General features: G+C 43.4%; 1 protein-coding gene across 1 annotated transcript; it reads left to right on the forward strand.

The window, feature by feature from the left end:
* Positions 1-3,152: 3,152 nt before the first annotated feature.
* Positions 3,153-30,504, forward strand: CDH17 (cadherin 17; the record flags this gene model as incomplete). Its single annotated transcript, XM_081996884.1, has 17 exons — positions 3,153-3,197; positions 5,914-6,012; positions 6,669-6,806; positions 9,823-9,961; positions 11,157-11,315; positions 11,987-12,186; positions 13,918-14,049; positions 14,918-15,068; positions 15,799-16,014; positions 17,246-17,322; positions 18,762-18,953; positions 20,125-20,369; positions 22,209-22,339; positions 23,640-23,876; positions 25,788-25,904; positions 26,011-26,127; positions 30,395-30,504. 17 exons carry the CDS (start codon positions 3,153-3,155, stop codon positions 30,502-30,504), a joined length of 2,505 nt encoding a protein of 834 aa, XP_081853010.1.
* Between the last annotated feature and the right edge of the window lie 41,585 nt (positions 30,505-72,089).

Consider the following 72,089-nt stretch of genomic DNA (forward strand, 5'->3'; position numbering starts at 1 on the left):
GGACCCTTCCCATGCACAGATCTGCTGTGAAAACAAGTCACCTTTACGTCCATATTCTTGTCTTCTGAACGGGAATTATCTCTCTGACTAGGCAAGTAACAAGCGCTATCTCCACCCGAGGCCCATGCCTTCTCCTTTCTACCTCCTCTCCTACAGAAAGGACAACCTTCCCCCTCTGGCTCCAACCCATCCCGTGCGTGTTCATTCCTCACAGCCCCACTGCAAAAACTGAATTCAGAAAGAAAATCCCAAAGGACATAAAAATATAGAAGGCTGTAAATTATCTCAGAGCTACATTGCTTCCTTACATGGCTGCCGTTTCATACCACACCTAGTCATTAAGAATCAATAATTCTCCATGCTGTTAATGTTTGAGCCGCTGAATCTCTAGGGTGAGTCTGAGGAACTATAAACTGTGTGGAGAAGCACAGACGGACACTACCGACCTGTGCAAAGGTGATTCCTGCAGCTGAAAGAAAGAAGCATTTTTAGAGCAAAATAAGCTTTTCATGTTACAGGTAAGGGATGATCTAACTGTCATTTCACAGAAAGATTTTAAAAGCTGAAGCGAGGGTTTTGCTGAAGGCTTTTCTGGCAGCGTTAGGAACTCAGCTGTCCTTGTAAAATGGATGACTGCTGTGCTAAAGCTTAGTCTGGCTGGTATTTGATTTGGATCAATTTCCTCTGTTTTCTCTTTACTGAATTTGAACATCTGAAATTAATCATAAATCAACTTTTTTTTTTTCATGGAACCAAATACTTGTGACTGTTACTGATCTTTAACCTCTGGGAATATTCTTTGTTCTCTGAATGTTTATTATTGAAAGTCACTGGGATATTTGTATGTTGGTTATCCTAGAGATTTCTGTTCAGGCAGGGGAACCGTAAGGGATTATTAGGGATATAGCACTGAGATGAAATGAAGAAATGAAGGGGAAAACATGGCTCCAGTCCTCAGCCAGATCTCAGGATGCTTTTGGTTAAGCTGATCCTATTCTAATCCTGAAACTGTCTATTATTAAAAACTTTTGTACGAGTTTATATATACTGAAACTCTATTCTGAGTGACAGAGGAGTATGTATTTTGAGACTTTGGTCCTTGGCAGTAGCGTGCTTCAAGGAGACTTGGTAGCAGCTTCCAAGCAAAAGTGAATGTTTGAGGGCTGACCAAGCCACTCATCCTGGCCTTGCAACAGGCACCGCAAATGGCACGACATTAGGGAATGATACTTATTTTCAAGGAGAAGGGAACAGCAACGGCATTTATCATGCAAACCCGTAACCTACAAAATGGCTGTATTTCCACTGCTGTGTTTCGTAGCTGGATCTGGACACAGACACCGGGCCGAGACACAGTGCAGTTGGACAGCCACATGAAGGACTGCATTTTCCAGCATTTTCTGTCCCCTACACTAAAGCTGGACCTGTCCCTTCCTTAAATTTTCTCCTCACCATAGTAGGTCTTGCTCCCTCTCTTTTCCCTTAATCCAGACCATGGTACCCCCAGACCACTCCACACCCTTCTTCCTCACCTTTTCCGGCCTCCCCCTAGGACTTTTACCTCCCTGGTGTCCCTCCACCGCCGGCTGGCTGAGGGGCACGTGCAGCCGTGCCTTCCCCGGCGGGGCAGATGAAACCTCCGGGGAGGGCTCGCCTTTGGGTCCTCTGTCCCTCCTGCCACCCCAAATTAATAAGAAATTAGGTTTTTTAAGTTCCCACCCTGCTATTAAGCGCAGCTGAAACTGGCCAATGTATTCAGAAGAGACTGGGAGGAGGGGAGCGGAGAGGCGGTCGGAGGAACTAAACGAATTTCTATCGACTATCTAACTGAAATATCAGCAATGGTCTTGGTTCAAAGTGTCTTCTCAGGAGGTTCAAAGTGTCTTCTCTACCCCTCTCTCTTGCCTGTGCGAAGCCCCAGCTCCTCTGGCCACAGAGGTTCACCTTCAGCCCTTGTTTCCTGACAAATTTAATTATTTTCTTGATCACTTCTGGTTTCAAAGGAGTGTAATTTTATTTCTCTTCCAGTACCCAAGCAGCTAGCTCCCACCCAAGCAAAGAGCCCAGTAATTTCAAAGGGCATAATTGCACACACGGTAGGACTCTGCTCAGAATGGGATTTGCAAGATAAAGTCCCATGGCACGTCCTAAAAGGAGTGCCGGGGACAGTAGCAGTGCGGGTGGCAGTTTCTGTATTTACAGGTCCCCTTTTCGGTCAGCCATTGAGGAAAGAAAAGGAGGGGGGGAAAAAGGCATAATGAGAAGCCCAGGCAGGAAGGCAGCTGGAGGGAGCTGGGCCTCCACACTGTCTTCTCCTTGGGAGCCTCCATGGGACAGAGCTGTGGTGGCTGAAGGATACCTGTAGGTGTGAGGCGAGTAACATGGAGCACCACTGAAGATGGCAGCACTGTACGCCAGCTTCACCTCTTTCCAGAACCGGCCTTGACCTTCTTGTTAAAAATCTAGAAGTGGTGAGAAAGCAAGGTTTCATTTTTGAGGAACTCATCTAGTTTCCAGGAGGATGTAACACAAGTCACTGCAGTGTGTGCTCAGCATTTTTTTTTTAAATTCGAGGCAGGCAGTGGTCCTTCAACTTGGAAATTTTGTTTCCAGTAGCCATGTTGTCTTAAGGGGTGCAGACACCTCCGGCTTCCTCTGCAAGCTGCACTGAACAGTCGTTTTTTGTAAGTGGAAGACAAAGGCCTCAGGATGGTCCCTGCAAGACTTTTGTCTTCCTGTGGTCATAGTGTTCCCTGCAAACGTGTTGTTGCCTTCAGTTAGAGCAGAAACGAAAACGGGGCCTGCACGACATAGGACCATTGCAACAGCGATGCTGCATGGCGCGCAGTTTTGTGCCACTTTCCACTGCTGGCAGCTGTTTGAGGCTCTCACAGCAGCGGCACCTCCTGCGCCATTGGGGACAGGCCTGACGGGCACGACCTTCCCAGCGGGCGCGGCGACGCTGGCAGTCTCGCCTCCCGTGGGCAGAGCCGCGCCTGGTCCTTCAGAGCTCTCCCCTCAGCTGCTCTCTCCCTGCGGCTTCTGGAAAGCTCCAGGGCAGCCTTCGTTCACAGGCATGTTGGGCCAGCTCGGTGGGGTTAAACTGACTATCCCCTCTTCTTCGCAGCAGCTGAAGCAAAGCGTATTCCAGTATGTTTAAGCTGCGTGGACTTCAGTTTCTGCTCGTCGTTCACTTGGTGAGTTACGGCTTTTCCTCTGTTTATCTGGGAGCAAACGGCAAAGGTTTCCTGCGAGGCTCTGAGCTCTAACCCGCAGGGCATCCCCGCCTGCAGGGCCGGCCGGCAGCGTGTGCTGTACCCCTGGCTGTGGGAGCGCCGCCCCGACACGGGTGTGACCCCGTGGCCAAAAGTTAAGAAGACGTATCAATCATCAGGGAAAAAAAACCTTTTAAAAACCTGGAAGAAACCAATTTATGTATTTCGCCTCTTGTCGTTCCTCCTTAGATATTACTTCTTCCAGTAAGTGGATATCATGCTCGGAAAGATTTAAAAATACTGCAACAAATCACCAAATAGTGAAGACGTTTGTATCACGTGTTCATGTGTATTATAATCCATACATGTGCTGACATATTAAATGTATTCTAAGACAGATAATGGCAAACAGTTTAAACCATACATATTAGTTATTTAATCTCATGATTCCAGCTATGTGAATCCCTTTTCTGGAACTGAAGTGTATTAATTTTGCTATTTATGGTCCTCATCTATTAAATGCGATAGACTTACTGATGCCTGTAAAGGCTACGGTGGTGGCTTTTACTTTAAATTGAAATTAACAGAAAAGATAAAAAATGAATCAAATTCAAGTTTACCAAAAAAATTCCTTGGAATATGGAGACCCTGGGGGTGGGGTTGACGTGCAGTAGCAAGTACCTCCTTCTTCATTGCCATTTCAAGAGTTGCTGCCCGTGGCAGTGCCGACCCCCATGAAGCCACTCGCAGCCGTTATGGCCACCTTCAAAAGGGATGCCAGCCAGATGCGGGCCAAGGAGAAAGCCCAAGGGGAAATACCCCTTCAGGCCCCTGAGTAGTGATTCATGCTGTAGGCATATGCTTGGAGTATTTATGGTCCACATAAAGTAATTTTAATCAACAGGAAGAGATATCTCTTACTTGCTTCACAGCCTGCACTTTGAACCTGTTGGGCTTTATAGCGTCAGCCTTTGTTCCTCCATGGCGAGGAGCATGACCAAGCCAAACCCCTCCACAAAAAGGCCCTGGCAGAAACCTCCAGGAGCCAGGTTGTGCCCACCAGTGTGACATGGGAACAGCTGCAGCAGGTCAGATCCAGGGTCCTGCTGTCTTGTCCCTGGCAGAGGTCAGCAGTCAGCATTTAGCAAAAATTTTCAAGGGCAACTGTAAAGTACTCTTTCCTGCTATGCGTACCTATTACATGGCTTTTGGGGATATTTTTCTACTGTCACTAGTGTTCACTAGCATCCCTCTCCTTCTTTCCACAGTTCTCACAATATTCTAATTTTCCTGTTTGCAAAAAGAGTCACAAACCCTTGTAGGCAAGGAGGGCAGAATCTCTGGCTGTTATTAAGCAGAATCTGGCGTTATTCAAATACCACTTGCGACACACACACAGAGCAGCGCTTTAGGGTAAATTGCGCTGAACTTAGCTATGTTTTTGTCATAGCCAGAATTAAGTTTTCCCTTGGTAATATGTAAGCTGTGCTTTTCTGTGAGAGGCCAAATAGCTGTCCCAGCAGCAACAGGACCAAATCCAGGGGAAACGTCATGCAGCAGAGAACATGTGCTCCCAGAGCCCGACTCCATGGGCTGATGGACAGGGTGGCAATGGCAGAATAAAATAATTTTTACACAGAAGAAAAGGAGTTTTACCTGTCCAGACAAAGGATGGAGCCCTAATTCTGGCAGGCAGCACCTCAGCATTGGCAAAACCTTGGCGACAGAGGAGTAGGCATTCAGGGGAGTTTGGTCTTGCCTTTGGAGAAACAGGTAGATTATATGACATGTAGGCTGAATTGCCTTGTGTGCAAGGGCTGCTCTAGGAGGCTGATTTTTGCTTTGCTTTTTTGTTTGAAAACAAGAACAGCCCTGAAACCTTAGGGCAGTAGTTTGTCCAGCCATCTTTGGGCACTAGGGAGGAGGTGGTTATAAAACTCATATAAAACTCATAAAACATTTGCCAGAAAAAACACCATGTGAAGGCATTGCCAGCCATTAGGAAGAAAACAGAGGCCGAGACAGATTTGCATGACATTTTTGCTGTGAGGTAGGAGTCAAAGATCAGCAGGATGCGTTTCTTCTGTCTGTGGTTTGCACTCACATGCAACTGATGTGAAGGCACAGGGCTTGCCCAGATCGCCAAGGCGCTGAGGGTGGTGGGGTAGGGGACCTGGGGAGGTCCACCTTTTTCCCTTACAAAAAAGGTTTGCATTTACCGAGGAAATTACAAGGGGTGCAGCCCCAATTCTGCTACATCCCCAGGTGTGGCATTGGGTCTCTCAACACACTTGTGGCCACAGGACTGTGTGACTCCTGGATGGGATGAAACTGGTCCTGCTGGGGGCACAGGGATGATCCAGAAATGCTTTTATGAATTTCTTCTTGCTCTCAGTCTACCCTCAGCTGTTAGGTGCTTCTGTTTGCTCTTGAAGATACATCAAATCTCATTTAATTATGTAGTTGTTTGAAAAGGGCAGGGCCCAAATGTTTGTTTTCAAATTAATTAATAAATAACACTGATTTTAAAAATGAATGTGCACTAAAGAACCCGGAGATGTTCGGTGGAAAGCAGTCTCCATTATACTACAGCAAAATAACTTGCAAGAGGCTCATTGATGGAGAGCTGCTGTTCGTGTGTGGTGACAGCAGACATCCCTCAGCTGCTTTCCTCCATCCCTTTCTTTCTCTCTCACAGGCTATGTGCCAGAATTTGGGGGACCTGCATGTAACTGGGCCTCTGAGGGACATGAATTTCTCTATTCCAGAAGGAGGGGGAGTGCGCTTCATTTACCAGGTAATCAAGTGTCTCTTGGCATTGACTCCGGACAAAACCCCCATAGTTTGCACATACTGACCTCACGGGCAACGTTGTTATCTGTGCTGCTGGGAAGAACAGTCCCCCGAGAGGATCTGAAATTAACTTTGACTTCCTCTATCTGGGAATTCAAGAGTCTACACGCAGAGAGCAGGAGACAACCCCTTCTCTCAAACACGTTTTAAGAGTATATCCTAAGACAGGGATTAATAAAATCAGCATTCCTAGAGAATGGGTTTCCATGTAACTTGTGTCATCATTTTCCTTCAGCTCTGAGGTTTTCTTCCCAAAGCCATAACCACAGAAGGACAGATCCAGCTCCCAGGCAAATGGAGGATGTGTGTAATTTTTTTCCATTCCCGTGCTCAGACAAAGCCCTGTCCTAAGCAGACGTTTGCTTTGGAAAGAAACCACAGTTGGGATTTCCTGCAACATTCAGGAAATAATGTGAAAAATCCTCTGTTGAGGATCAGAAAACAGCAGATTTTTTTAAGCAGACTCTTGGAATATCATTCCCCCAGCTAAGCACACTGTTGGCAATAGATTTTAAAAGACATAAAAGCATGAAAATATTTAGATTATTGTGAAAATGCTGAAAAAAGGATGATTTTCCCTCTGATTTTTGCCCATTCTAGTTCACATCCGAGCCACCTGCTGTGAGTTTCAGAGTGACTGGTGAAAAAGATGGAATAATTGACATTGTGCCGAAGACAGGCATCCTGTATCTCAATGGGTCTCTGGACTGGGAGACCAAAGCAGTGCACAGGCTTCAGGTAATAACTCAATGAAAAATAGGAATGGAGGGTTATTCATATTAATCTTTTTTGATAAACCTGAAATTAATGGAAAACTGTTGAAATGTCAAATTCCTTCTTTTGTCTATGTTTACAGAGAGCTTTTTCATTTTTAACTGAGCTTTGCTGAAAGATGAGTGGTTTTATAGTTCTGAAAGACTTTGCACAGGAAAATGCTCCTTAGTACAGGAAGGAAAAATTACCCTGATGCCAACACCAATCCTTTAATTGTCCTAATATGAGGAGGACACTTGACTGGAAGTGAAATCTGGCCCCATGGTTGAGATTCACTTGTTAACCTCAAAGAGTGATAGGGTGAATTCCACAGCTGGAATGGGAAAATGAACTATTGTATCTACTTAGGAAAATTATAATTTATTTAGTGAAAAATGGTGTGAGTAAATGACATTTAGACACTAAGGCACTGATCGAACCTCTGTTAGGTAACAGCAGAAAGCTGTTTGGCAGATGTCAGAGACTATTAGAGGAAAGAGCATTGTGTGTTTGTCCTGCTATAATACTCTTTTCATAAAGCTTGCACTGTTCATAAGGATCTTATCATAAGATTCACAAAGTGGTAATAATGGAAGAGGAGAAGGCTGAGGGATACAACAATTTCTTTGCCTCAGTCTTCACTGGCAGTCTCTTCCCACACCTCTCAAGTGCATGGACTTGAGATGGTGACTGGAGGAGCAAAGTCCCTCCCACTGTAAGAGAAGATCAGGTTCGTGACCACCTGAGGAACCTGAACATGCACAAGTCTATGGGGCCTGATGAGATGTATTCCAGAGACCAGAGGGAACTGGCTGATGTAGTTGCCAAGCCACTCTCCATGACATTTGAAAAGTCCTGGCAGTCAGGTGAAGTCCCCAGAGACTGGAAAAAGGGAAACATTGCACCCATTTTTAAAAAAGGTAGCAAGGGGGACCCTGGGAACAACCAACTTGTCAGCCTCACCTCTGTGCCTGGGAAGAACATGGAACAGATCCTCCTAGAAGCTCTGCTAAGGCACATGGAGGACAGCGAGGTGATTCAAGATAGCCAACATGGCTTCACCAAGGGCAACCTAGGGGCCTTCTGTGATGGAGTGACTGAATCAGTGGACAAAGGAAGAGCTATGGATGTCATCTACCTGGACTTCTCTAAGGCATTTGACATGGTCCCCCACAACATCTTTCTCTCTAAATTGGAGAGAGATGGATTTGATGGGTGGACTGTTGGGTGGATGAGGAATTGGTTGGGTGGTCACATCCAGAGGGTAGAGGTCAACAGCTCAATGTCCAGATGGAGATGAATGACAAGTGGTGTCCCTCAAGGACCAGATGCCATCCAGAGCAACCTGGACAAGGTTGAAAAGTGGGCTTGGGTGATCCTTATGAGGTTCCACAAGGCCAAGTGCAGGGTCCTGCACCTGGGTCGGGGCAACCTCCAGTATCAATAAAGGCTGGGGGATGAAGGGATTGAGAGCAGCCCTGCCGAGAAGGACTTGGGGGTACTGGGGGATGAGCTGACAATGTGTGCTCACAGCCCAGGAGGCCAACCGTCTCCTGGGCTGCATCCAAAGCAGTGTGTCCAGCAGGTCGAGGGAGGTGATTCTGCCCCTCTACTGCGCTCTGCTGAGACCCCACCTGGAGTCCTGTGTCCAGCTCTGGAGCCCTCAGCACAGGAAAGGCATGGACCTGTTGGAGCGGGTCCAGAGGAGGGCCACCAACATGATCAGAGGGATGGAACACCTCTCCTCTGAGGACAGGCTGAGACAGCTGGGATTGTTGAGCCTGGAGAAGAGAAGGCTTCGGGGAGACCTTATTGCAGCCTTCCAGTACTTAAAGGGGGCCTATAGGAAAGATGGGGACAGACTTTTTAGCAGGGCCTCTTGTGATAGGACAAGGGGTAATGGTTGTAAACTAAAAGAGGGTAGATTTAGAGCAGATGTAAGGAAGAAATTTTTCCCAGCGAGGGTGGTGAAACGCTGGCACAGGTTGCCCAGAGAGGTGGTAGATGCCCCATCCCTGGCAACGTTCCAGGTCAGGTTGAACAGGTCTCTGAGTAACCTGATCTGGTTGAAGATGTTCCTGCTGATTGCATGGGGGTTGAACTAGATGACCTTTGGAGGTCCCTTCCAACCCAAACTATTCTAGGATTCTATGATTATATGTAAACACTGTTATGAGAGGATCAATATCTGAACAGACAATGTACATGACAATGTTTTAGCTAACCTTACCTATGTTTCTAAAGTCTAGCACTTCAGGTTTAATGGTTTCATGTTCTCAGCTCTAAAGCACCCTTGGATTAGAATTAGAGAGGACAATTTTCTAGCCCCAGAAGTTACTAACCCTAAAGATGGGAATCCTTTATAGACAAGAAGTGATGACAGTACTGAAAAATTACACTTGATTAGGCATAAATAATGATGATTTGATCTATTATGTGCAAACGAAATAAATTCTGACAAACATAATATATACTTGGTGCTTTAAAGTCAAAGAAGGCTGAAAAATGAGGAGTCAAATTGTTTGAAACAAAAATCTAATCAGAACTAAGAATTAAGTTTTCTTTACAAATCCCTAGTTCAGCCTATTTTTCTGGTTGATTCTTAAAATAGCACACTTGAGTCTTCTATATCATGTTGGGTTTTCTCCTTGTTCTTTAGAAAGTATTTATTTCTATTTAAAGAAAAGGATGGGGTCTAAGCTGTGCAAGAATACAAGTAGTCTGCTGAGACTGCAAGTGAGAAAGTACCCTCTGAAAAGTGTCATCAGAGGCAGGAATAGGTTATTTTGTTTTGTTGGCATTAAATACTGCAGTGAATTATTGTCAGTGAGCTACTGTGGTAAATTTGTCCTTGTAGATGGAGCCACCCAGTGATGTCTCTCACCCGGTTTGCGTCACAGTAAGAATGACTTGGCATTTGACATCTTGATGTTCATTTATGTCTTGTTAATTTATCTACATGAAAATATTTCTTTGCTGTTCCTTCTTTTTCCAAATCAAGGTGGAAAGTCTGGATGAAAAGGGAAACACAGTGAAAGGTCCATACGCTGTTACAATACATGTGGAGGATATCAATGACAACCCACCAGAATTTGATCAGGCAAAGTACACTGGAGTAGTGAGGCAGAACTCCCGTCCAGGTAATCGTCATAATAATTAAATGTTATAGTTAATAAAAAGCTAGGTAGATTATTTAAACAGGGAGATAAAGTAGGGGCTATACTTCAACAAGCTGAAAAAAGATAAGTTTTCCTTCCCACAGGATTGTACAAAATAAGGATACAAACATATATAATATAATGAAAAGGCAAAGAGGTGACCACTGTGTGTTGTAAAGGGATGAGTGTAATCAGAAATATTTCATAGTACTTTTTGCTTTGCAAGTATCACTTAACAGGCAAATATTGCTGCCCTCTCCATTGCACTGAACCCGCCCACCCCCGTGCCAGAAGGAGTTTAAAGTTTAAAGGTTGCCGAAGACTATAGAGAAAGAGAATTCTAAGAATATGTAAATCTTTGCACATCAGTGGAATAGAATGCCACTGTAGATATGGGGTATGTGTTTACTGTGACTGATGCTTCTCAGAACGTGGGCTGAACCTTAGTATTTAGGAGAGAGTTTTAGATTATGGATTGTAGTGATCCAGTCCAGAAATCAGGAAAGTATCAAAGAGTAGTTCGAGAACCACATCTTGGAAATGAAGCAAAGGACTTATCCAGCTGTTATCACTGAGACTATGACTCAAGAAGAAACTTTCACTAAAGAATACATATATAAAGCTCCATGGGTCAGAAAACCATTCTGCAATATTTTCCTGTATTCTTCAACTGCATCCAAGTCAAAAATATTTTGAATGTTGCATTGGTGATCAAGAGGCAAAAAATCACTTATGTTACTATGCATTTCTTTTTTTTTCCACTGTATGATTGTTCCTTTAATTATAACTGTGTCACAGCTGTAGGACATTTTTCTCAAGCTGTTTTGGGTTGAACCGATTTGTTTAAGGACTGCAAAGTGGCCTTAAAGAGAGATACAAGCGAGCTACATTCCGGATGCAGGCACTCTTGATAGTTCTCTGCATTAGGTCTGTCACCTTCTTCATCAACTGGTCTTCACACCTATTGTGATCCTACTAAGCAGAGCTGGTGGAGGGGGGACCTGTGGGATGGTACACGGGCAATGTAACCTTCACACACAAGCAAGGCTTACCATGCATTATGAAACAATGTCGGCTTCCCATAAACTGCCTTCCTGGCTAGAGAGCTCTGCTTGAATGGACTGTATGATGAGGTTTCAGTCTCCTCTTACCACTGTTGCTTCTCTAATCTGAACAGGCAAGCCGTTCATGTACATCCACGCCACTGACCGTGATGATCCTACAACTCCCCATGCGCAGCTGACATACAGCATTCTCCATCATTTTCCCAACCCTTATACAGAAATGCTTTTCCAGATTGATAATGTAACTGGAGCAATCTCACCGAGTAAAATGGGTATGTAGAAAGATTCTTGTTTGTCAAAAAGCAAGCATTAGTTCTTGGGTGTACCTAGGAATAAAACAATCCAGCTCTGATGTAAAATTCTGAACAAACGTAGCCAGTGGGACATACATACTCCACTGAGGCCCTGGTTTGGGGGAACTTCCTTTGTATCCCACTAAATTCAAGGGAAGTTAGCAGAAATGGAGATTGGGATCTAAAAGTACATTGAGAAGAGAGGTAGATCCTTTGGACCTCAGGACTACACTGAGTCAGATCTTGGGATTAATTCTCTTCCTTGAATCTAGAAAACCAAAAGCAGTAACATGAAAAATGAAGGGAAAACTCAGCTGGCCACATGATCCCAACTAAACTGCAATGATTTAAAAACCCTGTCTCCTGCTGGGCTGAACAAGTGCCTCACCGGAGTGAGGGCTGTTCAGTGATGCATCGGCACAAGATGTGACCACAGCACAGAGATCTCATACAATTACGTCCACACAATGCTGTGCTGCATCGTTCAGAGAAGCCAGAGGAAATGGCTTGCTGAGATTTTGCACAGAGGCCCATCTAAGGAATGAGCTTGGAGCAGAGGAAACAGCATGGTGCATGTAGGAGGCAATGTGCAGATGAACCATCTCCACAGCCTCTGCTTCATTTCACTTGTCTCTTTGCTTTGCCTCTAGGCTCTCATTACTTAGATCCTCAAAAGCAGGACACCTTCACGCTTGTTGTCATCGTGAAGGACATGGCAGGGATGACAACGAACGCTTTCACCAGCAGTGCTGATGTGATCATCACTGTAAAGGAGAGCCTGTGGAAAGCTCCTGCCACCATCCACATCCAAGAAAACTCAACCCAGGTCCACCCTGTCAACATCAGCCAGGTAGGGCCCTTGGCTGTGCTCCTTGCATCTCTCCTTGGTGCCGCAGAATCATTTTTTCCCAGCTAACTGTGAAGGTGTCCCACTGCATTCAACACCAGGCTCATGAGAAGGACTTTGGCATCTCCCAGTTATTTTTTATATGGTATCCTTTCAAAATTATCTTTAGTGCTGGTCTCATTAACTTATTGTTAGCATGAAAGTTAATGGTTTGAAGGTGACGGCGATACAGTCAATAATTAGAGTGACTGGACTTTGCCCTTCAGTTTGGAGGGGCTGTTAGCACCATCTGTGTGAGAGAATATCCCATAGATAAAGGAAACATTTGGAGAGTTTTGTAACAGCATAATGACTGGAAGAAAAAAGGGTGCTTTACAAGGCTATTTGGCACAATATGAAACACAAAACTCTTGAGACACCCCAAGGGAGCTCCCAGACAGACATGTGGCAGTTGGGTGCCCCTGCAGAGGTGATGCTCTTCTCTCCTGATGGGTTTCTTTGAGCACTTCCAGCTTCGCTCTATCACCACGGGCCCTCCAGGCTTTGGGCAAACCAAGAGCTAGCCCGTTGAAGGTTATTTTGAGGTTAGTTTCTTCCATCTGCAGAAGAGCCTGGCAGGGGACCAGCTCCACTGCAACCCTGCACTTGGGGACGTCTGCTGTGACAAGTTTTGTGTGGCACAGCACACCTGCTATATCAAAAGTCCCTGGGAAGGACTGACATTCCCTCCTTCAGCATCCTGCATTCCCACGGTATTCCTCTTTTCACAATGCAAATGCAAAATATTTTGCAGATAACTGCAGACCGATAGTGATATATACATCAGTAATTATTAACTAACAGGACAGCAGCCTTTCAGAAATGTTTGACTTTTTGAAAAATGCCTTGGCACTGACACCCCCAATGCTGTCATCCCTTGGACATGACAGGATACCCCAGATCCTGTTTGCAAGAGTAACAGACTTGGTGCTGCTCCCACCAGCTTCAGTGACAGCCCGAGGAAGTCCAGCATAAAAACAGGTGGAAGAAAAACTGACGTGCAACAGTGCTCCTATTCTGGGGTCACTTGTGTATAAATACCATGTGGCAGCAAATGACATGTTGATTCTGCCTAGAATTTCATTAGGGGAAAATGAAATGCAGTTGCTGCTATATAGTATAAAACATAAACAGTAGTACTGACTCTTCCATTAATTTGGCAGTCTGTTTACTGCATTGCATTTTAAATCAGAAGCACCCCACTAAAGATCCTTCATCGCAGATATTGATGCATGTAAAGAGCATACACACATACGTGCAGATAGGTACTGGATATTTGTTTTGTTGTTCCACATCTCTGAATTAGATAAACCAAAACAACAGGCAGGAATAGACAGTGTAAGGAGATGGAATAAATTAGTGTCAAGACATTAAAATACATATAATGCTTTCTTCTCATGTATCACCATTTAGCTCCACATCCCCAAATTCTTCCATAAAAAGATAGTGTCATAGCCCACTTGGACAGCTGGAGAAACTGAGGAAAAATGGCTTCACCACAACAATTCAGAGAGCAGAGGTGGATTATCAGTCTGTTTTTCTGCAGCTCTTCCCAAGAGCCTGCCAAACTGCTAATTTTCTGGCTTATGAAGCTAACAGGGATGTAATCTTTTCTGTTTGTGGTCCAGAAACGATCCCTGTTAAATCTCAGTCTACACTTCTGACTTCCTGCCTGACTTATTTTTGTGTTTTTAGGTGCATTCAAATGAGCCAGATGTAATTTATGACCTTTTTGAAAAAGAAAAGCTGCCCAGGTTCCCATTTTCCATCAATCAGAAAGGTGTTATTTATGTGACTGAACCATTGGACAGGGAAGAAAAGGATACCGTGAGTAAACACATAAAGCCTCACCGATGGGAGAGACCGTAGCAGGAAGCTGATTATTGGTGTGCGAGTAAATAGGAGAAAGCTCACTAGAAGGGACAGAAGGGGAAAAAAGAAATAAAAGCTTTATTTTTTGTAATTTCTGTTTGGGAATGACTTGATAGATATGAAAGCACATTCATCTACTACACTGCAAACAGCCTTCAGTTTGGTACCCTACAACATTTCTCCACGGGTGTGGCAGTAGCAATCATTGCTCACAGTGTAAGTATAATGTACAACACAAACCAACAATGGCAGGATTGTAGATGCATGAGCAAGAGGTAGGCAGTGGCATTTGTCGAGGTTGGGAGATTTGGATGTTTCAGATCTACTCCAGATCCCAGGGTCCTCGGGGATCTCTCCACAGCAGAAGCAGAGATTAACTTGCAGTTGCAACTGTAAAGTTACCCTGAAGTTCCCCATCTGGGGGGTCTTGTAGACAGAAAACCCTCGGTACCCTTTAGTTCTTAGAGGAAATTTGGGCACAGAATAGGCCAGAGATCAGATATACTGAAGAAATCCTATCTCTGTATGTGACAGATTAATTTGCAAAGTGACAAAAATGAGATATTCCTGCTTTTCTTGAAACCTTGTGAGAGCAAGTTCACAGTGCAGTCAAGTATTCAGGACTTGTACATTCTTTTGAGAACTCAAACTTCAGGCACTAAGGGGTGATGGAAAAGTTCTGAATTAAACAGTCTGAAAATACTGAACAAACATACGAGAGGATATATCACCTGCATGGAATGCTCCCATAGTTACACATTTAAATGCAAAATATTGTCACAGTGGACATTCAACACATCTAACCTCAATATTCTTATTGCAGTATACTTTCTTTGTGGTCACAAAAGATAAGGAGGGAGAACTGGTGGACAAACCTCTGCACATTCATGTTATTGTAGAAGACATTAATGACAATCCCCCTGTGTGCAAGCAGGCTGTCACTGTAATTGAAGTTCAAGAAAATGAAGGGGGAGGTAAGAAAATGGCTTCTACTCATTTATACACATCATTCTAGTTCTGTTATTGTTTCCAGCTTGGTGCAAATAAAGCTAGAAATTCTGGTCCTAAAGAGTGAAATGTAGCTCTCCTAGAGAAATGCTTTCCTGTGCAAATAGCCCTGTTGTTTTCACTTCAATAATTCATGTGGAAAGGATTTCAATAACCTGAGAACAGACCCAAGACCCCTACTTAAAAAACGCTGTTCCATCTAAAATACAAAATTGCATTTTCCCACAACCACAGTTTTGCACAACTGCTTAGAATGTAAAAAGAAAACCACCCTTTTTATAACTAATACAAGAAATACTGCTCTAAAAGCAGCATGAGCCCATTTTCCTTCATCCATATGCTTCTCCAGCATAATGCTTTTGACTTCAATGGACCATTACAGAAATCTGTCCCTAAGTCTTCACATCAGTTATTTGGTTTCGAGGCTGAAGTGTCTGTTATTACAGACACTTCTTCGCATCAAAACGTGTAGCCCAGTCCTTTTGGACTACCCCAAGTCCAAAACAGCTCGTTGGGATGCTAAAGGAAAAACTCCCAGAAGTCAAATCATTGTGTCCATTGCAATGTTTTCCATGCAGTTCTATTTTTATTGCCCCTCTACTCTTTGCATTGGTATCACTGTTGTCAGTGTATACCTCTGTGGAAGAATAGGAACACTGCATTATCTGACTGCCTCCGGTCTCTTCTCTGCCACAGGAAGTAATATTGGCACCCTGTTTGCTACGGACATGGATGAGGAGGACACCCTTAACTCTCGTCTGCAGTTCAAAATCCAAAGTCAGGTTCCTGCTGTTCCTGCAAGTAATCTGTTCTTTATTCAACAAGACACTGGGATTTTGCAGTTAACTAGCCATTCGTTAAACAAGCGCATTGCATCCAACTATTCCTTGAAGGTGCTGGTGACGGATGCAGGTATGTGACGCCTGTAGTTATACATCGGAATAATTTTGTTCGCATTGGCATCCCCCGTCCTCACTGTCCAAGGGATGAGAGGACACCTGGAGGATTTGCTGGACAGGAAGCAGCACTGAGAGCTGGCTTGCTCTGGCGTGCTACTGCCTTGTTCTCAAGATGCAGGGAGGTTAATCATGATTCATAATGCAAGTATGGAAGGAAACCAGCTCTAGGGCAGAGCGTGGATAAACTGGGAAGCTTGTTAAAAAGTACTCCATTAAGACATTTCCTTCCACAGGGGAAAAAAATGAAGAGATCATGATTGTGGTTTTCCCCCAGAATCTTTCAAAGCGACTCGCTGAAGAAAACCAAGAAATTAAACACAGCTGCTCAGAGAGTCCAGATAATGTATTTTAAAAGATTAAGAGCTGAAATTAATCTTCAAAAAGAATTTTGTCCAATATGTAAGTTCCCAGGAGTCCTCTGAGGTTCACTGGATGGAAAGGAAATCAAACTCCGTGCTCAAAGCTTTGTGCTGGAGTCCTTATAGTCAGGCAAAACTTGTGGATGAACTGGCAGGTAAAGAAAAGAGTGTGGCATGTCTGTAAGTAAAACAGCATCACTTAGGCAGATGATATGAAAACCTTGCAGAGGGAGAAGCTGGTGATTTGTTTTGGATGCTTATTTGAATTCCATCCAAACAGTTTTGTTTAGAATATTCCTTAACTTTCAGCTCATGAAACAGGTCTGTAAAACACTAAAATCCAGCTACATATGAATGGCACACGACCAGACAGAGTATGCTTTTAAAATCACATACCCCTACTCAGGTAGCACTTAGATTTACATAGGTCTGAAGTTTAAGTCTGGCTGTAACAAAAATGGGGATGTTTCCTGATGGCTTACCAAGAGGACAAGGTAGCATAACAACCTAGGGCTTACTTTTTGACATGGAAAAGTGATATTGAGAAAACTAACACAATTCACAGCTATCATTGTCCTGGTAAAGGGATATGGTTAAAAAAAGTGAGGGAAATTAAATGAAATGGGATGGGACAATACTGAAGAAATTGGGAAGGTTAGTAAGAGAGTGAGGCTGCCAGTGACTAAGAGCAAGTGCTTCTTACAACAGCAGGACTTTGCTTGATAATTTGTCAGTGCTCACTTTTGCTCACAGTGAACTCTTTTGGAGGAAAGTTATTTTCGGCAGAAGGGTTGCCGTGACGTTGTTTGTTCCCTTTCCATGCAGTATTCCAGACAATATGTGATGTGCAAATACATGTCATCGACATCAATGATCAGATTCCCATCTTTGAAAAATCAGATGTGAGTATTTTTAACACCGCTTTTGGTGTCCCAGTAACTTTTGACAAATGTTTTAGCATATGTTCAATGTCTATAGAATGTCAATGGGAAACTAACCATTTACAGAACAAGTAACAGAGCAATCCACTAGCAAAAATAAAGGCAATGTATTGCTGCAAAGCATGTATATAAGCTCTATCTAGACAGTGAACATTGGGAGAGACTCATAGTTAATTCTGAAATATAAAGCAATTTGCTCAGTGGAAAACTACATGTACAGAAAGAAATGAATCTATTAAAGCAGTTTATTCCAGAAATGGAGGGAAAGGGGGAGGAAAAGGCTTTACAATTAATTAAAATAGCTAAATAGAAAAAAGCTAACATCTCCCAAGTTCCCTTCCAAACACAATATTAATGTATCCAGAAAAGCCAGAAGGTGAATGGAAATCAAAGGCTCTATTTACTTTAACCAGAAACAGTGGTCCAATGATCCATGCCCAAATGCATACCTGCTGGCCCTTTCTTCCAGAATAGGTGTCAGGCCTTTGCTTTTTCCTCTGTTGGAGGTGCTGACATCTGGCAGAGAGGCCTGCAGACCTCCTGTGACTTTTGCCTGTTGGTCCAAGCCTCCCTGCAGACACTGCAGTGGCTGGAGTGTCTTACATTTAGGTGTCTGAGCTCCCACCATACTTCTAGGCAATGTAGGCAGTGGGCTCAGGAGAGCTGTCTGGCCTATCAGGTGTAGGCGTCCTCTTGGGGAAGCCATGTTAGTTTTTGTCCACCTATCTGTTGATGATAATGGGACCTTAGGTACATGTAGACTAGGTGCCTACGTAGCAGGCTGTTGACTTTCTCACCTCAAAGTCTCAGTGCAGGACCAGGTCTCAAGATGAGACTGCTTGGTCAGGGTGCACATCAAACAGAGCGAATGGAGCTGGGTTGCTAATGTGTCAATGGCCTATGGTGCATGCAGCAATTAAATCTTTATCAGCTAGTGGCTAGGGAGCTCAGTGGGTACAGAGGAGCTGTACTGTCCCTACTGCTGTGAGCATTATATGAACGTGGAGAGGTTTCAACAGAGGAGGTAAAGGTTTGGGACTTCCTATATTAGTAGCTTGTCCACTGACAGAGATCCCATCACCTTTGATAAATGTATGGCTAAAGTGGGGATACAGCAACTTTGCAGGGGCTCTTAGTGCCCGTCTTGCAGCTCTGGGCTCCCCTGGGCAGCGGGGTAGCTCACCTGTGCCACTGCAAGGCACTTCACTAATGCTTTTGTACGTCTCTCTAATCTGGTTACGTCTCTGCTGTGAAGTGCACCCACCACTTCCTTCCTTCACACGGCTGCTGTGGGTTAAAATACATACGTGCTTGTGGGTGGCAAGCTTGTTGTAGCGCTCAAGTTTTTATCTGCAGATGGTGCTTGGTGTGTCATGTTTCAATGATCTCTCTCTCCTCAGTATCACAATGTGACTGTTGCAGAAAATCTTCCAGTAGGAACAGTGATATTAGAAATTCAAGCTACTGATGGAGACGAGCCTGCCACAGGGAGCTCCTACATCATTTACCAAGTGAAGGAAGGAGATCCGGACAACACGTTCATCATAGAGACAGATATTGAAACCAACCGAGGGTTCGTCAAGATTAACAAGGTGAATAAATGGGTTTATTCTTCTCCTTTATATATATATATTCATATTTGTCATAAACATAAACTGCCCTGGTGATGACTTGCAGAGGGGGTTGTTGGCTGGTGGTGGTGTGAGGACACCCTAAGCATGGAGCACACTGCAGGAGGCCCCACTCTTGAGCTCAGGCGCTGTGCCTGGGCAGTGCTCAGGCACACCTCTCCTCCTGCCTTTGCTGTCCCCTGCCCACCCACCACCACCAGCAGCTCCCTCCGCTGGCTCTGCTGTTGGCCCCTTCTCCAGCAGAGCAGGCTTTGACCAATGAAGTAGGTCTTTATGCACCATAAAGAAAAAAATGGCATTATTTGAGTGATTTTGCAGCAGTGTTTCTGGAAAAGAGAAAGCCAGCTAAATGCTTTCATGGGCTGTGGTAGTGGTGTTGGGCTGTCATTGGGCACATCCTCCTGCTGCTGCTGTTCTGGCCTGTTGGTGGCAAAAGCCATGGGAGCGATGGGAGCTGCAAGTGAGACCAATATGTCAGGATGAAAAGGCAGTTTGTTCCTGATGAAGCAAACATCAACTGCAACAAAGCCAAGGCCAGCGCGTGCTGTGATGGGTGATGCAACCCATACGTTGAATGCTGATGCTGAAGACAGGAATACAAGGAACACTTTCTTCTGTGTCCATGAATTTAAATCATTTTCCAAGGGGTGACATGTTGTTTGCATCCAGTTCACCTGCCGCCAGTTGGGCCAAAGGCAGGCAGGTGCAATGTTTGGTAGATGATCTTCAGGCTCAACCTCAGCATTATTTTTTCCCAAGGAGGCCATTGTGAGAAACTCTGCAGTGTAACAACCCTCGCATGACTTTTGTCACCCGGAGGTCACCCGAGGCCTTCTCGTACAGAGCTATAAATACTATTGCTGTAAACAGGATATAGTTATTAAACTTAGTCAGACAGGTGGCAATAGTATTAGGAAATACAGTTGCTGAGGAGGCCTCCAAATGGGCATATGGTTTCATTTAGATTGACCATTCCCAGTGTCATTTTGCTCCTGACAGCTGTTATTTTGTCTGTATCTGGGATACAGTCTCCTCCTTGAGAAGACGGGGACTTTGTGGTTTCCCATGGGAGCTCCCCAGGGCAGTAGGACCATCGCTTAAAGCACCTTTTTTTTTTTTTTAACTTATCCAGGCTCTTGATTTTGAAACAGCTCCGGTGTACAACCTGGTGATCAATGCCACAAACCCTGAACCGTTGGTGCCAGGCGTGCAGTACAACTCAAGCTCCCTTACCTTGTTTAAAGTTTTCATAACAAATGTGGATGAGCCACCTGTTTTCCACAAGACAGTTTATAAAGGAGAAGTGTCTGAAGACATTCCTGTCAATACCCTGGTCATGACGGTGGAGGCCTATGATCCTGAGGGGGATACTGTAAGGTAAAGAAGAGTGACCATGATCTATTTATTAAATTTAGGCTTTAGAAAATTGTTCTAAAAGAGGTACAAGGAAAACATGCCCAATGTTTAGCATGCAGGAAAAGACTTTTTTACAAAACTCTCATCTCCTAGTAGAGGTGGAGGTGTGGTGGGGTGATGGCTGGTGACTTACCTGCAGCAGACTGCTGGGCAGTGCTTTTCTAACCAGCTTTCTCTCTGTTCTGTGAAAAACATCAGCCAGGGGAGCCCTGGAACCAGGAAACTAAAATGTCTATCTCCAGCAAAAAGGCAGAGCTGGTTGAGAATAACAGGGTTTCCATACCCATAATGCCTTTAACGAATGAATGAAGCACATACTGCGTACCCCTAGGAATCATTAGGACAGTAGCTGCTTTTCATGTTGCACAGGAAACTGCACAGGGCGTTTTCTCCACCAAAACACACAACCTGTAGTGAAGCTCAAGTCTATAACTGATAATTAATTAATTTTATTTTCCAACTGCCAAAGACGATATGCCTGTTTCCACTGCGGATGCAAAGCTCTGTGCAAGACAACTCCTGTGCTTGTTGAGTGGGATGCAAAACCTGCAAACTGGCTCATTTGGTGGCCCAATGCCATGCTGTATGGTCAAGTCACCTTGGGTCTCTGCCAGCTCATGGATCTATGCACAGTGCTGTGTTGCGTGGTGTAAATGTACCTTACACAGTAGAGTCAGACAGACGAATTATTTATGGCTCTTGCTGCAAATTCCCAGCTGGGATGCTGAAGAGATCAACCCCAAAAAAACAACCCTTGAAAATTAACTAAAATTCAGCAAAACACTAAGTAGTTAATGGAGTTGCAGAATATGACCGTTAGGCCTCCCATGGATTTTAATTCCCAGAGGTTTCTGATCTGGCTTTCTACTTTCCCCTAACTTTTGGGAACTTAACATGTTTGGCCTTCTGTCAAACTGGTTTGAAAGTGAGCCACATAGTCCAGAAGCTCTGGGGGATGATGACAGAGACAGATGATAGGAATTCATATTTACATAAACCACATTTCTGCTAAAAAATAGGTTAAAGTACACAAAATAAAAAGTATAAAAAGTGAAAGATGTACAAGCATGTCAGCATGCTGTTTTTAATGCAAGGGGTACTGAAAGAACAAAAGCGTTGAATGAGAAGGTCAGGTCACATCTACTCAAGCAAATGCCTGTGCTTTGACTGGGTCATATGTTCATGGTTAAATTTGTATAAGTAAATACCCGGAGAACTTGGGGTTTTTTTAAACAATAATATAAAGGCAATTATGTGGTGATGTTTAAAGTACTCTCTGTTCCAAGGCTGCCTGATGGTAATTACAGGCTGCTCCAGACTGGCAGCAGATGACCACTATAGTCTAGCTCAGGGTCCTGGCCCCTTGCTGATCCAAAAAAGGGGTCTGCACTACTTCCTCTGTCCCCCAGCCTTTGGCTTATGCCCCCATCAAAATGAAGGCATGGAAGATGTGATGGGGAGAGAGGGACATGGGGTTGGGACAGAGTGCACTTCTGGACCAAAAGTTCGGGAGCACCCCAGATTTCCCAGTTAGGAGGAAGATGGAGTTGCAGTACACAGGCTGGAGAAATGGTGGCATTCCCACAGTCCTGCCCTCGCTCTTCTCAATGATTTTGGCCTCCATTACTCTGTCTGTCTCTTCTGGTTGGCTGTAGTACTGGGACTCTTCCAAGAACCGTCTCTTTGAGTACAACTGTAATCAAGCTGCTTGCCTAAAATCAATAAAGAAGTATTTGCTTTGTCATCAGTTTTTCCTGATTTGGACTCGTATATGTGACTTTTTCTTATTTCTTTCCAAAGATACTCCCTAGAAGGTGACATGAGGAAATGGCTGAGGATTGATTCAATCACTGGGCAGATACACACTGCTTCCACTTTGGATCGAGAACAGCAAGAAATGTACACGGTTGACGTTGTTGCATCAGAACTAAGTAAGCGATGAAACAACTGCATGTACACACAGCGGAATCTGATGCCCTTACTGCTTTATGAGGAATTATCATACCTCCCATGTGTAAACCCATGAAAAGTATAGGAACATGTGATGTATCCTTAGAAGTATAAATTTCTTAAGACCTTAACTTTCTTAAAAGAAATCTTGATGTTGTTGATAATGAGGATTAAAATAGCTTTCATGAAGTCAGCTATCATATGCCGTTATATTTGTTTGAGCCACATGGCATATAGAGAAGGTTAGAATTTTTTCAGTGTTTTCGGCATCAATGTTTTCTGCTACTTTTTCCTCTATAGCTATGAAGATTTTAGTCATTTTTTGCAGGTGTGTTTAAGCTTCCTGAAAACATACCTGGAGAATAACTTGCAACCTTGCACAGAACTTCATTTTATTATGAATAGAACCAATACACTAGTTAGTCTGAAAGATATTAGGGCACCTAGTTCCAGCCATTAGAATCTTTCACATAGTCCATCTGGGGAGATTTCATTATGTGATTTATATTGAATAGGGGTTAAAAACTCCGAACTATAACTGATTGAATGAGGTATAAATCTAGATTTCCCTTAATAAACACAGATAAACAATAAATAAAAAATATAAATATATAAATATATATGTTATATAATATATATATTTTATATATATAAATATATGTATGTTTATATAAGTATAAACAATAATGCTGGCCACTGTACTGGGGGTTATAGATAATGATGCAGATTCTGTATGTCAGGAAAAAGGAGTGCTTCCTTGAGCATAGAGATGGAGTGGGGCTGTTCCTGCAGGAACAGGCTGGAGAAGTGACAGGGCTCTGAAAGGTCTTCTTGGGCCCTTTGTCTTGGCTCCAAGGCAGAATATTGACTTTCATTTCCTTTACATAGAAAAGAGATGGGAAACTTAAGGAGTTTCATGCTTAAAAGAGTGCTCCAAAGAGCACTGCTCACCTTGGATGTGACTGCTTACCAGATATGATGGGTGTGACTGCTTACTAGATACAATGTCTATTGTACCATTGTCTATCTGCCTCCTTTCACTTGCTAGTGTTCTTTAGTTAGCAAGAGTTGGGGGTAAATAAACCATACTTTTGAAAAAGTGGTGGCAGCTATGATGAGTCCCTCAGGACCTCCTGAGACCTTGCCTCTGCAACCTGCAGACAGAGTATCATCTCCCACTGCCTGCCTGATGGTGCACCTATACAATAGCTGCAAATGCAACAACCCAGCGCGTTAAGTCCAAGATGTGCCTGTAACTTTGCATTCTGTTAAACTCAACAGAAAATGCAGCTCAGAAATCCAAAACAACCTTGATACTACACCTAATTGATGTGAATGACAACCCTCCACAGCTAGCTATGGATTATCCTCCTTTCTTCTGCCACCCACTCAGTGGAGGAGAGAAAGCTTTAATTCAAGCTACAGATGCTGATGAACAGTTGTATTATTCAACATTTTCTTTTTCTCTCGTGGATAATATGAATACAAGAAATAACTGGGAAATCTCAAAAGTCAATGGTAAGTTAATAAAACTATTCTTACAATGATATAGGACTCTCTAAGTACTCTGGGAAATACAAAGAAATATTGAATTCCTTTTCATTCCTAGTAGTGCATATAGAAAAAAATTAGGTTGTTGAGAAATTACACATATTTTTGCATGTATTTATTTGAACACCTAAGTCATTAATATTTTGTTCAAGAGATTACATCTAGTATGTCACAAGCTAAAATTTCACTAGTACTTACGAGAGAAGAGACATGTAAGAATAAAATGTACTGTGTGCTTAAATGAATACAAACCGCTTCTGCTAAAGAAATAAAACAGTTTGCAAACTATTTCTGATATTACATGTGCAAAAGGGAATCATGCCTCACAAACCAACTGGAGTTCTTTGAAGGAGATTAGTAAGCACATGGGTAAGTGCTTGGCCAATAGAGCCTGTCTGAATTCCTAAAAGACGTTTGATGAAATGTCCCACTAGAGAAAGGTGGGTTGCCACAACGTGAAAAGGACAAGTTTTGAAAGGATAAATAGTAATTTAAAATTCAGAAGTTGGAGTAAATGGTCAGCTCTTGCACTGAAGGCAGTTCATGTACAGTTTTAACAAAGGGGCTTTTGCTAGGACCTGTGTAGGTCAATAAATATGGGTGTGCAATGAGGAGTTATTTGAGTAGGAACGAAGTGTGAAGAATTGCAGGACATCCTTGCAAGACTGAGTTGGTTGAACAATATGACAGATTCAAATGAAACCCAGACCCCCCAAATTCACATTTGAAATCATGGGTGCTGAGCTAGCATGAGCCAAGAGTGAGACCTGTAAGCAGTCCCATGAAAATGTGAGATCAAATTATTAGTAGTGTTCAGAAATGCAGATCAAATATTGGGAATTACTAGGAAAGGACCAGAGAATAAATTAGAGAATATCACTATGCCCCTGTATAAATCCATGATTTGTTAAAACCTTGAATTCTGGTCTCTCCATCTCCAAAAAGATATAGTAGAACTGGAAACAGGTTCAGAGAGGGTCACAAGGGTAACCAGGGTTATGGAGTAGTCTGATATAAGGAAGTGTATGGAAGCAGCAATGTAAGCTACTACTTTTTAGTTTGGAAGAGAGTAGGGAAAATAATACAATAGAGGTCTATGAAATCATGAAGGTCAGCGTGGCCAGATGTTCATCATTTGCCTTCTCTTCCAGTACACAAACGTGGGAGCCTCAAATGAAGCTTATGGAAGTTACTTCCAGTGCAGATAGCAGGAGGTAGTTGACTGTGGAACTTGTTGCTATAGAGTGTTGTGTATGCAGAAAGTTTCTACAAGTTCAAAGCAAGAAATTACATCTTGCTCAAGAAGTCCTTGAGCTGAAAATGGTTGAAGGCTGGGAGAACATTAGGAGAAAATAAAATACATGCTTGCTTTTTTATGGTAATCTCCACTTGTTCTAGAGACAAGGTACTGACATCGATAGACCTTTGGTCTGATCCCAATGGCTGTTTACAGTCTTACTTTTCCAAGTTTTAAAGAGTTTTAGACATGACAGTTTAAATGCACTAGAAGGATAGTCTGTCCTACTAAGTTATCTTGGGAACAATTTAAGTTGGTTATGACTTCTATGAGTATGGGGGGATATTCTTGATTTAGATGTCATGCTAACAGTGTAGCACTGCCCAAGGTCAGATTTGGCCTGCTGTAGAAATTAGGAAGGAAATTCTCTGACCATGTTATGCTGAAAGTCAGACTAGACATTCAGAGAGTCCCTTTTGACTTAATGTCTGCAAACCAATGAGACCTGGGAAGACCTGGGAGAAAACAGGAACTACCATCATGTGCAAAGCAGCCTTAAAAAAGAGCATTTGTTGCTGGTATGAATGTTGAGCTAAATTTCTTTCTTGTGCTGACATGAATGTCCCATTTCCTACTTACAGCTACTCATGCTTACCTCTCTCCGAAACATGCTAACTTTGAAGAGAAGGTGTATAATGTTCCAGTAATAATTAATGACAATGGAAAACCACCTTTGGAAAGAAAAGTGAATCTTGAAGGTATACTATGCACAGAACTATCCCTTTCAAGACAACAGTTACATTTATGAACAGTCAAACTGGACTACTAAACTCCTCATTAACCTCATGGCATTTCTTTTTGCAGTAAACATCTGCAAGTGTTCAAGTGAAATGTCGTGCTTTATTGAAGTACAGCGTGAGCACTTCTGGCCAACCACCGGCCAGGCAATTGGGATTCTTATTGGGGTCCTGCTTATCATTGGTAGGTCACTTTTTCTTGGTTGATATGAAGCCAAGTCTCCAAGATATGATGGTGTTGCTGCATTTCTGACACTGATTCACTTGATGGGTGAAGATATGTCATGAATGTTGCAGAATGAGCAAAAGAGGGAAGACCTCATGTTTTTCTATCATGATTGCTGCAAATTTCTAAGTTTTTGGTCATAGCAATAACTGCATGCATGTACAGTGGCACACCAATTAGCTATGACAGAAGAAAATGCTGTAGCATATTGTCATTTCATTGCTACCTACAGCCTTTTTCCTGTCAGAGAAGGGATTGGAGCCTTGTCTTTGGCTTCCAGATTATAGTGGAAATAGTGAAGCATCCAGGGATGCCATGCTTACTATGTCTGTACCTGTAGCTTACAATTATGATTTTATTCACCTATTTCAGCTTCGTAGGTTTCCATTTTTTCATAGGGAGAATTGCTTTGAGCTGTGGGAAACTGGCATTTACATGAACAAAGTACAGTTATATTGTTAAGCGGTACCGAACAGTATTATCTTCTTATAGGCATGAGCTGATGCAACTTCAACAAGTAGCTTAAAACTCTTTCCAAAACAAGACAATATCTTTTTTTATATCAGAATAGAATAGCATAGCATAGCATAGCATGCAACAGAATCGTTCCAGTTGGAAGGGACCTACAACAATCATCTAGTCCAACTGCCTGACCACTTCAGGGCTGACCAAAAGTTAAAGCATGTTATTAAGAGCATTGTCCAATTGCCTCTTCAACACTGACAGGCTTGGGGGATCAACCAGCTCTCCAGGAAACCTGTTCCAGTGTTTGACCACCCTCTCGGTAAAGAAATGCTTCCTACTGTCCAGTCTAAATCTCCCCTGACACAGCTTTGAACCATTCCCACACGTCCTACCCCTGGATCCCAGGGATAAGAGCTCAGCACCTCCCTCTCCACGTCCCCTCCTCAGGCAGCTGTAGAGAGCAATAACAACAACCCTCAGCCTCCTTTTCTCCAAACTAGGCAAACCCAAAGTCTTAGTTGCTCCTCACAGGACATTCTTTCCAGCCCTTTCACCAGCTTTGTTGTCCTCCTCTGGACACATTCAAGGACCTTCACATCCTTCTTAAGTGGTGGGGCCCAGAACTGCACACAGTGCTCAAGATGAGACCGCACCAATGCTGAATACAGCGGGACAATCACCTCTTTTGACTGGCTGGTTATGCCATGTTTGATGCAGCCCAGGATGTGGTTTGCCCCCTTGGCTGCCAGGGCACGCTGCTGACTCATGCTGAGCCTGCTGTCAACCAGCACCCCCAGGTCCCTTCCTGCAGGGCTGCTCTCCAGCCACTCCTCTCCCAATTTATAGTTGTGCCGAAAGTTACTCTGTCGTAGGTGCAGAATCCGGCATTTGGACTTGTTAAATTTCATCCCATTAATCGTTGCCCAACACTCCAATCTATCTAGATCGCTCTGCAAGGCCTCTTGTCCCTCAAGAGAGTGAGCAGCACCTCCCAGTTTGGCATCATCAGCAAACCTGCTAATGGTGTATTCAACTCCTGCATCCAGATCACTGACAAATCTATTGAACAGAACTGGCCCTAGAATTGAACCCTGAGGAACAGCGCTGGTGACTGGTCGCCAGCCAGATGTAGCCCCATTCACTACAACCCTTTGAGCCCTGCCCTTCAGCCAGGCCTTCACCCAGCGCACCATGTACCTGCTCATCCCACAGTTGGACAACTTGTCCAGAAAGATGCTGTGAGGGGCAGTAATAAAAGCCTTATTAAAATCCAGAAAAACTAAATCTATGGCCTTCCCTTCATCCATGAAGTGGGTGACCTTATCATAGAAGGATATCAAATTAATTAAACAGGACTTGCCCTTTGTGAACCTATGTTGACGGTGCCTGATAATTGCATTATTCTTTCAGTAGTACCCAGCATGACCTTCTCCATAATCTTTCCAGGAACTGAGGTTAGACTAACAGGTCTGTAGTTGCCTCATGCCCTTTTTGTAAATTGGAATAACATCGGCTAGCTTCCAGTCAGCAGGGACCTCCCCAAACTCCCAAGACCTTTGGTAGATGATTGAGTGGGGTCCTGCCATAACATCCTCTAGCTCCTTCAGTATTCTCTTTATCAGTGTAAGTGCAAAAGTAGTGAGGATGACTGTTGATGGGATCCAGTCCCCTAGGAAGCAAAGAGCAAGAAGAGTTCAGTGCTCAGTTCTGTGTGGTTTTTTGAATGTGATGGTCACAAGAGCCAGACTGGGAAACTGTGACTCAGCTGTATAAAGGGGAGGGAGTGTGAAAGACCCATGGAGAAAATCAAAGAAAAGGAAATAAATACATTACAGACCTCATAGTCAAAAGAGTTAGATTAAATTAGAGGATAAAAGGGAAAAAAACCAAGAATTTATGTAAGTTAACATTACTTCAATTCTAAAAGGAAAGAGAACGAACCCCTAAGAACAAGTTCAGTATGGAAAATGACAAAACCAAAAATCTGTGTTGATTTTCTTTTGTATTACTCAAACCCCAAAAGCAAGAGAAAGTGTTGATGCATATGTGATGGATATGTGTTTGTCTTTTGAAGATAAAAAGAGAAAAGAAATATTCAAAGAACTTGAAATGGAAGAAGCCATACTTAGACCATGCAATTGACAGAGAAATCCCTCAAACTGCAGCTTTATCATCTCTGTTCAAGCTTCTCACCTCACTTATTTCTGCACAATGCCTTAGTCTGATCCCTCACTCAGTATAGTGCCACATTTAAATGAAAATTATGTTGGATAACTGGCTAAAGATATTTTCATTACAAGAGAGCTGGTCAGCTTCAGAGAGCACAGTAAAAGTTGCTACTGCTTTATGACTTTTAAAAAACGCGGTGCATGAAGCTCATAAAGGATTTTTAAAAGAATTCCTGAAATGAACATACAGGTTTTTTCAACAGCAAGTTTTTTTCACTATAAGGGCAAAATCAGATGATAGCCTCTCAGGTGGATTTAACAGGGATTAGATATGGGCAAGGGAAAAACAGTGAGAAGTATCTAAAGATTTTAAGAAACCTGTGGAGTTTACAAATATTCAGTTTGGCCTTGAAGCTCAGAAGATATCACAATAAAAACAACCATCTCCTGGGGTCTGTCTGACACCAGAAGGAATTCCCACATGAGCTAAGGACTATCTCAGACCTCAGCACCTTTCATTCCAAGGGCAAGGATCCTCTGTAGTCTTACTTTCTTTAAAAGAAAAGAAACACAGACCATAGACACTGGAAAACAAAATACAACAAAACAAAAAATACACCCCAAATCCTCATCCAATCCATTCTGATGGGAGAAACTCTTTCATTAAGACAACCTGTCTCTCTCCTGGAAGATATTTCTCCCACTGAGAAGAGGGTGGGAGAATAAATATCATGTGGCAGATACTAGGTATATTCCTTGATTAATTACTCAGGAACGACAAATATGAACGTAAAATAAGAACAACTACAGAACAGATATTCAGAGCAATTAATGGGGCAAGGGGAGTAGCTGAGACCTTCTATATACTTTAGTAAAGGAACAAAGAGATGTTGAGAGTGACAGATAATCTAACATTGATAAAGAGGAAATAAATTTACATCCAGTGTATCAAGCTCATCATGATTTAAAAAGATCAAACATATGTACACATATAATATGCATATTTGATGTGTATATATGTATATATATGTATGTATGCACATAAAGACATAGAGACACCTTAGATTGGACAAGACAAGTGATAATAAAGGGTATAAGCACTTCTAATCCAGCCTGGAAGAAAATTTCAGTCATTCTCAGCCATAGGTACACTGGGGTCCATCAGCTATTCCTAATAGACACCAAGGAGTTCCCAAAGAGTAACTTTGCTGTCAGCAGTCTCAGCTTTGCTGTGACAGAATTGCCCTTCCCATTGGGAAAAAAACCAGGGACTACAATTCAAGACAAACATGACAAATCACTGCTCAAAGGGAGGGGGGATAAAAAAGACACTTTGCCTAGATCTGCTTAGATCCTAGACGAGAAGTTCTCCTTCGGGGGAAGTCTCCTGAGCTCTGAGGCATGTGATCCTGCCCACCAGTGCCTGAGCATGCTGTTGGTCCGATGCTACATGGTCATTCCCCAAAGCTGTTTGCTTCTGTTCGAGAGGTAAAGCAGTATGGCTACTACAGTGCGGGTGCCAGATCCTTTGCTGAAATAACTTTTCAGAAAGTTTTCTCTTCCCCTTACTGATGAGTGCTCTCTGTTTTCAGGTTTCATTGTAGGGGGTGTGTTTTTTCACATGAAATACAAACAGAAAAATGAAAAGAAGAGCCATCAGAAAGATGTAAAGGATAAGTCCGAACTCAATAGACTGGCTTAATGACTGTTTCATCAAGAGAAAAAAACGTCCTTTGGGTTAGGAAGGAGTGAGCTTTGTAGCTCCCAAAGCTCAGAAGTGTACTACCGCAAACTGAGGATACAAACATGCAAAAGCAGGCTCCCAGGGTTTTGTCCTCACTTTTGTAGGTAATACTATTCTGTCACGAAACAAAAAAGGTATGTACACTTCAGCAGCAGCCATTAATAAGAGTATCAGCTTTGACTGAAGATAGCATTTGAAGATGTGCCATGATGTTGCAGGAATCTCTCTGACTCTCAGCAAAGGAGCTTCCAAACTTACTGCAATCTGGAATCTGCCCTGGGTCATGCCTTCTTACAGTATGCTGGTGAATTTGTGCTAGCAATATTCACTAGCAATGTGACATTGTAGTTTTCATTTTTGATATCCACAGAGTATAACCAGTTTGTGAAGCACCATGGCTTTTCATTACAGTTTCTGAGTTAAAAAATACATGCTGAGTCGATGTGGAATTGGGTAATGTGCTGTTTTATCATACTGCTGCAAATATTGTTCTTGCTCCCTACACATTAGATAAGAATAAAAATGTTCTTTAAAGGTTTTAGTGTCTGCTTATTTTATTTAAAAAATAAAAAGAGAGAAGTGTGCATGACAGCAAACTATTGCTGCTTGGTTATCTATTGAATCAACCCTCACTTTTGTGTAACACATATTAAAAATGGCTCTCAGGCCAGAGCGATACATGTCCGGCTGATTCAAGATGCAAATGATTGCATCTTCGTTTCAGCAAAATGTATTTGAGCCCAGGATGACACTCAGAAAAGGAAAGCCTTTCTCCTGACAGCATGCCTATAGAAGGGCATTTTTGGTGACAGTTTGAGGAAGGCTTTTCTTTTAAGCTATAAATAAAAGCTGACAAATATTGTGTTAAAGTGAAAAGACAATATACTTTTGAAAACACTGAAGAAAAGGTCATATGGAAAAGAGTATGTTTGTTTATGCAGGATTTTTTTAATAGCTTTTGCATGCAGCACAGAACTAGAAAGAAAAGAGCACTTTTTTGGTAGCATTGCATTATAATAGGTTTTCCTAGAATGCTGCCAGCAAAAACTTTGCTTTTGGGCTTCAGCGACACAACCCAATTGTTTTACCTCTTACCCCAGCTTCCCCAGCTGTTGGAGCTCTGTTATTTGCTGTGGGGCTCACTGCTGGAATGTATTTATTTTATGATGGGAATGCAATCCATTATATTTGGAAAGTATGACATTCAGTTACGTCAGTGTATCCAGGGATTGGGATTAGTGTATTGTTTTATAAATAAAGGAGCCAAAGTTCAAGAGTCATTGTACTTTTGTATACCCATTCGGCTTTATCTAAAGATGGGGAAAATGTGCAGAAGTTCCACTTTGCTTTATCTCCCTGACCTGTCTTTCTGTTTGCTGACTTTACCCAAATGCATCTCCTACTTTCAACAATTTCTTCTCTAGAGAAAGGTCAAAAATTTTCTTTACCTGCATTCATGGCTGGTTTGATAGGAGGACCTTATCCCTTTTCTCAGCCTACAGATGCATTGCCACAATTTCTTGTAACTCATGGGGTAATTCACTGCCCAGCTGCCCTTAGACGAGTGGATAGCAGAGCTTCCAGGACAAACAAAAAAGTCTCCCCTCCTCGGGGTCTTGACCATGTCATCAGTCTTGAGGACTTTCATTCTCGGTGCATCGAGGGTAGCAATTCCTGAAGGCAAAAATCTACAAATTCGTGTGTGGTAGGAGAGGTCTGAATGAAACCGCCTCGGGGTGCTCCCTCTGCGGTGGCTGCCCTGGACGAGCATCTCTAGGGGCTGAGCACGTTTCCCCTCGCTGCTGCGATGAACCCTCGACAGCCCACACTCCTGCCTCCAGCAGAGCACAGCCAGGGCCCGCAGCACCCTGACCACCTCACCCCAACCACCGACCCGCATCCCCTTCCCCACTCCACTTGCCCAAAGTCCTCTGCGCTCGAGGGACATGTCATGTTCATGCTTGCATGGACATTACCTACGTAACGCAGCCGCCAGCTAACCTGGAGCTGGGGCACCAGCCGCTTCTTACTGCTTCTTGTACTGTGCATTAGTCCGACTCTTAAAAAACTAAAAATAAAAAAAAAGAAAAAAAATTTCCAAGCCTGCCACAAATATTCTCATTTTCTTCACCCTCCTCCTGCCTGCCTGCATGCCAGGAATTCCCCCCCAGCCCTCCGGGGTTTTATTTAACCCAGTCAGGCTCTGGCTCCTCCAGTGGTTCAGTCTCTTTTGGGAGCGAGACAAAAGCTCTCACCCAGCCTTAACCCACCCCCGTAGCAGACTGTTGCCCCCAGCCTCCTTTCCAGAGGACAAATTCAGTTTTCTTTGGGTCTCTGGAGAGGAAGAGAAGCAATACTTATTATGATTGTTCCTTCCCATTATGCTTCCCACCAGCTTCAGCTTGTTGCCAGGTCCCCACAGGAGCTGCAGATACTAGGATGTTTTGCCTTTGTACATTACATTTTGCTCTGAATTCAAGTTTTAAAGGACGAACACTTGTTTTTGAGCTCCTCAAATTCCTGACACTGTCTCTTAGTCACTGCATCCTCCAAAGTAGTTTCACTGACACTTCTTGCTAAGAACTAACAACAGATAAACTTCACTTGACACGTAAAAGTGTAAAGATGTAGACAGCATTGAAAACATAGCACAAGCCTCCAAAAACTAGTTCTCTGAAGTTGGCCACATTATTTTTTTTAAACTACTTTGAAATATTGGCTGATATTCGGGTTTTATGCTTGAATAATAGGTATGGCATACCAGTGTGATTTGCACACATGCACGATTCACTATGAAGAAACTAGTAAGATGTGCAAGCATTAAAGCTGAATCAGTGCTTTAAGTACATGATACTTAAAAGAAAATGGTAGAGAAGCTAAAGCTCTCCTACTTTATAACCACAAATTATTAGAACAACTTTATACATTGATAGCAGAGGGACAAATTTTGAAAACAGTGTTGATGGCTTTGGACTCTGGTTACAACCTTTCTGCCAAGAACAATATCACACAAGAAGTCCCGTGATGAAATCTTCTGAGAATATGTCCTCTGGCACTGTTCCTTTCCATGGCTCCTCCTCCAAGCACGCAACATCTCATTACAAGGTTCACAGATAGCAGAAGATGTTTCAGTGCTTTCTAATTCTTTTTTACATGATTAGAGACTTATCAGGGGGTTGATTATCTCCAGGATTAATGACAAACATTAATTAAGCTGACATTATGCCTATTTTCCAACTCTCTGGTAAACACAAACTTGAAAAGTAGGAACAAGATTTTTATCTAGGTTTATAGAATGAATGCCGCAAAATGGCAGCTCCTGGGGGAAAAAAAGTGTCCTTAGCCCACGTTTTGTAGCACAGCTCATCAGCTCTGCTCACACGATGAAACGCGCAAGGCTATGTCCACCACGCATAGCTATCGCTTTGCCTGTTAAGGGGGATAAAGACAAGGCAGACCCCAGTAGCATGCGATGGCGGGGAGGGCTGCGTGCCGGCACGCGGCTGGGACCGTGGAGCCACTGGCTCTAGCAGAGGGATAGACTCCCTGCAGACAGTGTGGGACATCTGTACCTGGGGAATGCAGGGAGAAGGGTGTCTTCGCCCGTAAAACAGCTCCGTAGCCAGCTGTGCTCGTGGGGTAGGCAAGCATCATGCGGAGGAGCACAGAAGGCACTTAGGCAGGGTTAAGAAGCTGGCCTGTGAAAGGGAACTGGTTTTGGCTGAAAGAAGATGGATGCTTTCCCATTCCCTCTGTGTAGCAGCTAATCCTAGATGCACCTCACTAGGAGTTTGCGAAGACTTTACTTATTAAAAAAAAAACCACATTTATTCCTAGTGTCATTTCCTATGGAGTTAACAGCACTGGGAGCTGAAATTAGCTAATTGCTTGTGCAGACTAGAGCAAAGAACAACATAATCTGTAGAGTTGCCACACCTTTGAGACACCAGAAGTCTTGTACCCAGTCTCTAAACGTTATTTCAATGGCATTCACCCCCTCAGAGAAGTCCTCTTTCCCTGTCAGCTGCCTTTGGACCTTCAACAGAGGACCCAGAAATTTGCAGCTTAAACTACAAGAAAAAGTCCTAGAGCTACAAGTTGCTGCAACAGCAGGGGAATGTCCTCTATGGACAGAGCTTAGCGAAGGGAGACACCACAGGCTGTGATCAAAGGGTTACAATGATGTACATGAGCATCCTTTAGGGCAGTAAAGTACCATGGAAATGTTCAGAAAAATGGACAGCATCATCACGTCAAGGATCCTAAGCCAGGAAAAACACTTCCAGTTTTTTAATTGCGTATTCTAAAAGCAAAACAGAAGATTAAAAGCAAACCAGTTCCAGATCTTTGAACTTGTTGCTGAACAGCATGTTCCTCTACTGATGGCGAAAGATCGTACAGCGAAGGGAGATGAACTACTCAAGCCTGTTCTGTTTACAGCTTGGGGGCCAGAGATAGATGATGAGTACAGTTGCAAAAGGATATCATGCCACATATGAGCTGAAGGGGAAGAAGTGTCATGCCTTTGCAGCTGGGAAGATGACAACTATTATTGCCATGAGCTGCAGGCATACTTACATCCACTTCATCCGACTACGATATCAGTATCATAAGTAGACTCTTCTCACTATTCCTGAACCATGCCGTAAGACATATGTTAATGCTGAATATGGTCAAGAAATGTGTTTTCACAACCTCCTCTTCCAGTGCACTGCTCCTTGGGACTAACATTTAGCTTGCAAGTCCTCTAGGGAAGTGTAGGTCTAAGACATCATTTGTGGTTCTCAGAACTGAGCAGGAAGAATAGAAGCTGGAAGCTAGAAACCAGAGTTGCTCTCTGGTGCAATAATCCCATCGCCAGATGAAGAGCTGGGGTTGGTGTCCAGTTGCTAACAGTCAGCATAGGCACACCTTCTGTTGTTTCTCCACCTGCCAGAAACAGCCTCTTTGAAGATTTCACACCCTGAGGTCTTCATTGCAGAACTGCATTTCCTACATCGAATTATTTCTTTCGCTTGGCAAAGCTGAAGTGACTCAACAGCTGAGCCCACAGGACGTTTCCTCAGGTGAGACTCACGGAGGGTTTGTTGCATCCCTCTGCACAGTGCGGTGAGCTCACCCACCCTGCTTGTCCCTTCCCAGCAAAGTGACCTGTCTGTCCTCAGTCAGAACTGAAAGGCCATTATGGGAAGGCAGTGGAGGACTAACAGTATTTTACTGGAGCCAGTAAAGATTTACTAGCTTGATTTACTGGAGTTACAACTCAAGAAAACTTTCAAAACTGACTTGTCCCAGCTAGCTGAGCAGACTAACAAGAAGTAGGGACTGGTGCTGTGTTGCTTTCACTCACTCAATCTAGACAGCGAAGGGTTACCTGAAGAGGTGATGGTGGGAAAGCATCAGAGGGCAGAAGGAACAAGAAGGCAGCACCAGGCAAGACGTGCCAAAAAATGACAGCAGAAACATACTCCAAGCCCCAGTTGAAGACCTGTGAGTGGCCATGCCTGAAGGCTGTGCAGCTCCTCTGAACCACCTCCTACCTGGAAGGAGGTCGGTGAACTTCAGGATGCACATACATCCTTCCAGGTCTGGTGGATGCAGAAGGGTTAGTGGCAGCAAGTGCCAGTGGCTTCAGAAGCCAGGGGTTTTCCAGCTGCCACCCCTCTTGAGCTCCTTTTGCTGGTAGCTTCTGCTGCCAGACCTGGCTGAGAAGGCGCCGGGTTTTCTTTCATTTTTGGCCAACATCTGAAAAGCTACAGATTTGTTTCTTGCCCTTTGGATAACTCTGTTGATGTTAAAATCTACTCTTGTGAAACTTTTCCATTTCCCCGGGAAATATTTTGTGTTAATATATTCTTATCCTTTCCTTATTGATTTTATCTGCAATGCCTTTTGCCAAGTCTAATTTTTAGACCCTTACATTTATTGTCTTAGGTCCTAGTCGTTAAGTGTTTTGCTGGGCTCCTTTTTTTTTCCATGATGCACAGTGCATTTCTTTCAAGCGAGGCACAGCTAAGAGGGGTTTGTTATTTCTGTGCAAATCAGGCTGCCAGTGTGGGCTAGCAGGCGGGGTGAATGAATAAGAGATAGGGCAGCTTCCTACATGGTTATATCAGAGAAGTTGAGGCAAAAAGAAAGCTGAATGATGCCTAACCAGTTAAGATAAGAAGGAAATGAGGAGACACGTGGGAAGCCCTACGCAGTGACTGTGTTTGCTTATGCTTCTGGCTGTGTGGGTTCAAGCATTAGTAAACCATTTTTTACTAACAAGTCATTTGGTTATAAATGTCTTGTATTTTAGGAGCATCCTGGATGTTGGACTTGCAGGTTTGTCACCTGCTAATGTCTCTTGCCTCTCCAGAGCTCTGTGATGGTGCAGGAGAGGGTGACCCCGGGGACAGTGGGACTCTAAATGCCCCCAGATTAGGGCATGTTGCAGCATCCTCTCCCTGTATCTCTTCTGTGTTGGTCACTTGTTTGCTTTGCATCAGCCCATGTGCTGGTCTCATTTTTTTAAGGTCTAGCAGATGTCTCCTCTGCTGGGTGCATGCCTCATCTGCAAAAGTCAGACCTGCTGAGAAACGCCTTTTATGTCAACTCATGGAATTTCATCACCTGCGTGGGGCTGTGGGCATCCCGTGGAGAGCCCTCGCTGGGCTGCCGGCTCGCTCGTGCCGGTGCTGCCGCACCGCTGCCGGCTCAGGCAGACCCTGCCTGCCGCTCACCCACAGGGCTGAAGCCACAAAGCTGCTCCTTTCATGCTGGATGTCCCGTGGACGACGAGCCCAGCTCTGACAACGAAGACAACTCCGTATGGACCAAGCAAATGCCTGACGTTAAGCAGCAAGGAGGAAAAGTGATAGTGTGGTGGCCCAAGGTGGGGTGGCCGCCCCGGAGCAGCGAGGAGCCCTGCCTGGGAAGGCACTGACGCTGGGGAGGGAGGGAGCTTGGCCAGAGGCACCGAGATGCCAAGTGAGTCAGTGGGTGCCATGTAAAGGATGTTCAGTGTGCAGGGATGTGGAAAGAGCTGTTTTCCCAGGGGCTCAGGGAGGTGTTATCACAGCAGAGCTGTGACGATAGCCACTTTCCCAGAACATCTGAAGTGAAAGATACCCTGGACATTTAAATATTATTGATACTAGCAATCTCCAGAGCCTGTTTGATTTGCAAGGGCCTATCACCCAGCCTCAGTCTGCCTTTGATGTGCATTCCTACATACGCACAAAGCACATTAATTTCCTTTTGCAGTGTTTTCATTTGCTGCTGGGAAACCTCTTGGCCCCTCAGACAGGCCTGTGGCTATTCAAACAGTGTCAGTAGTTTTCATATCACTGGGAGTCTTAAACAAACCCTGCTAGTTTTCTGCTGCACTGCATACCAGAGTTTTATCATGATCCAGAGAGTTTTATATTCCCACAGTAAGACCTATGGCTTCTCTTCACAAATTACCCACCATTACACCTGCAACTGCCCAAAATATTTACCTCAAAATTGAGTTCTTGCCAACACCCACTGTGGAGTCCCACTTTCTAACGCTATAATATAAAACACGGCTTCCCTCTCCAAAAGACGTATCAAGAGAGCACAGGTACCAGAGCACATGACAGGAGGAATAAAATGAGGTACAACTCAAATATATTCTGAAGATGCTCTTAAGCTGCACAGATTTGCATGTGGCAATGTTAGCTGGAGGTAGTCTTAACAAAGAAGTGTTTCCATAAAACACTTCCACAAGAAACATCCCTGTAAAAACTAAGATGTATGGGAGACAAAGCAGTTCTCTGACATCGTGCTGTTCCCTATGCCACTTCTGCTTGTGCCATTTTTTGCCGTTATACAATGCTCACAGCAGAATGACTATAATCAACCTGCCAGTGGCATTACTGTTTGTCAGGGAGCACCACTATGTCTTCAGAAGGTGGTGACATGAAAGAACAAGCAAACATGTTTTAACTGATGTGTGTTACCAAGGAGGTAGGGTGGACCAGCTGAAGCTGGAGGAAAGCAGATGCAATGGAAGTAGACAGTAGGGCTTGCATCACAGCAGGCTGGGACCAAAGCCATGGTGGAAGTGTGAACAAGGCAGGCCCATGCTTGAGGGCCAGGTCATGATTCAAAATATCAATGAGCCTTGAGAATGGTGCATCCAATGGGAACACAGGGGTGCAGTCTGGAGTCATAAAAATGTCAGGAAACCTAAAAAGGAGGAAGGAAGAAAGAGAAGAGGGTGACTGGAGCAGCATAAACAGCATAAACAGTAAACATCCAACACCTATGAGCCCTTAGACGATGGCCGAACCTGCTTCTGAGAAGTACTTTGGTATTCTGCCTGGCCTACAGGTGTTGGGCCAGGAGGGTGCACGTCTTCCACAGAGCCTGGGTCATATCTGCAAGGCCCAGGCAGATGGCAATGACACAACCCTTCCTAGCTTCTGAATATGGGAGCTTATGGCATTACCCTCTGGGGTTCAAGATGTGTTTAACTATAAAGCTGTCATGAGATAATGACTAATGGGGAGGAAAATGAGGGGGATATGAGCAAACAGAAAAGGGTTAAGCGGTGAAGCGTGACAGTCTTTCCTGGACTCCCGTAGTGTTGGGCAAGAAAACACAGCGTTCATCAGTGCATTAGCTGAAAACAGGTTCAGACAACAGTGGCAAGTAGGTCTGTGGTTTGAGGACTTCCAACACTTAGCTGTCAGCTGAAAAATGAAGGGCTTTCAAGAAGCAATGCAGATGTTCTTGCCAAACCCTATTAGCATGGTAGTTGAACAGCTTTGTTGCACTGGGGATTCAAGCAGAGCCGGTAAGTACAGAGTGAAAGCAGGGAAGAAACCCCCAGCTGACAAAGAAGCACCTCAGAAAGTGAAGGCATGGAAGGCATCATCCTGAGCAAGCGTGGTCAAAGGTTAGGTGTACACCACATCACTATGATGAAGTTTGAGAAGGCAGTGTTGTTACCCAACACTGATTTCCATTGCAGGGGATTAATTGACAGAGTGATGTAGAGGGATTTGAAAATGACATTTAGAAGACTAACGATTTACCACCAGGTATATGAAACAAGTGTGAGCTTCAGCCTGAAATTACTCTGACCGACACTGCAGGGAACCAGATGCTCTAAAGGGCAGTGGGCAGTCTGGGATCCTTGCATGGAGCCATTCATCTCTGAGGACAGTGGTCACCAGATACAGTCTTGTGAACAAGGCAGCTCAGAGGCGATTTCTGAAGGCAGGGTCACTGACATCTGGAAGCAACGAAGTGCTGTGGGCCTTTGTGGACTGGTGTGATCTTAGGTACTACATGAGTTGATAGATATTCAGATCTCCGGTTCATATGTCTGGCGACCATAATTTGTCCCTATTGCAGTATTTCCAACCCAATTTGTACGTCTAGGGTGAAATCTCACCTTTTTATGACAGAGCAGACTTCAAGTCTTACTTTAAATCCAAGGTAGCTGTTTTTGTCTATCAAGGTAGGGCAGATCTGTACTAGGATTTTTACTGGAACTATCTTACTAGCATAATTCCAGCAGAACAACCTCTATAAATTGCACATTTTTTCACTGTTGTAACTGGGACATCTCAGAACAGTATAACGTGCATTTGCCCTTTACTGGGCGTCTGCCTTGCTGTTTTGATTACTTGGCTGATAAGTAAGTTACAGAAATATAAACACTGAGGAGAACAAGGACCATGCCGCCTGTTGCTTTGATAGCACAACCTTAAATGTAGAGTTAGAGGCATCTGCCCCCACAAAGAGGAGATCTGCTGGGTTTCAGTGTGTACGTGTAGGGATGAGGTGACCATCTGCTTCAAAGCTGCTCCAAAGCAAAATGGACTTCCCTGGAATATTTAAACTCCATTTTGGAGAGTACAGCTAGAGGGGCCACTCACCTGAAAAGCCTTTGATGGACTGTAACATATACCAACAAGGAAACATGCATTTTTTAATGAGTTGGAGCAGCAGCCAAGCTCCCAGTGACCCAGAAGAGGAACGTCTATGGTCTCTTGGAAGATGTTACCCAGAAATACCATGACTGTCACTTTGTTTGGATTAGATAAACAGATTACCTTGACAAAGATGTCCCAGGGCAAAGGAAATGTAAAGATTACTCTAGTTTTCCAAGAAAAGAGGTGATCATTGTATCATGTCACTATACATCAATCTAATGCTAAAATGTTATGGATAAAATTCTGGAACATCACTGGAACATTTAAAGACATTTGGGTATTTCAGGATACCAAAACATCCATATCAGATGCAGAATATGGTCTTCCATTCACTGCTGATAGATGCAGGTGTGTTCCCTGAAAGCCAGCTTAAATTTAAGTTCAGTGCTTCCTGCTGTCTTTGAAACAGTTCACTTCTGAAGTATGAACTTCACCTTTCACTAGCAAGTTCCAGAGCACCCTTGGTATGTCAGCAAGAGTGTTATGGGCTTGTTCATAGAGAGGGGAAAAAATATGCCTTTAGTGTTAAGTCAATAGAACCACATGATGCTATATGTGGCAATGCATCACCTAGTCCAATACCTGCAATGCTCCCCCACGCTCCAAAATAATGTTTTGGTTTGTGTTTCTAACTTTCTAAACCCCGGGCCAGGAGCATCCTAGCGTGGGTACTGTATCAGATGTCTTGACTGTGGCAGTGGGATGGCAGTAAACAACAACAGCAGCAGCTGCATCAGGAGAGGCTGCAAGGATCAAACTCCTCACACTTCAGGATCTATCGTTACCTGCAGGACATGTGAGGACACTGAAGGCAGCTCTAGGATCACACCACTTAACTGCAGCACACGGGGAGTGGGAAGGATTTTCCTTGGCTGACTAGACCAGGCACAGCAGAAACAACAGGAAACCAATGAATAAAAGGCTATAAAAAGGCAGCTTATAGTTCCCTGCAACAACTGTGAAGAAAAATATCAAGGATGAGGAAATTCCATGATGGCAATTTAAATTTGTTCTTTAGGCAAGAGTGGAGATATCCCTAGAAATGGATGTGACGACAAAGATGACAGAAGTTGCAAGAGGGGTTTCCTGGCAGCAGCTATTGATGCATGAAACCCCACCTGATGTGGTTGATGGAACTGAGCTCCCATAGGCAAGCAGTAACACTGAAGACGGACAAGATGAATAAAAAGGCAGATGGTGGTGTGAGAACAGTAAAAGTTAAAGTTTATACAGGGGTACAAAGAGAAAATAAAGCAGTAAAGAGGATGTTGTTGCTTTGAAGCATAGAAGAGCAATTATCTCCACCAAAAAAAGAGTCGGATAGAAAAGATATGATCTTAAGGAACTGAGCTGAGAAGAGGTAGCAGACTGTCAGTATATGTCTTCGTCATCAAACTGAAGCAGAATCTAAATCTTTAGGATGTAGGGACTCAAACAGATGCAATCATGTGAACATACTCCAACTTTCCAAGTTCAGTTTGAAGAAAAAACTCTACTGGAGCTTAGATGTTCCTAGTTGTACCAGCCAGAAGATGCTTTCAAAAAGTTACTGAACAAACAAAAGCAATACTGTTTTAGACTTGACTTCAGTAGGTGGGAGGAAATTATAGAACACCTGATTATAAAATATAACTTTAGCAATAATGTTAAAAGTTTCTATTTTCTGGAAAGGTAGGTCTATAAACAAAAACTGCAAGCCCTAAAACATGAGCTTTGGTAAAATAAAGAAAAATGGTGAAGCCATCTGAACTGAAAAACTTAGAGAATTGAATGAGGAGTAAAAGAAGTGGTTCTTCTTTAAGTCAAAGATGTAAAAAATAATTGTAAGGAGAGACAAACTTAGATAGAAACACTCTAGACTTAATTGGCCAACTGTCCTCTCAAAGACGACGTTAGGAATATTCCTTGAAAAGTACAAACAAATTCTTATAAACATATAAAGCTATGGTCCTTAAAGAATACAAACAAATTCTTATGAGTAAATAAAACTGTGTTTTGTACAACAGGATGTGCAGAGATAAAGTAAGAATAAGCCAAAAATCAGAATAGATTTAAAAAATTAAAAACATTTTTTTCAACAGTATAATAAAGAAAAAAAAAAAACAGGGAAAGAAGTGGAGCCACAACAGAGCAAGGACTAAATAGCTGAAAGATTCAATTCATACTTTGTCTTAGTTTACAATAAGAAAAAATAAATAAAGCATGGAAACAAGCATCTAAAGGAAATTATTGCATTTGAAGTGTACACAAAACTTCAGGTACTCCAATAACAGGCTTCCATCTCCTAAATTCTAGAAGAATTAGTTACATTCACCCTCAGTTTTGGTAGCAAAATGGTGCAATTGTGAGTAGAGAATAGCAAATATGATGCCTCTATTTCAGGAAGGAAAAACTATTGTTCTGAGCCAGGACCAGTATTCTGACTTCAGGAGTAGGTATGGCTTTAAACAGCAAGCATAACTGAAACAAAGAATAATTAAAGACATGAAAATAATTGCCAAATGGGATAAAAGGTACATGAGTTTACAAAGTTTAATTATCCCAGACTGACAGAAGACTGAATTTCCCCTAAAAAAGAAATACAACAGGTCTAATCCCACTGAGTGTCAGCTAATATTTTGTTACGCTGTCAAATGGGAAATGGTTAATATAACTGAGGAAGGTAGAGGATAGAAGTGGGATTAAAAATCATACCAGGGTTTCACAGAGAGAAGGCAAAACCAGATTACATTGAAAAGGAAACTACTGGGCTGAAGAACATTGTTAGAGTTTGTCAAAGATCAGTCTTGGTTTCATCTAATTAAATATTTTCCTTTGGGACTTCAGCAAATAATGTAATTTTTCCAATGGCATTTGCTAGAGACACAAGTAGTCTGTAATGGTCAACACAATGCAGAACCAAAGTATTATAAAGGAATAAAAGGTGACCTTGAGAAATAAGTAATAGAACTGGGTTGAAAGTTAATAATATGAAGGGCACCATCACTTGGGGATCAAAAATAATTTCTGTTGTATCTGAAACAACAGATGGGAACGGCTGGGGGAGAAGCCTACTATACTAGTGTGATGTTGGATGAGCATGAAGCACTGCTGCGATACAGCCATGAGAAAAGCAAATATGTGCCTCGTGTGTATCAGAGGAAATAACTTTCACTGCAGACAGCAAATGATGACTGTTGTCTCCAAGACACTGTGAGATCTCATCTCCTGTTAAGAAGGATTAATTGAAATGGGATCAGATGCAGACAATGGTCAGACAGATGGACACTGTCCTACAGGAGGGACTGGAGCCTGCTTGGCAGGGGGGAGAAAAGGAATACAAAGGTTTTCTAGAAATACATCAGGAAAGAGTAAACAGCAGTGAAAGAAAAATAGCTATACAAGGGAAAGTGGCATAAGACGGAAATCCAAACTAGTTACAAACAGCATTAGTGTATATGACAGAATTTGGTTTTTATGACTCAGAAGAGCAAGACTGTTGCACATCCTCCGGGTAGAAGCAGTGGAACAAGAAATTCTCTCAGTATCAACATGCAGCAGGATCTCTGCATAGAAGGTTTGCGCCCAACAGGGTTGCTGAGAAGCAGGAGACCGCACTTGGTGGTCCCATGGGCTCCTGGAGGAGGAGGAGGCAGGCCCCTGCTGGCATGACCACCCAAGATTCCTGCATCTGAGCTGTGGAGGAACACATACTGTGCTCCCTTTTGGGGACTGCAAGTTCTCTTGACTGTCAAGAACAGGCATTCCCTTATAGACTATACAGTACCAACTTCTCGCAGTGGAAATTTATCTCTATTTAAAATAAATTACAAAAAAATCGTATTTCCACAGGCTGTGCATTATATAACAAAGCTATAAGCTATGCATAGTTTTGCAACGTATTTTCCTTGTAACAGTAAATGTCTTCAGTAGTACAGTGAGTGAAATGAAACAAAAACAGCCTACAGTTAGCGTCTAAATGAAACAAAGCATAAAGCGGATTAAGTGCTACCATCATTTTATCATAGACATGTGATTAGGAGAACTGCTTTGTTTAAAAGTTGCAAAATCTTTTTGAAGTCTAAGCTTGGATGAAGCTAATCTTCACAGGAAGCAATCATTTTTCTTTCTTTCTATGTCACTGTTGTTTTTCCATTTCAGCTCCCTTTGAGTTTGTGCCTTTTTAAGCAAATATGCTGCCGGGCTGCGGGGAACTGGGCGTCTGTCTATCCCTCACCTTGCCCAGTGATGGATGCGTCCCAAAGCCTGGGTTTGCTCTACTGTCCGGTCCAGAGCACAGGACCTCAAGAGCCAGATGTTCATGTTTCACGTTCACTGCAAGCCTGTGAATAAGCTGGGGTTCACTTGGCCCAGGATTTAGGAAAAAAGGAAGAGAAAAATCAGTTCTTGTGGCAGAGAATATAAGACATGAGAGGCAGCAGGTGAACTGCAGCTAGCAGGGAAAGCTTGGATAGCAACTAAAGAAAAAGTAGCTGAAGAAACAGAGAGGAAGGGAAAAGAAAGAGGAATCAGAGCGAGAAAGGCATGTGAATATGGGAAGAGCTGCTGTAGTTATTCAAGGAGAAAAGCACTCACCCACGGGAGCTGGATGGGAAGGGAAATAAAAGGCACAACGTTACAGAAATTTTCAGAAGTGGTTTGTTGACTGTGCAAAGCAGGTGTTAAACTTAAAGCACACTTAGGTGCATTCAGGACAAGAGGTTAAAAATAAACACAAATATAATTTCTTTTACGATTTCCACTTTGGACCAGAAGGCAGATTAAGAACAAGGGAAGGTTATTGCACCTTGAACACCCAGATGACCACCTGGTTTGCAATGGATTTTGTAACAGCAAATGTCTTCAAAGTAGGAGCTCATTTACTCAGTCGTCCACCTTTTTCCCTTTCCATGAGCTCAGAAGATAAAAACAGTGTCAGGAGAATGTACCCAAAGTGTACAGCGCCTGGTGTCCAGGGGCTAAGCAGGCACTTCAGATTCATGCTGATGCCTTTACTGCATTTTGTGATTTCCTCCTTTCTTCCAGTCTCTGTGTTTTTCCACCAGTCTTAGAGCAGCATGGGAACCAGAATATCTGTTTTGAGGAATTTCTTTCTTTTTCTAATTGAAACAGAACAACATGACAAATCATGCTGGTGAAAACTCAAAATTTCCTGTCCATAAGAATATTTCATATTGACTTTTTCTTTTCCAATAAGAAAAACCTAAATATTTTGAAAAATATAAACCTGAAGTAAAAGAAAAACATTGCATTTTTGAAACTGTTGGAATTTTAAAATTATTATTATTAATAATAATAATAGTAGTAATAATAAAAAAACAAACTGAAATGTTCCATCCTCCTCAAAGACTTCTGGAGGTTTTCCTTTTCCAAAATAAACTGCTCTTGACATACCCATGTTTCCACGGAAAGTTTCAGTTTTGACATGAATGGCATTGTTTGACCAAAAAAACAGTCATCCGCTGGAAAAAATGTGACTAATTCTTGTGTGGCCACCCACACCCTTTTTTTCTCCTCAATATCTTTTTTCCACTCTTGATCAGTTAGAACCCTGCTGAAAAAAGCTCTGTCTGCTAGAAAAAGGAGCAGAGAGAAGGTGTTTGCTGCTGTTCCGCTCATTGCTGTGTGTACCCTGGGCTTTTTCACATCAACCCTTTCCCCACCGAGACCCAGCAGGTTTTCAGGGCAACCACCGCCTCCTGCTCTGTGTTTGCACCACAGGACTAGTGCGATGGGGCAGGGTCGAACCACAGACCCCATCCGAACACCCCGCCGGAGGAGATACCTCGCTGCGGGCAATGAGAGGACCCCGGCTGGGGAGGGCAGGGTCTGGTCCGCGGCAAACACGGTACGTTTTGTTGTGCTGCACTTTTGCTCTGCGGTTCCCTCAGCTGTCTCGCAGTTGCGTAACGTTGAGTAAGTGCTGACTACTGGCAATTAAAGGAGTTCTGCGTGCAAGCAGCACTGATAACGCAGGCCTGAGGTGGGTGCTGGCATTAACGATTTAACCAGTTCTGCACCACGTGAGGAGGATTTCTAGGAACAGCCAAGGTGGTTGAGTATAAGCTCTGCAGGCAGGTTCATCAAGAAAAAGAGGTATTGCACGTAGCAGGCCTTGGTTTCCAGCACTCTGAGTGCATCATTAATTCCACATCATCCCAAGACAGGTGAGTTCACAGCTCCGACAGCGCTGGTGCAGAGCCCGAGAAAGATTTATTGCTGTTACGTGAATTTGTTAACAGAGCACTTAGGCACCGGTGGAGGATGGGGCCATTCCAGTAAATGCAGTGGGAAAATTGCCCATGGAGCAGAGCCGTGTGTGTCCCGAGGAGCCGAGCAAGGGAGGGTGGAGTGTGCCAGCCAAGTGCCCCCACGTGACCCTCGGACGGTCTTCAGCTCTGTGTTAAAAACAGGCACTTGTTTTAAAACATCTATTATGGAAAAGTTAAACACAGCATCACTCGGAGCCCAGCTACCATTTTGGCTTCAGGTTATGATGACGTTAAGAGGGGGATCAGGATTGGGGTGGGATGTCTCGCTGTGGTACCCAGCTCAGCCCGGTGAGCTGTCCCATGAACTGCCCCAGCTCCAGCATGAGATGGATGGAGGGTGACCACCCCGGCAAGAGGGCTGCTCTGCAGCAGCAGGAAGGAGCAGCAAGCTGTAAATCTGACTGCGTGGAAAAAGCAAACACCATGACGTAGCTCCTCGCTTGAGCTTGGCTGGAAGGCATAAACGCTGCCCGCACAAACCTTTGTGGAACTACTGCTGGTACAGTTGAACAGGGGCTGGGACTGCTGTGGAGATGACAAGCCTTGGCAGAAATATTTATGGGTCTGTAGCTGTTTAAAAAGAAAAAAGCTGTTCAGCCATCAACTTGTGGGTCTATCTAAAAATATGAGCAGAAGGGTCTCTTATGCCTCAAATATTTTAAAATTAGCAGGTGCATCTTTGCCAAAGGAAATATTTAAAGCTTTATAAAATTTATTCTTTGCAATTTGAGTCTTTGATGTGGTATCTGTCCTTGAGTCCATGTTTGGAAGGGAAATCTAAGAAACACATCTGAATCACAGAATCACAGAATCATTAAGGTTGGAAAAGACCTTTAAGATCATCAAGTCCAACCGTCAACCCAACACCACCATGCCCACTAAACCATGTCCCGTAAGTGCCACGTCTACATGTTTTTTGAACACTTCAATAAAGCAAAACTTCATAAAATGCCATGTCATGCCAAGCAGTGTCACCACTCAAGGACCAGTGTCACACCACAGGCACTCCTTTAGGGCAGCGCTGTCTCTCCTCCAAGCACCAGAGGAACCATTCCCACCAGAGTTTTTGATTTCTGTAGAGCTCCCAGGGTCATATGCCCTAAGAGTGTTCCTGGTCTCTACCCTGGGGATGCTACAACCCAACTAGAGTGAGTGGGATGTTCCTTTGCCACTGATGGCCTCCTCCAAAAAGTGCTGGGCACCTGCACTGTTGAGAGGGGGCTCAGTAGTTTTCCTTAACCATCCTCATGGTGTGGAAGGAGGAGAAGTTGTTTTTAGGACTTAAATGTGGCTACTTCAGGTGTGGTATCGCTCTAGCTCCTGATAGGCAATAAACATCACCCATAAAAGGGACAACATCAACAACAGGGAGGCAGAGCTTGAGGTGTAACAAACTGCAAGGGGGCCCACAGCAGACAATACTGGGCTTTAGCGCCTGAGCTTGGTTTCAAGTCTGACCCACGTGTGCCTGTCCCTCACACTTGCAATGACACAGCAGTGACGCAGCATGGACGTAAAGCCTACGGAGCTTCTTTGCACTCAGAGCTGCTGGCAGAAACATTCAGTCGAGGAGAGGGAAGAAGCCTGCCCTGCAAATCCTTCTCTTTACACAAGTGTTTCTTTCCTTGTGCCAATGGAAATGTTCATCACCGTTTATCCTGGCACTGGCCGGCGGCCCCAGCAAAGCCAGAGGTCTCTTTTGTTTGCAATCAGCTGAGCAGATGAATCACTGCTGTGCATCGTCAGATCATTTCTGTTTTATAACACCCTGCTCATTTCATTGCAAAAATCGAGCTTCAAGTGGGGTAAATTAATTTGTCTTTTTCTTGTCCTCACATTCCTTTTGATAGTTAGAATGTGATTTCCACAGAAAAACAGACATACTGATCTGTGCCTGGGGCTAGCTAACATCGGGCCGTAGGCTGTGTCCAGCACAGCACTTTCTGGGCGCCAGCCACCATTGCCTACATGGGTTCCTTTGAAACAGATCCCTCTTAGTTACCCAGTTCTCATCCTGTCATCACGGACTTGCTGTTTCATCCTTCTGCAAAAGCAAGATAGTTCTGGAAAGTTTGTTAAGCCCAATCCTGTCTGTCTAATGTCAAGTTTAAAGCTTCTCTGGCCTTTTTTGTGAGTTCACCTGGGTACACCCTAACCAAACTACACTGCAATGTGCATCAGCCCAGGCAGCTCAGCAACGGCCTTCAAATCAGGAGATGACTCCGTCTCAGTGGCGCTGTGCTTTAAGTGTTCACCGTACAAAAATCTCCAGAGGGTGTACTAAAATGAAAAGCATGTGTAGTTATCCATTGTATTGTCTAACCATACCAACCCCAAAAAGAGCAAAGAACCTCAGGCCCACCAAGATCAACGGGGATCCTCCCCAGACTTCACAATGAGGCTGAAATTGTACCCGTCCACCATGGGTGCAGTGTGTACAGTTGGAAAGTATTCTCTGTAGGAGCTCCAAAGAAGGGGAAACTGTTGCTGGGATAAACCCAAGGAACATAAAATAGCTCATCTTCTGGTATGAGTCTTCTAAGATATCGCACTGCACGTTCTGATATCTTTCTAGTTTGCTTTTTTATTCATGGAACTTCTTGTATCAGCTGTGAATTTCTTTGGCTCAGTGTAGTAGTAAGGAGTGATCTGCAACATGCAGCTGGTGGAAAAATAACAGTGGTAATGATGGTCTGGCCAGAACTGTAATGTTGTAATGCTAAATAGAAAATAGCCAGCGGGGTAGAAAACTTCACTGATGCCCAAACGTACGTACTGATAGCGGGACTAAGTGTGTTTTGTGTCCCTGCTCTGAAGTCCCAGGGTCTAACATAGAGAGTTGCATGTGCTCTTGCTACGCTGGTGCATGCAGGTTATTGCAGTGCATCTCTCGCCTGTCCCTGCCTCCCTCTGTCCCATGCCCTGGGCTCCTGCAACGGCACAAAGGGCAGCAAGGACCATGGTGACCTGCACTGTACCAACTATCCTCAGTTTTAGGGAGAACTCCTAACTGTTGGGGCAGCACTGAAGCTGTACACTTTGACTAGTGATTTCTGTGAGTGTGACGTACACGTGAAAAGAAGTAACTCCCAGCTGCTTCCCCATTGACTGCAATGTCCTGTGTCATCTACCAGGTCTGGGCTTCTTTGGGACTGATGCAGAGACCCTTCTGCTGGCACAAACCTCTGCAAAGCTGTTCAGGTCACTGGCCAGCACCGTGGCCTTTATTCACAGGGCATGGTATCTTAGAGCGGTTTGCTTCCTGATCTTCATCCTGGGTTGGGACTCCACGGTTTTCCATTAAAGAGAAAAAAATATTTTGAGTGTGATTGATTTTTAAGAGAAAACAAAACCCCAGGAAAATGTTGTACATAAAGCCTTTTGTAAACAAAATGTGTTTTGGAGTTTAACTGAGGCTTTGCATGCAAATACTAATGTCAAGCTTAACTTATTGTGCTTTGTTGCTTGCAAATGCATGGGAGAAGCATCTTCCTGCATGTTAGTTATTATTCTAAAAAGTGGGCTCTGCTAGTAGGGTGCCAAACCTTAGGTCACTGCAGGCCAGGGGAAAAGAAATCCCTTCATCTGTGTGTCTCTATTTTTCTTTCTACCTCTGCAGGTCGACTTAAAGCAAGAGCTCCTGGGTCTGGCAATGCCTAACTGCATGTATGTACAGCGCCTGTTGCGAGGCTGCCCCAGCTGCACCTGAGGATGCTATTGTACGTTAGCATTTTATAAAAACGTAATTGATAACTCTACACATTCAGAAGAGGCAATCAAGGTTGTTGAGATCATCTTCATGATTCAGCCGCTGCTTTATCATTATTAGCCAAAGTCACGCCCACCCCTGCACCAGACTGTGGTGGAATAGGAACACCGGAGTTTTCTCCTCTGGCTCTCCAGGACCATGGTGGGGCTTTAGGAAGCAGAGAGCTCCTCTTTTCCCGTGTCTCGGCCAGCAGAAGACATTCATCTTGGGAAGTGGTGTATCCTTCTGGATCCCTGCCCTAGTTTCAGCTGGGATGGGGTTAATTTTCTTCCTGATAGCTGGTATGGTGCTGTGTTTTGCATTTAGGATGAAAAGAATGTTGACAACGTACTGATGTTGTCAGTTGTTGCTGAGCAGTCAAGGATAGTCCAGCTCCTCGTGCTGGCCTGCCAGCGAGCAGGCTGGGGGTGCACGGGTCGCTGGGAGGGGACAGAGCCAGGACAGCTGACCCAGACTGGCCAAAGAGATATTCCCTACCATACGGTGTCATGCTCAGTATATAAACTGGGGGAGTTGGCTGGGGAGGGCCACTGTGCATTGTGTATCACCTGTTTTGTATATTCTTTTATAATTTTTCCCCTCCTTCCTTTTCTGTCCTATTAAACTGTCTTCGTCTCAACCTACAAATTTTACTTTTTTTTCCCCAATTCTCTCCTCGGTCCCACTGGGGCAGGGGGGCAGCGAGCAAATGGTTGTATGGTGTTCAGCTGTGTACCACAACAGTTCCATAACCGCATGCCAGACTTTTCATGCTATTTGAGGGGAAGTCTTGACCGCGCATTGCAAGAACTCGGAAGGCAAGCTAGAAACATCAGACAGTACAAGGAACCTTTGCTGTTCTCCAGAACTTCGTACCACAGTGTGCCTCCAAGGGAAGACCAGAAGGGCAGTCAGGCTAGTGAAGGACTTTATCTTCCATCTCCGAGACACCCAAGTCTCTGAAATACAAACCAGTTCATGCAGTTTTGAAAAGCCTGAAACTGTAGGAAAAAAAATCTCTGAATGCATCGAGCCCTGTGGCCAGTTTGCTGCTCTGAAGGACGCTTTCCTGGGCTTGCTCCATTCCTGTGTGTCAGTGGGCCCTCTTGGCCCAGACAATGCCTTGTCCCACAGCACATCGCACGTGCCTTGTGTCTGGGGCATGTCCCACCACCCCTCTTCACCCTGCCCAGCATGGGTCATGCTGGGCTCTGCACCCCAGAGAGGAGCTGGTGGAAAGGGCCATGCTAATGAAGCTGCTGCCTGGGGCCAAAACAACCTTAGCCCTTGCAGTGACTCTTCACTTGCTTCTCCCCAACTCGGTCTCTTTTCCTTTATCAACTCCTTTCTCAGAGGCTGGTATGGAATTCCAGGCCAACACCCCCTCTGGGAAGCTGCCCTCCCACTCGTCTGTTGCTCTCGGTGCCTCCCCAGCCCCTCCGGCACACCACCATGCTCCCTTCCCTTTCTCCCGGGGGACATGCTGTGGCTGAGGTGAAAAGTGAGAGCGAACTCTTCGTTAACATTTTGGGACTACATTACTCTATCTGTTTGTACATAAGCTCTTGGAGGTTCACCAAGTTAGCTGTGTCCTGATGAATACAACCACTTCTGGGACCATTGCTTAATTTCAGACAAGATTGCTATTTGCTAGTGACTCTTGGTCTGATTTGTTTTTTGTTACATGTATTTGTTCTGGATCAATTTGTAATGTTGTTTTAGTTTTTCTTGTCAAGAGGTAAACACAGCTATAGACTCCAATTCTGTGTTTCCTTGCCTACAGCTCAGGGACACTGTCGTAAATGATACCCCACAGCCGAGGCAAGTCAGAACCCATAGCTATGGATTTTGAGATTTCTCAACCACGCAGATTTGGCAATGTGTTTTGGGAAGAGACCCCTGTTCTTAAGTCACTAAATACCATCAAACACGTGTTGAGCATTGGAAAAAACCCAAAGACCTGAGACCTCTGTAAAGAGCAGCAAAACAGACCAGTACCTCCCACGGAGGGAAGAACCTCACAGGAGCAGCAGCCATCTCCATACCTACCTGACTGTGTGGAAAGCACAACAGCAAGAAATCTATTGAAAAAGCAGGCACTGATGAGTACATTCTGCTTCACTTTGTGCTTTTGCCAATCAAACTATTGAGTTCTTCAGTCATTTCTCATCTCTTCACATAGGACAATAAGCAAACAATGGCTCCTCTGTCTAATCAGAAAATTTCATCTAATAAAACATTTAGCATGCTCTGTCTTCAAAAGAGACGTTTTCTGTTATTCAGATCTCTTTGGCCATATAAAGGAAACATTTGCCAGTGTACACTATAATACTGGTTGAATATTATCAACCAGCTATTGTGGTGTCTAACATAGATCCATAATGCTCCCCATTATCAATTAGCCAACCCCATTTAAAATATTTGAGAGAACTGAAAGCCAGCAGGAGGTATATCTTCTTAAACATCATGCTTTCAGGCTGTAATAGCTAAGAAGTAGAGTCTGAAGTGCTGTGGGAAGAAGGCAGGAGCAGCCGTGAAAAGCTGAGATCTCCCTACTATATTAGGTAACATGGAAGTGGAGAAAGCTGTGCAGGATTACAAGTAGGATAAAGAATGGTATGTTTTTCTCTCTCCCTTTTCACTATAATTCTCTGGTGTACATATCCCAAGCAATTTATGGCTAAGTTTTAAATTCTGTTTGGAAAGTGATGGTTAGCACAAGGCTGGTGACAAGATATAACACATCCGACCTCCACATCATTGCTTGTCTTACAGCTCAGGCCAGTGTTGAACAGAAGGTGTTGACCTCTGATCACTGTGCAGAGGAATTATTGAATTGAGATGTGGCACCCTGAATCTACTTTTTACACTACACATGTCTACAGCTCAAAATCACTGCCCCCATCAAAGCTAGCATACCTGTAGGAAGAGATGCCAAAGAATGAGGATGGGTAATTAACTATCCCTTAGAAACTAATCTTGCTTCAAATAATTTACAGTACAGGCAAAGTTTGAGTTACCACAGCACCCAGATGTGCCTGAAAAGAATGATGACTGGATCTTGTTGCTGTCAACCTCATCCTTACCTTGTAATCTTCCTGAAATCAGCATCTCATCAACATCACACCGACTATGAGAAGTAGCTTGTTAGAATTTTATTGATCATCATTTTTGATGTTGGTTTAACAACTGGTGTGGAGAGGAACATAGCATGTGAAGGTGCATTACCTGCTCACTGTTAACACCAGGCAAATGAGCACTGTTATCCTACACGTGCAAGGAGGTTCTCAGTGCAAGGAGGTTCTCAGTGCTCTTTGACATGTCATATGTCTCTCTGCTCTCTCCAGATCCAGGGAGGTATATCTTTCCAGTGCCTCCAGTTGGATCACAAAAAATGGGCAATAAAGTGTCGCTACAAATTAATTAGGGTAGCAACAAGCAGCCCTTATTGCAGCTGTTGCCAACTGACAAATCTTTAGAGACTGGCAATGCAGTGTTGTATCTTCAGCATGCATTAGTCACTTGACATGGCAGAAGTCTTTTCGTGGACACTCTCTTTTTTTCTGAATGGTGCAAAAAAGATGGAGCTCCCCCGTTGGAGATTTTCAGCTTGCTAGCATTGGGAAATGCTTCATTGTGCCCTTGATGGTGTTTGAGCAAATGGCTGTTAGTGCATGTTGGTGCCAGAACAAAGTTTGGTAAAACGAGGAAAGAGACTGTATGGTATGGTTGCTTGAAGTACTAGGAAGCTGTATTAGGTGACCTCAGGAAAACAAGCCCAATCTTTCTGACAAAACGGATCATTCAGTCTATTAGAAAGCTATTAGAGGGCTCCATCCCATCACGGGTTGAGGTTTGCTTCCTTTACCTGACTGGTTGAACACAAATTTTTGTAAGAAGACCCAAAGCACGTGTGTTGCACCTCTATGGAATAAGAGTCCATTCAGGCCACTGTCTCATGCCCTGTCATGCACATAGTAATTCATGTGTGCTGACATCCCAAAAGTGCTCATGAACAATTGAGGCAGGGAATGGACAGAGGCATTGCTCTAGCAATCATAGGTAGGCTTCAGTTCCCTAAACCCAAGCTTAATTGAGGTGGGTTCATCTTTTCTTCCCAGCTGAGTTGCACACACGTGGCTACTCAGATACCTGCTGAATTACAAAGCCCCTTAATATGTTCTTCTCACCATGGACTCACAAACTAACATGAAAAGTCTCCTCTTTATCAGTCCCTCCTTCCTTCTGATATTACCAAAACAGGGAGTATGCTACTTATGTCTCTAGACGACGGCAGTGTTGTGATGGAAAAACACATAGATCATCTATCTTCTCATACAGTAGGTCACTTTTCAAATGAGTTATATTTTCCTGAGGTCTCTGTGTTTGGAAAAATAATTATTTTTGCCTACACACATCATTAAAATGAGTGGTAATATTCTCAAGTCATCAGCTGCATCAAAGCTTGCAAGTTGTGATTTTAGAATTATCATTTATCTTACATGCCCCATTAATATTATTGTGTGTATCTCTCTAGCAAGACATTTAACTTCTAAACTTGTTCATACATTAGATATTTTAATAAATCATCTTATTTAACATATATCAAGCTGTGACATAGTTATTTCAATAACATAATTTGTTTAATGACATAATTTTTTGTTTCAATAGCAAATTAATAGCAAAACTACTAAAAGCATACACAGAATCCTCATTACAAAATATCAGAATTAACAATAAATGTCTAAGCAGTTGGATGAAGAAAATGTCATGAAAGGGCAGAGTAAACCAAAATAGCTTTTTCCTAGATAAAAATTGTGTCAAATTTGAGGAGATCATCATGTCTAGTCTTGTTCAGTGCTTTTCTGTATTAATGGGCTTTTTCCAATGTGCTACACAAATTGTCAAGTTTTTGAGGATATTAAATTCTAATTGTTATGGGCTATTGAGCCCTGCAGATTTAGAGCTGGACTCAACAACATCTAGTTACAGTGGTTACTTTTGTAAAGATCTTTTAGATCAATAACGTTAACTTTCCGAAATACATAATGCAAACAAAACAGGCAAGCACTACAGATGTGGCTTGGCTTTTACACAGTCCTGATAGGCAGAATTCCCTGTAATTCCATGAAATTTCCACTGCAGAACTGAACACAATGAGAATTTTGAGTGAAATGAGACTATGGGATGTGGACCATGCTAATCAGAGGAATTCCTCTTGGACTTTTGGTTACACCTTTCATTTATCTGTGTTTTTCTAAAATGATGAAAAACACCAAGCAGCATGCAACATTTCATAGGCAGGGTATCTGAAATATAAATATCTTTTCCTAGCAGTCAGGACTGATTTTTAAGTTCTACCTTCCTATTTATAGTTTGATCTGAAAACTACAACTAAATAATCACAGATTACAGAAGTAACATTGAATTCTGTCAATATATTTCAGCGATACGTTCAATGGCTTTATAAATTTTTCCTACTTTCATGAGTAATATTTTGTTAGCTAAAACTGTGTATTCAAGGAAAACATTGTGAACAGTCTGCATATATCCATCTCTGTATGAGTACTTGAGCATATTGTCACCAAAGCTACGCAGGTCTAGGACGTCTTTGACATCCTCTCCTGTGTTGATGCCTTTGAATTTACAGCATCAGACATTACATTAGGATGTGTCTAAAGTTAAGTATTGTCCGAGACTTACAGTTTCTATGATTTAATGATAAAGGAGCCTACATTACCTTGCAAAAATATTAAGTGGTCTAAAAAAACCCCAACACTTGCAAAATACTGAATTTTGTGAGAGAAAGAGCATGCATGGATATAGCCCTTTTGTAAGTTATTTTTAGCACAAGCTAGGCTTTAAAGGAAAAGTCTAACTGCTAGGCTTCAAAGGAAATTTCTGTTCGGAAAAAAAAATTTCCAAGGAGCAGACATTTGACTCATCCTCATGTTTGTAAATACAGAGATTACCATAAAATGTTCTTGTTTATCAGACAATCACATCTTCCTGAGAGCTGTTTGACTTTCTTTTAATTCTGCAATGGCTCAGCGTTCACTAGCTGGGAAGAGTTTACTCCTATCTCTTCTGTTTTACAGAACCCAAGGAGCCAAGTCGTGTCAGGTGGTGACAGAAACCTTCTCCAGACCTCCTCACGCAGATGACATCCCTCCAGCTCCCTCACTTCCACCCCTCCATTTTCCACATTGTGCAGAGCTGTAACAGGGAATATAAAAATGAGAAACAACGCCAAATACCCAACCCCAGTCTCGCTGGCTGAAGAGGAATTTTTCCAAACCACTAGCCACACCTAGTGCAGATCTGTCTGGCCCTGATGGACCTGCATCCCTCTACCATCCACAGAGCCAGTCAGTCAATTTTACTGGTAAAATCCTCAGGCGGTTACAGTGTCCCTGACCTGTGCTCCTATGAGGTGCACACCATGACCGTGACCCACATGGGCAGCTCCCCAGTATCTTTGGAAAAATCTCCCCCCCACCCTCCTTCCATCACACCATGCTCAAGTGAGTCCAACTGTAGAAAACCTACATCTTCATTTTGCCTATTTCTAGTCACCTGGAGGCCAGAATGTGCTGCCTATATTTAGTGAAAAAATAAAACTGTCCTCCTCGTGCTCCATTTAAAGTCCATGGAGAGCTTTGCTGCTGATTTTAACATGGAAAGGACAGTGCCACTTCTTTCTCCCTGTGCTGGAGCTGCGACTGCTGCACTGCTGCCCTTGAAGCCCCAGCAGTAAGTCAAAGCCTTTAAATCAGAGGTCGCTGTGCACTAGCAAACAAATATCAATGGGCACTGAAGGAAACACTTCTGAGAAGTCACAAGACCAAGGAAAATAAAAATAATATTGCAAAGGAAAGGGAGGGCATCATTATGCTGCTGGGGTGGGTTTTGGTGCTGATTTATATTTAACCTACTTAAATAAACTGCAGTGGCTGTTCTGTGAATGCAAAAATGGATTGAAAGTTTCCATTTGATTAAATAAGGAGAAGAAATTACCCCGTGGCTAGTCTGTACATTCACTGATCAACAGTGAAATCTCAATGGAAACTAGTGACCTGCCACTGTCAACACACAACCAATTTGACCTGAGCTTGAAGGGGCAGTCATGCAAGCAACACTTTGGACATTTATTTAACACCACTTTAAAGCACAGCTCTCTGTCCAGCTCACACTATTTTCCGTGTATTTTGGGGTGAGACATGTCGGCTCTGGCTTTACATGTAGATTGAAGAGGACCAGGTTATGCCGAGCTGTGGTACAGCAGGGTAGATGCCCTGCGCCCTGGGGCTTGGATGAATAATCCCCCCCAGGGGACACCAGGCAAGTTGGGAGATGGTGCGGTTAAGGGCTGTTCCCAGGGTCAGGTGTCCCAGATGCTGGAGAGAAAAGGGGTTGGTCGCGCAGATGCCAACCACTCTGGGCCAGCAGGCACCAGTACTGGAAAGCAGTCTGAGGAACAAGTCCTCTGGGTGCAAATACCCACAACCACGCAGCAAGGCAGAGCCCCGCGCCCCGGTGCTCTTCAGCCCCAGCTCAGTACCACACCAGAAAAGGGTCAGCTCCTTCCACAGCCACCCCTGTGTCTGACAGCTATCCTCCCTCAAAACTGTTCACCTCTTTTTTTCCTGTTCAAGCGTCCTGGGAAATGTGAAGTTGACTGCACTGCAGCCACCTTGGGAAGACCCAGGAGACTTCCATGTTTACCACTGGGACTCTCTCAGCATAAAAAGATAAGCTTCAGCCTAAGTCCTTCCCGGCTAGAAGAATTTCTGACATGTGTTGTCTTTCAAGTTGGGTTAAAAGGAGAGTTGAAAAAAATTATGTAATTGCATATTTAACGTGCTGCTAAATTTTGCCACACTTTTGGAACTTCTGTCCCTAAACAGAGCATTGCCAATGCTGAAAATACAGCCCCAGAAGAATTTACAGTAGAATATTCTGCTCTCAGCTTCCCTCCATGCAGAAACTGGGCTGAGGGAGATGTATTTAACCCATACAAAGAATTTTAACATAAACAACATAAACAGTCAACCATCATCCCACTGGTTGCTCAGAAACCTAGTCCGTGAATTATCATTTATTTCAAGATTCATTGTCTAACATGTGAAAAATGCTCAACACTGCTCACTTAGTTTAGGAAAAAGTTGCTGTGGAGCTCTTCTTAGTTCTGTGTTTTCTGGACGTGAAGAATACTTTGCTTTCTCCTCCCAATATTTATTGTCGCTTTGAATTCCATTACTAAATCTGAAGGAAGACATAAAAGCAAGGCTGCTCCGAGGTAATATTTCCATGCCTTTTTGCAGGACCTGCGTATCTTCCATGCTCTTAAATCTCTGCGTTTGCCTGGTAGAAACACAAAATCTTCCTCCATTGGGGATGTTTGGCTGAAGAGGTCTCTGAGGTCTCTCTCAGGCAGTTTCCTGCCTGATTAGGAATTGTGATTAAAAAACCTAACAATCTCCTTGACTTCAGATTTCCCCACAGATCTTACTTTTTAAGTTTCATTATTTTGGTCACCTTTTTTGGCCATTGCTTTCATCAGCTTTGTAAACTCTGTGGACCATTGGAATCTCCTGACTTTTAAAATCCTCTCCATCTCAGCTCTGCATTTTTTTCTCTGCATTTTTTCCGCATTTACCATTTGCAGATGATTTTCCTTCTGACCCTGTTTTCTGCCCTCAGCTGCTGGTGGCAGTGCCAGGACAACTCTCTCTGCTTTGTTATCTTCCAAACTAAAGCCCGGTGCAGGGGGAATGCTGGGTGACACAAAATGAGAACCGTAGCAGCTGTGTGTGCAACCAACACCCAAAGATCAAGGGAGGGGAAAAAAAAATCTGCCTTTTTCCTCCGTTGTGTGACAGTAGGAGTTTATTTGCAAATTTTTTGGTTGCTGTGCCTCTGCCTTTCCCTAGCTGGAGAAGGAATGAGTGACAACCAGTGAGGAAGGTTTCTCTTCTCTCCTCCACTACAGCGTCTGATGACCTCAGTTCACAAAAAAATGTTAGGGGAAAGCACATTGCAGGTTGGGGAGCCTCAAATGTGTCTTGCTTTGTGAGTGCCGCTAAAAATGGTGGTTTGGGTACATCATCTCCAGGAATCCTAGTGTGTGACAGGTTTCTCTGGAGTTGCTTTTAATGCTGACTGAATTTCAGAAGAAATTAGCACATTTTATTCTGCATTAACAAGCTAAGAATGACGTTTTAGTCATTGCAATTGCAAGCACCGCTGCAAAAGAAAAGCATCAAGTAAGAAAATGCATTTACAGATCCTGTTGAGCAGCAAGGCTCCTCCTTAGTTGCTCTGGTGCTTTATTTAGCTTGCAGAGGCTAGGCTCAAACCTCTCCTCTGCCCTACAATTTGTGGGGTTACTTAGAGCCCCCGGGTTTTTTATGCCCTTTGCCTTTCTCTGTCAAAGGTGGAACGGCTCTGCCTCATATCTTTGTTTCACTCTTAAAATCCCTTCTTGTTTTTAGAGTTTCTTCCCATTGCTGACAGCTGGGGAGAGGGGGGTTGCTCCCCTTACCTTGGGGGCTTCTCTGAATCTGCAATTCTATTTGGTTACTTAATTAGCACATTTCTGCCAGCCTGAGAGGCTCACAAAACTTTCAAAATCAACCTGATATTTTAAAACCCATTAGACACTGACAACACTTACATATTTTAAACTCATGCCTCCCAGTTTGCTGTTAGCTTTACAGTGCCCACGTATGACAAGCTAGTTATAAGGATTGTAGAAAATAACTCAGTCACAATTGAGATGGCTCTGAGAACAGGTTTTCTAAATTATCTATCTTCTTCACCGTGGGAGAAACATTAAGCTGCTTTGGGGGACTGGGTAATAACTCCCAAATTGGCCTGTACATTGTCTGAAGAAGCTTTCGAGACAAAGTCAAGGCATATGAGGTAGGAAGAGCCTGTCTACTCAGAAAGAAAGCAGAGCTCCATTTGCTAGCAGGTGAAGCAGGAATAGTTTCATGCCATGGAAAATGAGGCCCTGACACTGTTGCAGTACTGGAGTAAACTGTGCTGTCGATACACTAATAAAAGAAAAGAACATCGGCTGTGAGTACAAGGAGCATGCTGACCTCATGGAGTGCAACTCAGCTTGGCTGGGAGAGCTTGAAGGAATGATTAACTTAAACAAGAATGTTTTATTAGACCTTTCCTAACATCAGTTGAAAAGACTGGGTAGGGAGGGGTGTGGATTTACATTTCTGGGAGACACCTGTCCTCAGCAAGTATGGGCACAGTCTTCAGTCCTTGGTAGGTTTCGTACTTTTTTCTCTCATATCCCACATTTTCTATAAAGTTTTGGTTAGTGACATCATTTATTGTGCTCAGCACAACTCTTTGTTGTCTGAGGGAAGGGTAAAAAATGATCTGAATCCTGCCTTCAGGGATATAGACCACTAATATCTGATTTTTGTTGTTCAAAACACAGGGCAAAGCTAAAGAGACACCAGATGGACAAGCTCAGAATAAAAAATTGAGGATGATGCTGGTACTCAAGACAAAGTAGTAACTTGTGGATTAAAGCTACTTGCTTGAGTTGTTTCCATGGGGTCCAGCCCCTAACGTATTAGTATGCTACTTGGAGCTATAAATCCACTTGTAAAATGTCCTCAGGGCATTTTCACTGAGGAAAAAAAATATTGCCAATGAGCTGGGGTGTTTTGAGGGGCTGGACACAGACACCCTCCCAGATGCAGGGGTTTGAATTGCCCCATCGTTCTCTGTGTGGTTTTGAGTCATCAACATGTGGTAATACAATTATCATATTAAGAACAGCCTCAGGCAGCTAAACTTTGCTTTCTGATGGCTGAGATGCAATCCCTGTCCCGCTGGTACCATGCTAGGCTGTTAGGCTGGCTTGTGTCATGCCAATTACAGATATAACAAGCTACAATAATGTTACAGCCCTGGATGTAATAACTAAGATCACCAAAGAGAATGTCTTACAAGACTCACACACAGAAAGATCACTTAAGGCTGATGCTCCAAGTTTCAATTTAAAAAGCAAGGGCTGAGGTCTGTGAGCAATAGCATTTCCGTGGGGTTACTCATATCCCTAACTTCAGGCATGCACAGATTAGGGGCTGGCAAGACTCAGATCCCGGAAACAAAATACTGAAAAGAATACAGAAGCGAAGGAGATACAAATATGATACTAATTTATGTCAAAATTAGAGATATCTAGATCAGCACAGATATTTTTTGAGGACGTGGTGTTTTCCCATAAATATGAGAGTAAAATGTAAGAGACAGCAAAATCAGTGCCAACAGCTCTGAAGTATCCACTGTAAAGGACTCCCACTGAAAATTGTTTAAACTCAGAGCAGGAGAAGGAATGCAGCCATAAACTCTAACAAGTAGGAGTTTATTTGGGAAATACTGTGTAAAATCCAGTAAAGCTGCATGTCTTTTCTTTTAGTTATCTCCAGGCAGAACGAGTAGGGGAGAGTTTTGCAGTGAACCTGTGCCTGTGTGTCATGTCCCCAGCCACCGCGCTTCTTCCCTTCTTCACTTGTATCTTCTGCAAGAAAATAGTGAGATGGAGAAGTAGGAAGAAGTGGAAATTAAGAGTGAGACATGTATCTCAACAAGACAGCTCTATAAAAGGGAATTACTCAGCAGCATTGGGAATACATCAGAAAAAAACAAATCCAGGATTTACTGCCCTTGTCAGCTATTTTGGATGAATCAGATCCAAACCAAATCTGAGCTCTCATGTCTGGAAGAAAGAGCAGTACTTAGTCGTGTATGGAGGGACAGTAATGCTTCGGGCTGGGATGGTAGTATGCCTTGACTAATTTCTTTTGCAGTCAGACTCTGTGCCGGGTCTGTATATGCTAGAGAAACATATTATTCTCAATTTTTTGTTTCAGGACCCATTCTGCAAGGTTGCTGATCCTGGCCAGCCACCTGGGCTCCTGCAGCAGCGGAGAGGCAGCCATGTGGCTCTGCAGGCACTGTCCTCCCTAAACACGAGGCCCTTACGATTCATGGACCATTGACTGTGGCCTTGATAATCACCATTGAGCCACATCATTGGGAATTACTGCTGGGGGTGTCTGTTGTTTCACAGAATCACAGAATCATTAAGGTTGGAAAAGACCTTTAAGATCATCAACTCCAACTGTCAACCCAACACCACCATGCCCCCTAAACCATGTCCTGAAGTGCCACGTCTACACATTTTTTGAACACTTCCAGTGATGGTGACTCCACCACATCCCTGCGCAGCCTGTTCCAATGTTTGATCATTCTCTCAGTAAAGAAATTTTTCCTATCATCTAGTTTAATACTCACCAACATATGATCCAGGTGGGTGACTGGAATATAAGTCATCAGTAAGCACATTGTCATGTTCAGCCTTCATGCCATGCTGTAGAATAGCGGTATTTCCATTTAAATGCCAGGCAGGAAAGCAGTGTATTGAGCAGAGTACAGGATACAAGTCAATCTAGTTCAGTTCAATATTCTTATTTGAGAGTTATTGCAGGCTAGGCAGAAAGCAAAATAGCCTGCAGCTTTCAGTACTGTTCTCTTCATAAATGATCCTGAAAGATTTTATTGATGTAAGCTACTCCCTCCATTTAGGCTGAGGTCTGAATTGCTTATGAACCCAGAGGAGGTGTCATGGTATGCATTCGGCAATATTATGACATTTCACAATTGTGCATGATTTGTGAAGATAGACTACTTGAACCAAACAATGTGTACCATTGTGGCTGCAAGCTGAGGTCTAGCTAGTGTTTTCTTTCTCCTTGTAGACAGACCAAAACCCCATTTCTAACTTAATGTCTAAATTAAATGAAACAATCACAGAATCACAGAATCACAGAATCACAGAATCACAGAATCATTAAGGTTGGAAAAGACCTTTAAGATCATCAAGTCCAACCGTCAACCCAACACCACCATGCCCCCTAAACCATGTCCCAAAGTGCCACATCCACACGTTTTTTAAACACTTCCAGTGATGGTGACTCCACCACCTCCCCGGGCAGCCTGTTCCAACGTTTGATCACTCTCTCCTTAAAGAAATAAATCTATGCACCCATTTTAGGGTGTCAGAACATCTGCAGGACAAGTCAGCAAGGTAAGACTGTGAGCTAGCACCAAGTCAAGAGGGATTTGCAACTCTGGGAAAGCCCATTGACCAGCAGGGATCTTACACAACAGGTTTCCTACACAGGTAATATGTAGAGAGACCGTCACCTTCAGAGGGGAATTCGGCACCAGAGCCTGCCTTAGGCATCCCAAAATGCAAGTATTATCTTTCTCTTATCGACTAAACAGAGAGTTTTAGTTCCCCTTAAGAAAAACTGCTCTTCTCTCCGGACCCTTAATTAGGAACTGAAACGCAGGCAGTTTGATGGCCCCTGAAGAGAACAAGGGGATCAGCAGAAGAGCAGAAACATACATTGATGTGCTGCGCCTGCTGCCGGGTCACCAGGGTAACAGGCATCTTTTCAAGGTCAGAAACAGGTTATAGATTTTTCTGTCTCCTCTGGTTCAGCTGAAGGGAAAGTAGGATCAGAAGAGGCTCTGGGCGAAAGGACAAAGGAATTGAGTAGAGTGCGGGTGAAAAAACTTGCCCTGCTCCTGGTTTATAGCCTCTGATCCTGGATTCAGCGGCTTGTTGTAAGTGAAAGCACCGCTTCTCAAACCTGCTTTGTCATGAAAAGGCTGTTACGGGAAGCTGGGAGAAAAAAGCCCCGTGGTGAGCGGGACGCTGACTCCGGTCCAAAGATGGTCACACAGTCCCTCAGGTGCACGTGTACAAACGACCTTGCTCAAAACAGAGAGAGACAGTGGCTGTGCAGCCGCCGGCAGCTCCGCTCATCCCAGCCTCCTGTTAACCGCTGTTTTGGAACAGTTGCCTAGATACCACCCGAGCCTGGCCTCAATTTCGGGCAAGTTAATTTGACATTAAAACTTGACAATACCCAATGTATTCCAGGGTTGACACACACTTGCAGATGAAAACCGCAACATTGGTAGACATCAGTATTAAATCTAACTCGAATGAACAAACTTCTTGTCGGAGATCTGATCGAGGCTCTCCAGGATAGTTGCAGTAAGACCCACATGTGAAATTTCACGTGCCCTCGGCTTGCTGGAGCTAAGCTGAGTGCCAGCTCCGTCCATCCCTGGCCTCAACTCCTTGATGGGGGCTCCAGGTGCAACTCCACATTTGCCAGTCCTTGTAGTGATGAGGTCCTACAGCTTAAAGGCCATGGCTGCAGAGCTAATGGTGTCTCATCCCTAGTTCTTGCATGTTTTGTAGGAAGCCACCTGAGATGCAAGCTCTCTGGCTCGTGGTTTATTCCTGCAAGGACTTACGTTAACGAAGGCAGCACTTTAGACAGACACCACTTCAGGGCATTCTGACTTAATTACCTAAGGAAAAAAAACAAACAAGAAACAAAAATGTATTGCATGAGGAACACCCACTCTCTCTCCCACCCCATTTGGAGTCTGCTTCTGTCCAAGTTGTCAGGGTCCCTTGAATCTGCAGGTAGTGACCCTCTTGGTGTCAAGCAGGTAAAAAAAGAAATGGCTGAAAGACCAAGAATAAAACATTTCTTACTCTTTTGTAGCTTTCCTTTTTTTTTGACAAATGATCAACAATAATAAACAGTCACAGACCCCAACTATCCTGCACAAAGGGTCATTTATTTCTTATATTTTTTTTCTCTTGCATCCAGAAACACATACTCTCATTTAGAAACTAATGGGACCTGGTTACTGAGCTGTTCTGCAATGCTTTTGTGACTCATAACTCAAAAATGCTTCTGTGACTTTTTCCTTATCACTAGTATATTGATGGTTCTGTAGGGCTCTGCTGCACCAACATTTCCTGCTGTAGCGCGCTGACTTGATGACCATCTGGGGTTGTTTGGGTCCCTATCAGAACAACCACGTAACGCTGGGATATTCCTCCCATTGACTGGTTACATCCATGATTTGATACAGACAGAAACACAGACTTGAGTAGATTTCACGTTCTGTGAGAGTATTCATTAAATAGAAGTCCACTGGACCAAATCTTGCAATCCTTAATAAAATATTATTGCCAAGAAGAACAAGGGAAGGGGGCTTTAGACCAGTGAAAATCAGACCACTCTTTCATTGTTTTCCTATTAATAGGGGGATAACCCTTCATTTGGAATGCAATAGATTGTCTCTTTCATCCCACCAGCTGAAAAATGGGGCCCTTATTTCCCTTGGGAATAATTTTAAATGGTGTAACATGCCACTGAGAACAAATAACCTAAGAAAAGTGCGGTAGACAACATTTTAATGAGCTTTATCAGATGATGAAAAATATAATGCTTTCCTGTGCAGCCATGGGGGGAACCATGAATCTTGATCTTGACAGTGGCTCTGCAAGGGAATGAAGGCAAAACTGAGAAAGAATCAGGTTTTTCAGTGCCAGCTTTCATCCTTGAAAACCAGAATGTCTCTCCTGTTTGGTCTGTATAAAAACTGTCTGTGTCTACAGCTGTTTCTGATGCTTTTCCTTTTAATATCTAATTCTATAAGAAGTTGTAGTTTTGAGCCATATTGACAGACTGGAGCAGCAAATATCACAAAGGGTATTTATTTTTGCTGCTATATACATCATAAGAAAACCACTTTTAATGAAATCTTGTCCAAAAAGGTGTCCTAAAAAACAGTTTTAAAGAAAAAAAAAAATCCCTTAGCTATTTCAACAAAAAGGCATTTTCTTTCTTAGGCATATTCAGTTATCCCAAACAAGGTATAATGGACTGAAAGGGAGGTCTTAAATTGAAATTGAGTGTATTTATTACTTGATATCTCTAGGCAGAGGGCAGATCATTAAGTCGGCTGGAAGAAGGGTGGGTTGGATCTCAGGAGGTTGCCTTATGGCTCTTTGCATTTCTGGAGATTCACTGGATCCAAGGAGGCATCTCCCCTCAGTTGCCAAGCCTTCCCCTGTATTTTCACGTCTGCCCAGTTTTATTGCCCACTGTTTTTTCAAGCTACCTCCTGCGTCATTGTGAAACATTGTGCAGTTTATGAACTCCAGAAAACCTTTACAAGAAAAATCAGTTAAAGCAAATAGATGAAGTTGTGTGGGTTAACTATCATCACATACAAAAAAAAAAAAAAGGTTGTTTTTCTAGATGAAAAACATATGGAAATGAAAATGTGCCATTTTATGTCCACCTCACACAAGATATGTCTCTTAGCTTGACTCTGCCCCTCTTATCATGAGAAGAAACACAAAGTAGTTACTGTAAAAAGAAGATAAATTACCTTAAATGGACAGCAGATTTCCCTGCTGGTAATTCCCAAGTGGAATAAAGCCAGGCAGTGTTGACAGTCCTGTGGTGCTGGGAAGGGAAGGGAAGGGAAGGGAAGGGAAGGGAAGGGAAGGGAAGGGAAGGGAAGGGAAGGGAAGGGAAGGGAAGGGAAGGGAAGGGAAGGGAAGGGAAGGGAAGGGAAGGGAAGGGAAGGGAAGGGAAGGGAAGGGAAGGGAAGGGAAGGGAAGGGAAGGGAAGGGAAGGGAAGGGAAGGGAAGGGAAGGGAAGGGAAGGGAAGGGAAGGGAAGGGAAGGGAAGGGAAGGGAAGGGAAGGGAAGGGAAGGGAAGGGAAGGGAAGGGAAGGGAAGGGAAGGTCACAATATTTTAAGTGGAAATTCTATAACTGCAATTTCCAAAAGTAAATTGAACAAGCAATTTGTATTTGTTATATATATTATACCACTTCAACCAAATTTTATTCTAAAAGCTTATGCTAGGGTGCCTTCAGTAAGGTATCAAAAATCAATATGCCACAAGGGAAAATAAATGGAAATTATAATTCCTTATCTAACATCAGAACAATGAACCTCAGGTAACGATAAAATAAACAGACTATTTACAAGGGGGTTTATAAGAAAGATGGGAACAGACTTTTTAGCAGGGCCTGTTGCAATAGGGCAAGGGATGATGGTTTTAAACTAAAAGAGGACAGATTTAGACTAGATAGAAGGAAGAAATTTTTCACAATGAGGGTGGTGAAACCCTGGCACAGGTTGCCCAGAGAGGTGGCAGACGCCCCATCCCTGGCAACATTCCAGGTCAGGTTGGATGGGGCTCTGAGCAACCTGATCTGGTTGAAGATGTCCCTGCTCATTGCAGGTGGGGGTGGACTAGGTGACCTTGTCCTTTCCAACCCAAACTGTTCTCTGAGTCTATAATTCTATGATAAGTTACTGTAAGAAGATTTGGAAAGACAAACTCATTGTTTATTAACTAGTAATAGTAAAGTCTGCATCTGTCAGGATACCTGCTGACAGATTTATCTCTGAGTGTAACTGGGAGAATATATTTTTAGAAAAGGGTAGTATATTTTTCTTGTAATATGAAAGTTCAGCAGGAAGAAACAACTCAGTCTTGCAAAAAATTCCTAGGATAGTGCTGTAGTTTTATGAGCACTAGATTTTACCAAGATTAGTGTTCAGCAAAAGTTAAAAAAAGAAAGGTTTGCTTTTTAAAGAAAGGAATTGCTTAAAAAAATATTGTTATTCTATTAAAGCTCCTGCAAACAGACTAGCAAAACAGGAGGTCTAGAGGCATACTGGGAGAGGGGTATTTTGTTCCCAGAGGAGAAAAGATTTTTAGTGTCATTCAGACATTTGCATTCTTCTGTGATGTTAAGATCCCTTATCTAAAATGTGTTTCAGTTTTGTGTGGTGCCTAATAAATCCAGAAAGGTACAAACTCAAACTTTTCAGCTAAAATTGTGTTTTTATAGTGAGGACATGAGATCCTGGTGCATGGATGCACACTGGGGCTGACTGGCTGGTAGCTCCATTGTAGACTTAGAGGGTGACTGTGTCTAACCAGCAGCGCCTGGTCTGCTCCATCACAGCATTTGTGCTGAGTGGATGTGGCTGGAGAAACCTGTGGGAATATGGCAGCCCTCACCCAGCCAAGGAATTAAATTCAAAATTTGGCAGCCAAATATCTCATCCTTAAATCTAACAAAGAGAACTAATGCAGTCCACAGTAAATAAATGCAGCGTGGTTTGGAATTGTTCTCCCACCTCCAAAAAATTACTGAGAATATTAGGGTTTTGAGTAAATAAATTTCTTCACAAAAAAATAGGTGGCCACCATGGAAAATGTTCATGCCATTAAACAAATGACAAAAACACATTTTGACCATAAATGTTTTCTATTTTGAAATATTGTTACAATATTCCATTAGTTGCAGGAGCTGAAATTCAGCTGTTTTCCATCCAGGCTCCTCTGTGGTCTGGAATTCTTCATCACAGGACATCACCCTGACTGCACCGGAGAGCTCAGCGAGGGGAGAGGTACCAGAGCGCACCAGCATGTGGCGAGAGACTCTGCCCGTGGGAGGAATGGGATGGGGAAGCAGGGATCCTGCTCTGTCTGGTGGGCGCTAAGCAGGGACGATTCAGAATTCATGGCCGGGCTGAAGAGATTTCAGTTGACTAGCAAAGTTTTTGAAATACTCTCACGATCTCCTTCTCTTTAACAGAGCCGGCTGATACAGCCTCGAAACAGAATTGCTTTGCCGGAATAGCGGACAGCTGAGAGACCAGGCAGCCTTCGGGACTTAGGGACGGGATGGGGAGCGCGTCTGGAAGAGCACTGTAACTAACCTTCAACTTCTCTAGCGGTCTGCGTCTTGAAACAGAAGTGCGTGGTCCGGCAGACAGGCAAGCTGGGAGACTTTGGGTAGCATGACCTTGTGTTGCTGTTTGCAACAACGGTTACACGTCTTGTGAGATGGTTTGAAATCTATCAGTGATCGGGTATAAGTGCTATTCCCTTCCATGGCTGGATGCTTATTTTCTACTTCAGACAGGCAGAGAACAGGTGGAGGCAGCTGGGGTAAGGAGTGGCATTACCGTGTTCTTTGTGTTTGTTATAAATGAGTTTTTCAAACTGAGTTTTAACAAGAGGAATTGTGCCTTAATCCTAAAAACAAAGAACGAAAGTGTGTTCTGAATGTTTCTATATTTTCAAGTAAAGTAGCAAACATTTTTATTGAAATGAAGTAATGAAATAATGAAATAAATGAAATAATCTAGTGAATTAGACTGGGGGGGAGAAAAGGCCTAAGTTTAGGTCTAGGTCATAGAATCATAGAATCATTAAGGTTGGAAAAGACCTCTAAGATCATCAAGTAGATATAGTTAAATATTGCATAATCCTCTTCTACATGACCTAGGTACTGTAGTGTATCTCTTACCTACCTGTAACATAAATCCTATGGACCTAAAGAAATCCCAGAATAAATTTATTTCTCAGGATAATGTCAAGTGTATTTTTAATAGGTTATAGTTTGAGTGGCTTTAGTTACTACCCAGTGGAAAATCCTATGGATTTGAAATAACATCTTTGCCTTTAAAAAAATACACTCATGCTCTAGTAAAAAACTCAGTGTATCTGTCCAATGATGAGATATCCAATTGCACTCAGGTCGCCGATGTTGAAGAAAAGCTTATTTGTTCCCGTCACCTTTCCCTTTGCCTCCTCATTACCCACCTTCTATGTCAGATTTTGACCTTCAAGCAGCGAATCCATATTTCAGTTCTTTGACAACAGATTTTCTCCTTGTGTAGAGCCCATAGTTACCTGAGATTTCTGCTCAGTCTCTGAAATCCAAAAGGCCATATGTGTTCAAGAAAGGCCAATTCAGACATAATTTTTGGCTCAGCTTGCTTCAGGAGCTGCAAATTTACTACAAATTATATTGATACTCCTAAACCCCTTTTAAAAAAAAAAAAAAACCTCGCCAAGTGTCCTACTTTATACTGCTTGCCTATGTATGAATGAGCTGCTTACACCTTACTTGTCCTGATTGTGGAAATATTCACATTTATCACTACCAAACCACACATCTCATCTCCAAACAGAAATGGGAGGAAGAGGAAGGGGTTGTTTGCAGAAGGGACTGCTGGTTGCACTTAGTTGTTGAAAAGGCAGAAAGAAAAGAGGAGGAGGAGAGAATGGAGCAGAAGCAGAATAAAGTGAAGGGAAATAAATAAAAGAGATGGAAAAGATCCATCCCCAGTGCTGTAGCCCTATAACCTGGCCTAAGCGTCAGCCTTCGGAGAGGCATTTGAGGATTATTCATCCCTACTGAGAGCTGGGAGGATGATAAAACAATAGGAAAATAACAAGCAGATGCTCGCCAGAGAATTTTTTTCCATTTGTAGTGAGGTTAGAAACAAATAATCAAAACAAGATCCAGTGCAACTTTTGCTTTTTCCACAAAGTTTTCCCTGCCAAAAGACTTAATGTCACATGGATCGGGTAAAGCTGCCGGCCTGGAGCAGCCACTGTGCTGCCGCGATGGCTTCCACCAGAGACGATCTGTATTGTGAGTGCACAGGGGCTGCAGCACAGTGTCTTCTCCTGGGCTTTCTGTCGCTCCCCAGCTCTGGCATGAAGCTACTTGCCCTGTCTGTTGTGAGACCTTGCTGTCACCATCTGCCACTGCAGTCAGGGTCCCCAGGCCTCGGACCTAGAATCCTAGAATCTTTGGGTTGGAAGAGACCTTTAAAGGTCACCTAGTCCAACCCCCCTGCAATGAGCAGGGACATCTTCAACTAGACCAGGTTGCTCAGAGCCCCATCCAACCTGACCTGGAATGTTGCCAGGGATGGGGCATCTACCACCTCCCTGGGCAACCTGTGCCAGGGTTTCACCACCCTCATTGTGAAAAATTTCGTCCTTCTATCTAGTCTAAATCTGTCCTCTTTTAGTTTAAAACCATCACCCCTTGACCTATCAGAAGAGGCCCTGCTGAAAAGTCTCTTTCCATCTTTCTCATAGGCTCCCTTTAAGTACTGGAAGGCTGCAATAAGGTCTCCCTGGAGCCTTCTCTTCTCCAGGCTCAACAACCCCAACTCTCTCAGCCTGTCCTCAGAGGAGAGGTGTTCATGAACCCAGGCTGCGTTCAGTCCTGCATCGACCCCTTAAGAGTCAGCCCACCCATGGCAACTCCCCAAACACCTCCATTAAGAAACTTTACAAGGGTTACGAGCCCTTAAGCTAGCACAAGACAAGTACAGATCTCGGGAAAAGAGGAAATGCCCACATGCCATCCCCTGCTCCCTGGAGCACAGCAGATGCCCTATCTACCTCCCACAATCCCCATGTCCTCCTGAATGGAGAGGGCACGTTCCAAACAGATAAGAGTTATCCCTATGGCTTTGGCGTAACCGCCAAATTAGAGAACAAATCTATTTTTGGTAAGAAAACATAGAGAAAGTAACCTTTAAACCCACAGTGTTTACATTGTAAAATCACTTGTATATGTCACAAGACAAACACCTCAGGGCAAAGGCATGACCCTGATTGCAAAGCAAAAACTACGTGCTTAGCTCTGGGCACCTTACAGGCTGCAGAGTCCATCATGCTTCATCGTATAGACAGCAAAATTTTGCAAAAAGCATAATCTGGGACAGTCTGAATCTGGAGGTGATCATATAGTGGATCAGGGTATTTAACCACAAGAACACAGCTATGGCTTAGGTTGTGGAAAGCAAGC

Source organism: Phaethon aethereus, assembly GCF_964289735.1.
Source record: "Phaethon aethereus genome assembly, chromosome: 2".
Classification (NCBI taxonomy): Eukaryota; Metazoa; Chordata; class Aves; order Phaethontiformes; family Phaethontidae; genus Phaethon; species Phaethon aethereus.